At 35.6% G+C, this 72,089-nt stretch overlaps 1 protein-coding gene across 3 annotated transcripts; it reads right to left on the reverse strand.

Moving 5' to 3' along the window:
* Positions 1-22,920: 22,920 nt before the first annotated feature.
* LOC134702069 (serine/arginine repetitive matrix protein 2-like) lies at positions 22,921-34,031 on the reverse strand. 3 transcript variants are annotated; one of them, XM_063563165.1, is made up of 9 exons: positions 33,911-34,031; positions 28,476-28,695; positions 28,140-28,268; positions 27,521-27,823; positions 26,111-26,731; positions 24,846-25,009; positions 24,524-24,588; positions 23,904-23,998; positions 22,921-23,033 (listed from the first exon to the last, which is right to left on the reverse strand). In XM_063563165.1, exons 2-9 carry the CDS (start codon positions 28,684-28,686, stop codon positions 22,921-22,923), a joined length of 1,701 nt encoding a protein of 566 aa, XP_063419235.1. In that variant the 5' UTR covers positions 28,687-28,695; positions 33,911-34,031. The 3 variants fall into 3 exon arrangements, with proteins under 3 accessions (XP_063419235.1, XP_063419234.1, XP_063419233.1); XM_063563164.1 differs by lacking the exon at positions 33,911-34,031 and adding an exon at positions 29,384-29,578; XM_063563163.1 differs by lacking the exons at positions 22,921-23,033; positions 23,904-23,998; positions 24,524-24,588; ... (3 more) ...; positions 28,140-28,268; positions 28,476-28,695 and adding an exon at positions 29,391-31,466 and having other exon boundaries at positions 33,911-34,030.
* Positions 34,032-72,089: the final 38,058 nt, after the last annotated feature.

Here is a 72,089-nt window from a genome sequence, read left to right on the forward strand (position 1 = left end):
CCTAACCCTAACCCTAACCCTAACCCTAACCCTAACCCTAACCCTAACCCTAACCCTAACCCTAACCCTAACCCTAACCCTAACCCTAACCCTAACCCTAACCCTAACCCTAACCCTAACCCTAACCCTAACCCTAACCCTAACCCTAACCCTAACCCTAACCCTAACCCTAACCCTAACCCTAACCCTAACCCTAACCCTAACCCTAACCCTAACCCTAACCCTAACCCTAACCCTAACCCTAACCCTAACCCTAACCCTAACCCTAACCCTAACCCTAACCCTAACCCTAACCCTAACCCTAACCCTAACCCTAACCCTAACCCTAACCCTAACCCTAACCCTAACCCTAACCCTAACCCTAACCCTAACCCTAACCCTAACCCTAACCCTAACCCTAACCCTAACCCTAACCCTAACCCTAACCCTAACCCTAACCCTAACCCTAACCCTAACCCTAACCCTAACCCTAACCCTAACCCTAACCCTAACCCTAACCCTAACCCTAACCCTAACCCTAACCCTAACCCTAACCCTAACCCTAACCCTAACCCTAACCCTAACCCTAACCCTAACCCTAACCCTAACCCTAACCCTAACCCTAACCCTAACCCTAACCCTAACCCTAACCCTAACCCTAACCCTAACCCTAACCCTAACCCTAACCCTAACCCTAACCCTAACCCTAACCCTAACCCTAACCCTAACCCTAACCCTAACCCTAACCCTAACCCTAACCCTAACCCTAACCCTAACCCTAACCCTAACCCTAACCCTAACCCTAACCCTAACCCTAACCCTAACCCTAACCCTAACCCTAACCCTAACCCTAACCCTAACCCTAACCCTAACCCTAACCCTAACCCTAACCCTAACCCTAACCCTAACCCTAACCCTAACCCTAACCCTAACCCTAACCCTAACCCTAACCCTAACCCTAACCCTAACCCTAACCCTAACCCTAACCCTAACCCTAACCCTAACCCTAACCCTAACCCTAACCCTAACCCTAACCCTAACCCTAACCCTAACCCTAACCCTAACCCTAACCCTAACCCTAACCCTAACCCTAACCCTAACCCTAACCCTAACCCTAACCCTAACCCTAACCCTAACCCTAACCCTAACCCTAACCCTAACCCTAACCCTAACCCTAACCCTAACCCTAACCCTAACCCTAACCCTAACCCTAACCCTAACCCTAACCCTAACCCTAACCCTAACCCTAACCCTAACCCTAACCCTAACCCTAACCCTAACCCTAACCCTAACCCTAACCCTAACCCTAACCCTAACCCTAACCCTAACCCTAACCCTAACCCTAACCCTAACCCTAACCCTAACCCTAACCCTAACCCTAACCCTAACCCTAACCCTAACCCTAACCCTAACCCTAACCCTAACCCTAACCCTAACCCTAACCCTAACCCTAACCCTAACCCTAACCCTAACCCTAACCCTAACCCTAACCCTAACCCTAACCCTAACCCTAACCCTAACCCTAACCCTAACCCTAACCCTAACCCTAACCCTAACCCTAACCCTAACCCTAACCCTAACCCTAACCCTAACCCTAACCCTAACCCTAACCCTAACCCTAACCCTAACCCTAACCCTAACCCTAACCCTAACCCTAACCCTAACCCTAACCCTAACCCTAACCCTAACCCTAACCCTAACCCTAACCCTAACCCTAACCCTAACCCTAACCCTAACCCTAACCCTAACCCTAACCCTAACCCTAACCCTAACCCTAACCCTAACCCTAACCCTAACCCTAACCCTAACCCTAACCCTAACCCTAACCCTAACCCTAACCCTAACCCTAACCCTAACCCTAACCCTAACCCTAACCCTAACCCTAACCCTAACCCTAACCCTAACCCTAACCCTAACCCTAACCCTAACCCTAACCCTAACCCTAACCCTAACCCTAACCCTAACCCTAACCCTAACCCTAACCCTAACCCTAACCCTAACCCTAACCCTAACCCTAACCCTAACCCTAACCCTAACCCTAACCCTAACCCTAACCCTAACCCTAACCCTAACCCTAACCCTAACCCTAACCCTAACCCTAACCCTAACCCTAACCCTAACCCTAACCCTAACCCTAACCCTAACCCTAACCCTAACCCTAACCCTAACCCTAACCCTAACCCTAACCCTAACCCTAACCCTAACCCTAACCCTAACCCTAACCCTAACCCTAACCCTAACCCTAACCCTAACCCTAACCCTAACCCTAACCCTAACCCTAACCCTAACCCTAACCCTAACCCTAACCCTAACCCTAACCCTAACCCTAACCCTAACCCTAACCCTAACCCTAACCCTAACCCTAACCCTAACCCTAACCCTAACCCTAACCCTAACCCTAACCCTAACCCTAACCCTAACCCTAACCCTAACCCTAACCCTAACCCTAACCCTAACCCTAACCCTAACCCTAACCCTAACCCTAACCCTAACCCTAACCCTAACCCTAACCCTAACCCTAACCCTAACCCTAACCCTAACCCTAACCCTAACCCTAACCCTAACCCTAACCCTAACCCTAACCCTAACCCTAACCCTAACCCTAACCCTAACCCTAACCCTAACCCTAACCCTAACCCTAACCCTAACCCTAACCCTAACCCTAACCCTAACCCTAACCCTAACCCTAACCCTAACCCTAACCCTAACCCTAACCCTAACCCTAACCCTAACCCTAACCCTAACCCTAACCCTAACCCTAACCCTAACCCTAACCCTAACCCTAACCCTAACCCTAACCCTAACCCTAACCCTAACCCTAACCCTAACCCTAACCCTAACCCTAACCCTAACCCTAACCCTAACCCTAACCCTAACCCTAACCCTAACCCTAACCCTAACCCTAACCCTAACCCTAACCCTAACCCTAACCCTAACCCTAACCCTAACCCTAACCCTAACCCTAACCCTAACCCTAACCCTAACCCTAACCCTAACCCTAACCCTAACCCTAACCCTAACCCTAACCCTAACCCTAACCCTAACCCTAACCCTAACCCTAACCCTAACCCTAACCCTAACCCTAACCCTAACCCTAACCCTAACCCTAACCCTAACCCTAACCCTAACCCTAACCCTAACCCTAACCCTAACCCTAACCCTAACCCTAACCCTAACCCTAACCCTAACCCTAACCCTAACCCTAACCCTAACCCTAACCCTAACCCTAACCCTAACCCTAACCCTAACCCTAACCCTAACCCTAACCCTAACCCTAACCCTAACCCTAACCCTAACCCTAACCCTAACCCTAACCCTAACCCTAACCCTAACCCTAACCCTAACCCTAACCCTAACCCTAACCCTAACCCTAACCCTAACCCTAACCCTAACCCTAACCCTAACCCTAACCCTAACCCTAACCCTAACCCTAACCCTAACCCTAACCCTAACCCTAACCCTAACCCTAACCCTAACCCTAACCCTAACCCTAACCCTAACCCTAACCCTAACCCTAACCCTAACCCTAACCCTAACCCTAACCCTAACCCTAACCCTAACCCTAACCCTAACCCTAACCCTAACCCTAACCCTAACCCTAACCCTAACCCTAACCCTAACCCTAACCCTAACCCTAACCCTAACCCTAACCCTAACCCTAACCCTAACCCTAACCCTAACCCTAACCCTAACCCTAACCCTAACCCTAACCCTAACCCTAACCCTAACCCTAACCCTAACCCTAACCCTAACCCTAACCCTAACCCTAACCCTAACCCTAACCCTAACCCTAACCCTAACCCTAACCCTAACCCTAACCCTAACCCTAACCCTAACCCTAACCCTAACCCTAACCCTAACCCTAACCCTAACCCTAACCCTAACCCTAACCCTAACCCTAACCCTAACCCTAACCCTAACCCTAACCCTAACCCTAACCCTAACCCTAACCCTAACCCTAACCCTAACCCTAACCCTAACCCTAACCCTAACCCTAACCCTAACCCTAACCCTAACCCTAACCCTAACCCTAACCCTAACCCTAACCCTAACCCTAACCCTAACCCTAACCCTAACCCTAACCCTAACCCTAACCCTAACCCTAACCCTAACCCTAACCCTAACCCTAACCCTAACCCTAACCCTAACCCTAACCCTAACCCTAACCCTAACCCTAACCCTAACCCTAACCCTAACCCTAACCCTAACCCTAACCCTAACCCTAACCCTAACCCTAACCCTAACCCTAACCCTAACCCTAACCCTAACCCTAACCCTAACCCTAACCCTAACCCTAACCCTAACCCTAACCCTAACCCTAACCCTAACCCTAACCCTAACCCTAACCCTAACCCTAACCCTAACCCTAACCCTAACCCTAACCCTAACCCTAACCCTAACCCTAACCCTAACCCTAACCCTAACCCTAACCCTAACCCTAACCCTAACCCTAACCCTAACCCTAACCCTAACCCTAACCCTAACCCTAACCCTAACCCTAACCCTAACCCTAACCCTAACCCTAACCCTAACCCTAACCCTAACCCTAACCCTAACCCTAACCCTAACCCTAACCCTAACCCTAACCCTAACCCTAACCCTAACCCTAACCCTAACCCTAACCCTAACCCTAACCCTAACCCTAACCCTAACCCTAACCCTAACCCTAACCCTAACCCTAACCCTAACCCTAACCCTAACCCTAACCCTAACCCTAACCCTAACCCTAACCCTAACCCTAACCCTAACCCTAACCCTAACCCTAACCCTAACCCTAACCCTAACCCTAACCCTAACCCTAACCCTAACCCTAACCCTAACCCTAACCCTAACCCTAACCCTAACCCTAACCCTAACCCTAACCCTAACCCTAACCCTAACCCTAACCCTAACCCTAACCCTAACCCTAACCCTAACCCTAACCCTAACCCTAACCCTAACCCTAACCCTAACCCTAACCCTAACCCTAACCCTAACCCTAACCCTAACCCTAACCCTAACCCTAACCCTAACCCTAACCCTAACCCTAACCCTAACCCTAACCCTAACCCTAACCCTAACCCTAACCCTAACCCTAACCCTAACCCTAACCCTAACCCTAACCCTAACCCTAACCCTAACCCTAACCCTAACCCTAACCCTAACCCTAACCCTAACCCTAACCCTAACCCTAACCCTAACCCTAACCCTAACCCTAACCCTAACCCTAACCCTAACCCTAACCCTAACCCTAACCCTAACCCTAACCCTAACCCTAACCCTAACCCTAACCCTAACCCTAACCCTAACCCTAACCCTAACCCTAACCCTAACCCTAACCCTAACCCTAACCCTAACCCTAACCCTAACCCTAACCCTAACCCTAACCCTAACCCTAACCCTAACCCTAACCCTAACCCTAACCCTAACCCTAACCCTAACCCTAACCCTAACCCTAACCCTAACCCTAACCCTAACCCTAACCCTAACCCTAACCCTAACCCTAACCCTAACCCTAACCCTAACCCTAACCCTAACCCTAACCCTAACCCTAACCCTAACCCTAACCCTAACCCTAACCCTAACCCTAACCCTAACCCTAACCCTAACCCTAACCCTAACCCTAACCCTAACCCTAACCCTAACCCTAACCCTAACCCTAACCCTAACCCTAACCCTAACCCTAACCCTAACCCTAACCCTAACCCTAACCCTAACCCTAACCCTAACCCTAACCCTAACCCTAACCCTAACCCTAACCCTAACCCTAACCCTAACCCTAACCCTAACCCTAACCCTAACCCTAACCCTAACCCTAACCCTAACCCTAACCCTAACCCTAACCCTAACCCTAACCCTAACCCTAACCCTAACCCTAACCCTAACCCTAACCCTAACCCTAACCCTAACCCTAACCCTAACCCTAACCCTAACCCTAACCCTAACCCTAACCCTAACCCTAACCCTAACCCTAACCCTAACCCTAACCCTAACCCTAACCCTAACCCTAACCCTAACCCTAACCCTAACCCTAACCCTAACCCTAACCCTAACCCTAACCCTAACCCTAACCCTAACCCTAACCCTAACCCTAACCCTAACCCTAACCCTAACCCTAACCCTAACCCTAACCCTAACCCTAACCCTAACCCTAACCCTAACCCTAACCCTAACCCTAACCCTAACCCTAACCCTAACCCTAACCCTAACCCTAACCCTAACCCTAACCCTAACCCTAACCCTAACCCTAACCCTAACCCTAACCCTAACCCTAACCCTAACCCTAACCCTAACCCTAACCCTAACCCTAACCCTAACCCTAACCCTAACCCTAACCCTAACCCTAACCCTAACCCTAACCCTAACCCTAACCCTAACCCTAACCCTAACCCTAACCCTAACCCTAACCCTAACCCTAACCCTAACCCTAACCCTAACCCTAACCCTAACCCTAACCCTAACCCTAACCCTAACCCTAACCCTAACCCTAACCCTAACCCTAACCCTAACCCTAACCCTAACCCTAACCCTAACCCTAACCCTAACCCTAACCCTAACCCTAACCCTAACCCTAACCCTAACCCTAACCCTAACCCTAACCCTAACCCTAACCCTAACCCTAACCCTAACCCTAACCCTAACCCTAACCCTAACCCTAACCCTAACCCTAACCCTAACCCTAACCCTAACCCTAACCCTAACCCTAACCCTAACCCTAACCCTAACCCTAACCCTAACCCTAACCCTAACCCTAACCCTAACCCTAACCCTAACCCTAACCCTAACCCTAACCCTAACCCTAACCCTAACCCTAACCCTAACCCTAACCCTAACCCTAACCCTAACCCTAACCCTAACCCTAACCCTAACCCTAACCCTAACCCTAACCCTAACCCTAACCCTAACCCTAACCCTAACCCTAACCCTAACCCTAACCCTAACCCTAACCCTAACCCTAACCCTAACCCTAACCCTAACCCTAACCCTAACCCTAACCCTAACCCTAACCCTAACCCTAACCCTAACCCTAACCCTAACCCTAACCTAACCCTAACCCTAACCCTAACCCTAACCCTAACCCTAACCCTAACCCTAACCCTAACCCTAACCCTAACCCTAACCTAACCCTAACCCTAACCCTAACCCTAACCCTAACCCTAACCCTAACCCTAACCCTAACCCTAACCCTAACCCTAACCCTAACCCTAACCCTAACCCTAACCCTAACCCTAACCCTAACCCTAACCCTAACCCTAACCCTAACCCTAACCCTAACCCTAACCCTAACCCTAACCCTAACCCTAACCCTAACCCTAACCCTAACCCTAACCCTAACCCTAACCCTAACCCTAACCCTAACCCTAACCCTAACCCTAACCCTAACCCTAACCCTAACCCTAACCCTAACCCTAACCCTAACCCTAACCCTAACCCTAACCCTAACCCTAACCCTAACCCTAACCCTAACCCTAACCCTAACCCTAACCCTAACCCTAACCCTAACCCTAACCCTAACCCTAACCCTAACCCTAACCCTAACCCTAACCCTAACCCTAACCCTAACCCTAACCCTAACCCTAACCCTAACCCTAACCCTAACCCTAACCCTAACCCTAACCCTAACCCTAACCCTAACCCTAACCCTAACCCTAACCCTAACCCTAACCCTAACCCTAACCCTAACCCTAACCCTAACCCTAACCCTAACCCTAACCCTAACCCTAACCCTAACCCTAACCCTAACCCTAACCCTAACCCTAACCCTAACCCTAACCCTAACACTAACCCTAACCCTAACCCTAACCCTAACCCTAACCCAAACCCAAACCTTAACACTAACCTTAACCCTGACCCTAACCCAAACACTAACCCTAACCCAAACCCTAACCCTAACCCAAACCCTAACCTTAACACTAACCTTAACCCTGACCCTAACCCAAACACTAACCCTAACCCAAACCCCAAATGTGTTAAAATTGTTGTTTTGGAGGCCTTACTCCATCTCGGAAAGGGTAAGTCTAGGAGGGTAACCGATTGGATTTTCGTATTAAGTTTTTTCACAAACTTCTCAAAAATCACAATTTTGCAGGGATGGGGGGTCGGGTTATGGTTTTTGGTACTTTTCAAAGTCTATCTTTTCAATATTTCAACATGATCCTCTGCTGCGATCGGCTTGCCGTTAAAAAATCGGCCCCGTTAGGGGTAGTACTTTTCGACAATTAAGCTTGTAGTGAAGACCGCAAGTCTTTATCTGTTGTAGTTTAGGAGTTGGGGTTAACTTGGGGTTAGGCTTTACTCTCCCACAAACGTTTCTTCAGTGAGGTCGGAGGGTGCGGCCGTACATTTCAGTGATACCAATACCTTTTCATTCTCTAGATTGCTTCTCTATCTTTTAGGAACAGTTAACTTTATAAAAATATCTCTATTCAAATCCATTCTACATCTGTTTGAAGATTGAAGTCAAAGGCACTTTTCATACTCTGGACTTAGAAATATTTTTTGAAATTTCTGACGCATGCGCAGTCACAAAAAAGGGCAGACATGCGCAGAAGAGAGAAAGGGCACCTCACTAACCCTCGCCAAAGTACACTACCATGTCCCAAACCCTGACCCTAACCCTGACCCTGACCCTAACCCTAACCCAAACCCTAACCCTAACCCTAATCCTAACCCAAACACTAACCTTAACCCTGACCCTAACCCTAACCCAAACACTAACCCAAACCCTAACCTTAACCCTGACCCTAACCCAAACACTAACCCTAACACTAACCCTAACCCTAACCCTAACCCTAACCCTAACCCAAACCCTAACCTTAACACTAACCTTAACCCTGACCCTAACCCAAACACTAACCCTAACCCAAACCCTAACCCTAACCCAAACCCTAACCTTAACACTAACCTTAACCCTGACCCTAACCCAAACACTAACCCTAACCCAAACCCCAAATGTGTTAAAATTGTTGTTTTGGAGGCCTTACTCCATCTCGGAAAGGGTAAGTCTAGGAGGGTAACCGATTGGATTTTCGTATTAAGTTTTTTCACAAACTTCTCAAAAATCACAATTTTGGAGGGATGGGGGGTCGGGTTATGGTTTTTGGTACTTTTCAAAGTCTATCTTTTCAATATTTCAACATGATCCTCTGCTGCGATCGGCTTGCCGTTAAAAAATCGGCCCCGTTAGGGGTAGTACTTTTCGACAATTAAGCTTGTAGTGAAGACCGCAAGTCTTTATCTGTTGTAGTTTAGGAGTTGGGGTTAGGCTTTACTCTCCCACAAACGTTTCTTCAGTGAGGTCGGAGGGTGCGGCCGTACATTTCAGTGATACCAATACCTTTTCATTCTCTAGATTGCTTCTCTATCTTTTAGGAACAGTTAACTTTATAAAAATATCTCTATTCAAATCCATTCTACATCTGTTTGAAGATTGAAGTCAAAGGCACTTTTCATACTCTGGACTTAGAAATATTTTTTGAAATTTCTGACGCATGCGCAGTCACAAAAAAGGGCAGACATGCGCAGAAGAGAGAAAGGGCACCTCACTAACCCTCGCCAAAGTACACTACCATGTCCCAAACCCTGACCCTAACCCTGACCCTGACCCTAACCCTAACCCAAACCCTAACCCTAACCCTAACCCTAACCCAAACACTAACCTTAACCCTGACCCTAACCCTAACCCAAACACTAACCCAAACCCTAACCTTAACCCTGACCCTAACCCAAACACTAACCCTAACACTAACCCTAACCCTAACCCTAACCCTAACCCTAACCCAAACCCTAACCTTAACACTAACCTTAACCCTGACCCTAACCCAAACACTAACCCTAACCCAAACCCTAACCCTAACCCAAACCCTAACCTTAACACTAACCTTAACCCTGACCCTAACCCAAACACTAACCCTAACCCAAACCCCAAATGTGTTAAAATTGTTGTTTTGGAGGCCTTACTCCATCTCGGAAAGGGTAAGTCTAGGAGGGTAACCGATTGGATTTTCGTATTAAGTTTTTTCACAAACTTCTCAAAAATCACAATTTTGGAGGGATGGGGGGTCGGGTTATGGTTTTTGGTACTTTTCAAAGTCTATCTTTTCAATATTTCAACATGATCCTCTGCTGCGATCGGCTTGCCGTTAAAAAATCGGCCCCGTTAGGGGTAGTACTTTTCGACAATTAAGCTTGTAGTGAAGACCGCAAGTCTTTATCTGTTGTAGTTTAGGAGTTGGGGTTAACTTGGGGTTAGGCTTTACTCTCCCACAAACGTTTCTTCAGTGAGGTCGGAGGGTGCGGCCGTACATTTCAGTGATACCAATACCTTTTCATTCTCTAGATTGCTTCTCTATCTTTTAGGAACAGTTAACTTTATAAAAATATCTCTATTCAAATCCATTCTACATCTGTTTGAAGATTGAAGTCAAAGGCACTTTTCATACTCTGGACTTAGAAATATTTTTTGAAATTTCTGACGCATGCGCAGTCACAAAAAAGGGCAGACATGCGCAGAAGAGAGAAAGGGCACCTCACTAACCCTCGCCAAAGTACACTACCATGTCCCAAACCCTGACCCTAACCCTGACCCTGACCCTAACCCTAACCCAAACCCTAACCCTAACCCTAACCCTAACCCAAACACTAACCTTAACCCTGACCCTAACCCTAACCCAAACACTAACCCAAACCCTAACCTTAACCCTGACCCTAACCCAAACACTAACCCTAACACTAACCCTAACCCTAACCCTAACCCTAACCCTAACCCAAACCCTAACCTTAACACTAACCTTAACCCTGACCCTAACCCAAACACTAACCCTAACCCAAACCCTAACCCTAACCCAAACCCTAACCTTAACACTAACCTTAACCCTGACCCTAACCCAAACACTAACCCTAACCCAAACCCCAAATGTGTTAAAATTGTTGTTTTGGAGGCCTTACTCCATCTCGGAAAGGGTAAGTCTAGGAGGGTAACCGATTGGATTTTCGTATTAAGTTTTTTCACAAACTTCTCAAAAATCACAATTTTGGAGGGATGGGGGGTCGGGTTATGGTTTTTGGTACTTTTCAAAGTCTATCTTTTCAATATTTCAACATGATCCTCTGCTGCGATCGGCTTGCCGTTAAAAAATCGGCCCCGTTAGGGGTAGTACTTTTCGACAATTAAGCTTGTAGTGAAGACCGCAAGTCTTTATCTGTTGTAGTTTAGGAGTTGGGGTTAACTTGGGGTTAGGCTTTACTCTCCCACAAACGTTTCTTCAGTGAGGTCGGAGGGTGCGGCCGTACATTTCAGTGATACCAATACCTTTTCATTCTCTAGATTGCTTCTCTATCTTTTAGGAACAGTTAACTTTATAAAAATATCTCTATTCAAATCCATTCTACATCTGTTTGAAGATTGAAGTCAAAGGCACTTTTCATACTCTGGACTTAGAAATATTTTTTGAAATTTCTGACGCATGCGCAGTCACAAAAAAGGGCAGACATGCGCAGAAGAGAGAAAGGGCACCTCACTAACCCTCGCCAAAGTACACTACCATGTCCCAAACCCTGACCCTAACCCTGACCCTGACCCTAACCCTAACCCAAACCCTAACCCTAACCCTAACCCTAACCCAAACACTAACCTTAACCCTGACCCTAACCCTAACCCAAACACTAACCCAAACCCTAACCTTAACCCTGACCCTAACCCAAACACTAACCCTAACACTAACCCTAACCCTAACCCTAACCCTAACCCTAACCCAAACCCTAACCTTAACACTAACCTTAACCCTGACCCTAACCCAAACACTAACCCTAACCCAAACCCTAACCCTAACCCAAACCCTAACCTTAACACTAACCTTAACCCTGACCCTAACCCTAACCCTAACCCTAACCCAAACACTAACCTTAACCCTGACCCTAACCCTAACCCAAACACTAACCCAAACCCTAACCTTAACCCTGACCCTAACCCAAACACTAACCCTAACACTAACCCTAACCCTAACCCTAACCCTAACCCTAACCCAAACCCTAACCTTAACACTAACCTTAACCCTGACCCTAACCCAAACACTAACCCTAACCCAAACCCTAACCCTAACCCAAACCCTAACCTTAACACTAACCTTAACCCTGACCCTAACCCAAACACTAACCCTAACCCAAACCCCAAATGTGTTAAAATTGTTGTTTTGGAGGCCTTACTCCATCTCGGAAAGGGTAAGTCTAGGAGGGTAACCGATTGGATTTTCGTATTAAGTTTTTTCACAAACTTCTCAAAAATCACAATTTTGGAGGGATGGGGGGTCGGGTTATGGTTTTTGGTACTTTTCAAAGTCTATCTTTTCAATATTTCAACATGATCCTCTGCTGCGATCGGCTTGCCGTTAAAAAATCGGCCCCGTTAGGGGTAGTACTTTTCGACAATTAAGCTTGTAGTGAAGACCGCAAGTCTTTATCTGTTGTAGTTTAGGAGTTGGGGTTAACTTGGGGTTAGGCTTTACTCTCCCACAAACGTTTCTTCAGTGAGGTCGGAGGGTGCGGCCGTACATTTCAGTGATACCAATACGTTTTCATTCTCTAGATTGCTTCTCTATCTTTTAGGAACAGTTAACTTTATAAAAATATCTCTATTCAAATCCATTCTACATCTGTTTGAAGATTGAAGTCAAAGGCACTTTTCATACTCTGGACTTAGAAATATTTTTTGAAATTTCTGACGCATGCGCAGTCACAAAAAAGGGCAGACATGCGCAGAAGAGAGAAAGGGCACCTCACTAACCCTCGCCAAAGTACACTACCATGTCCCTAACCCTGACCCTGACCCTAACCCTAACCCCTGACCCTGACCCTAACCCTAACCCCTAACCCTAACCCTAACCCTAACCCTAACCCTAACCCAAACACTAACCTTAACCCTGACCCTAACCCTAACCCTAACCTTAACCCTGACCCTAACCCAAACACTAACCCTAACCCTAACCCTAACCCTAACCCTAACCCTAACCCTAACCCTAACCCTAACCCTAACCCTAACCCTAACCCTAACCCTAACCCTAACCCTAACCCTAACCCTAACCCTAACCCTAACCCTAACCCTAACCCTAACCCTAACCCTAACCCTAACCCTAACCCTAACCCTAACCCTAACCCTAACCCTAACCCTAACCCTAACCCTAACCCTAACCCTAACCCTAACCCTAACCCTAACCCTAACCCTAACCCTAACCCTAACCCTAACCCTAACCCTAACCCTAACCCTAACCCTAACCCTAACCCTAACCCTAACCCTAACACTAACCCTAACCCTAACCCTAACCCTAACCCTAACCCAAACCCAAACCTTAACACTAACCTTAACCCTGACCCTAACCCAAACACTAACCCTAACCCAAACCCTAACCCTAACCCAAACCCTAACCTTAACACTAACCTTAACCCTGACCCTAACCCAAACACTAACCCTAACCCAAACCCCAAATGTGTTAAAATTGTTGTTTTGGAGGCCTTACTCCATCTCGGAAAGGGTAAGTCTAGGAGGGTAACCGATTGGATTTTCGTATTAAGTTTTTTCACAAACTTCTCAAAAATCACAATTTTGCAGGGATGGGGGGTCGGGTTATGGTTTTTGGTACTTTTCAAAGTCTATCTTTTCAATATTTCAACATGATCCTCTGCTGCGATCGGCTTGCCGTTAAAAAATCGGCCCCGTTAGGGGTAGTACTTTTCGACAATTAAGCTTGTAGTGAAGACCGCAAGTCTTTATCTGTTGTAGTTTAGGAGTTGGGGTTAACTTGGGGTTAGGCTTTACTCTCCCACAAACGTTTCTTCAGTGAGGTCGGAGGGTGCGGCCGTACATTTCAGTGATACCAATACCTTTTCATTCTCTAGATTGCTTCTCTATCTTTTAGGAACAGTTAACTTTATAAAAATATCTCTATTCAAATCCATTCTACATCTGTTTGAAGATTGAAGTCAAAGGCACTTTTCATACTCTGGACTTAGAAATATTTTTTGAAATTTCTGACGCATGCGCAGTCACAAAAAAGGGCAGACATGCGCAGAAGAGAGAAAGGGCACCTCACTAACCCTCGCCAAAGTACACTACCATGTCCCAAACCCTGACCCTAACCCTGACCCTGACCCTAACCCTAACCCAAACCCTAACCCTAACCCTAATCCTAACCCAAACACTAACCTTAACCCTGACCCTAACCCTAACCCAAACACTAACCCAAACCCTAACCTTAACCCTGACCCTAACCCAAACACTAACCCTAACACTAACCCTAACCCTAACCCTAACCCTAACCCTAACCCAAACCCTAACCTTAACACTAACCTTAACCCTGACCCTAACCCAAACACTAACCCTAACCCAAACCCTAACCCTAACCCAAACCCTAACCTTAACACTAACCTTAACCCTGACCCTAACCCAAACACTAACCCTAACCCAAACCCCAAATGTGTTAAAATTGTTGTTTTGGAGGCCTTACTCCATCTCGGAAAGGGTAAGTCTAGGAGGGTAACCGATTGGATTTTCGTATTAAGTTTTTTCACAAACTTCTCAAAAATCACAATTTTGGAGGGATGGGGGGTCGGGTTATGGTTTTTGGTACTTTTCAAAGTCTATCTTTTCAATATTTCAACATGATCCTCTGCTGCGATCGGCTTGCCGTTAAAAAATCGGCCCCGTTAGGGGTAGTACTTTTCGACAATTAAGCTTGTAGTGAAGACCGCAAGTCTTTATCTGTTGTAGTTTAGGAGTTGGGGTTAACTTGGGGTTAGGCTTTACTCTCCCACAAACGTTTCTTCAGTGAGGTCGGAGGGTGCGGCCGTACATTTCAGTGATACCAATACCTTTTCATTCTCTAGATTGCTTCTCTATCTTTTAGGAACAGTTAACTTTATAAAAATATCTCTATTCAAATCCATTCTACATCTGTTTGAAGATTGAAGTCAAAGGCACTTTTCATACTCTGGACTTAGAAATATTTTTTGAAATTTCTGACGCATGCGCAGTCACAAAAAAGGGCAGACATGCGCAGAAGAGAGAAAGGGCACCTCACTAACCCTCGCCAAAGTACACTACCATGTCCCAAACCCTGACCCTAACCCTGACCCTGACCCTAACCCTAACCCAAACCCTAACCCTAACCCTAACCCTAACCCAAACACTAACCTTAACCCTGACCCTAACCCTAACCCAAACACTAACCCAAACCCTAACCTTAACCCTGACCCTAACCCAAACACTAACCCTAACACTAACCCTAACCCTAACCCTAACCCTAACCCTAACCCAAACCCTAACCTTAACACTAACCTTAACCCTGACCCTAACCCAAACACTAACCCTAACCCAAACCCTAACCCTAACCCAAACCCTAACCTTAACACTAACCTTAACCCTGACCCTAACCCAAACACTAACCCTAACCCAAACCCCAAATGTGTTAAAATTGTTGTTTTGGAGGCCTTACTCCATCTCGGAAAGGGTAAGTCTAGGAGGGTAACCGATTGGATTTTCGTATTAAGTTTTTTCACAAACTTCTCAAAAATCACAATTTTGGAGGGATGGGGGGTCGGGTTATGGTTTTTGGTACTTTTCAAAGTCTATCTTTTCAATATTTCAACATGATCCTCTGCTGCGATCGGCTTGCCGTTAAAAAATCGGCCCCGTTAGGGGTAGTACTTTTCGACAATTAAGCTTGTAGTGAAGACCGCAAGTCTTTATCTGTTGTAGTTTAGGAGTTGGGGTTAACTTGGGGTTAGGCTTTACTCTCCCACAAACGTTTCTTCAGTGAGGTCGGAGGGTGCGGCCGTACATTTCAGTGATACCAATACCTTTTCATTCTCTAGATTGCTTCTCTATCTTTTAGGAACAGTTAACTTTATAAAAATATCTCTATTCAAATCCATTCTACATCTGTTTGAAGATTGAAGTCAAAGGCACTTTTCATACTCTGGACTTAGAAATATTTTTTGAAATTTCTGACGCATGCGCAGTCACAAAAAAGGGCAGACATGCGCAGAAGAGAGAAAGGGCACCTCACTAACCCTCGCCAAAGTACACTACCATGTCCCAAACCCTGACCCTAACCCTGACCCTGACCCTAACCCTAACCCAAACCCTAACCCTAACCCTAACCCTAACCCAAACACTAACCTTAACCCTGACCCTAACCCTAACCCAAACACTAACCCAAACCCTAACCTTAACCCTGACCCTAACCCAAACACTAACCCTAACACTAACCCTAACCCTAACCCTAACCCTAACCCTAACCCAAACCCTAACCTTAACACTAACCTTAACCCTGACCCTAACCCAAACACTAACCCTAACCCAAACCCTAACCCTAACCCAAACCCTAACCTTAACACTAACCTTAACCCTGACCCTAACCCAAACACTAACCCTAACCCAAACCCCAAATGTGTTAAAATTGTTGTTTTGGAGGCCTTACTCCATCTCGGAAAGGGTAAGTCTAGGAGGGTAACCGATTGGATTTTCGTATTAAGTTTTTTCACAAACTTCTCAAAAATCACAATTTTGGAGGGATGGGGGGTCGGGTTATGGTTTTTGGTACTTTTCAAAGTCTATCTTTTCAATATTTCAACATGATCCTCTGCTGCGATCGGCTTGCCGTTAAAAAATCGGTCCCGTTAGGGGTAGTACTTTTCGACAATTAAGCTTGTAGTGAAGACCGCAAGTCTTTATCTGTTGTAGTTTAGGAGTTGGGGTTAACTTGGGGTTAGGCTTTACTCTCCCACAAACGTTTCTTCAGTGAGGTCGGAGGGTGCGGCCGTACATTTCAGTGATACCAATACCTTTTCATTCTCTAGATTGCTTCTCTATCTTTTAGGAACAGTTAACTTTATAAAAATATCTCTATTCAAATCCATTCTACATCTGTTTGAAGATTGAAGTCAAAGGCACTTTTCATACTCTGGACTTAGAAATATTTTTTGAAATTTCTGACGCATGCGCAGTCACAAAAAAGGGCAGACATGCGCAGAAGAGAGAAAGGGCACCTCACTAACCCTCGCCAAAGTACACTACCATGTCCCAAACCCTGACCCTAACCCTGACCCTGACCCTAACCCTAACCCAAACCCTAACCCTAACCCTAACCCTAACCCAAACACTAACCTTAACCCTGACCCTAACCCTAACCCAAACACTAACCCAAACCCTAACCTTAACCCTGACCCTAACCCAAACACTAACCCTAACACTAACCCTAACCCTAACCCTAACCCTAACCCTAACCCAAACCCTAACCTTAACACTAACCTTAACCCTGACCCTAACCCAAACACTAACCCTAACCCAAACCCTAACCCTAACCCAAACCCTAACCTTAACACTAACCTTAACCCTGACCCTAACCCTAACCCTAACCCTAACCCAAACACTAACCTTAACCCTGACCCTAACCCTAACCCAAACACTAACCCAAACCCTAACCTTAACCCTGACCCTAACCCAAACACTAACCCTAACACTAACCCTAACCCTAACCCTAACCCTAACCCTAACCCAAACCCTAACCTTAACACTAACCTTAACCCTGACCCTAACCCAAACACTAACCCTAACCCAAACCCTAACCCTAACCCAAACCCTAACCTTAACACTAACCTTAACCCTGACCCTAACCCAAACACTAACCCTAACCCAAACCCCAAATGTGTTAAAATTGTTGTTTTGGAGGCCTTACTCCATCTCGGAAAGGGTAAGTCTAGGAGGGTAACCGATTGGATTTTCGTATTAAGTTTTTTCACAAACTTCTCAAAAATCACAATTTTGGAGGGATGGGGGGTCGGGTTATGGTTTTTGGTACTTTTCAAAGTCTATCTTTTCAATATTTCAACATGATCCTCTGCTGCGATCGGCTTGCCGTTAAAAAATCGGCCCCGTTAGGGGTAGTACTTTTCGACAATTAAGCTTGTAGTGAAGACCGCAAGTCTTTATCTGTTGTAGTTTAGGAGTTGGGGTTAACTTGGGGTTAGGCTTTACTCTCCCACAAACGTTTCTTCAGTGAGGTCGGAGGGTGCGGCCGTACATTTCAGTGATACCAATACGTTTTCATTCTCTAGATTGCTTCTCTATCTTTTAGGAACAGTTAACTTTATAAAAATATCTCTATTCAAATCCATTCTACATCTGTTTGAAGATTGAAGTCAAAGGCACTTTTCATACTCTGGACTTAGAAATATTTTTTGAAATTTCTGACGCATGCGCAGTCACAAAAAAGGGCAGACATGCGCAGAAGAGAGAAAGGGCACCTCACTAACCCTCGCCAAAGTACACTACCATGTCCCTAACCCTGACCCTGACCCTAACCCTAACCCCTGACCCTGACCCTAACCCTAACCCCTAACCCTAACCCTAACCCTAACCCTAACCCTAACCCAAACACTAACCTTAACCCTGACCCTAACCCTAACCCTAACCTTAACCCTGACCCTAACCCAAACACTAACCCTAACACTAACCCTAACCCTAACCCTAACCCTAACCCAAACCCTAACCTTAACACTAACCTTAACCCTGACCCTAACCCAAACACTAACCCTAACCCAAACCCTAACCCTAACCCAAACCCTAACCTTAACACTAACCTTAACCCTGCCCCTAACCCAAACACTAACCCTAACCCAAACCCCAAATGTGTTAAAATTGTTGTTTTGGAGGCCTTACTCCATCTCGGAAAGGGTAAGTCTAGGAGGGTAACCGATTGGATTTTCGTATTAAGTTTTTTCACAAACTTCTCAAAAATCACAATTTTGGAGGGATGGGGGGTCGGGTTATGGTTTTTGGTACTTTTCAAAGTCTATCTTTTCAATATTTCAACATGATCCTCTGCTGCGATCGGCTTGCCGTTAAAAAATCGGCCCCGTTAGGGGCAGTACTTTTCGACAATTAAGCTTGTAGTGAAGACCGCAAGTCTTTATCTGTTGTAGTTTAGGAGTTGGGGTTAACTTGGGGTTAGGCTTTACTCTCCCACAAACGTTTCTTCAGTGAGGTCGGAGGGTGCGGCCGTACATTTCAGTGATACCAATACGTTTTCATTCTCTAGATTGCTTCTCTATCTTTTAGGAACAGTTAACTTTATAAAAATATCTCTATTCAAATCCATTCTACATCTGTTTGAAGATTGAAGTCAAAGGCACTTTTCATACTCTGGACTTAGAAATATTTTTTGAAATTTCTGACGCATGCGCAGTCACAAAAAAGGGCAGACATGCGCAGAAGAGAGAAAGGGCACCTCACTAACCCTCGCCAAAGTACACTACCCTAACCCTAACCCTAACCCTAACCCTAACCCTAACCCTAACCCTAACCCTAACCCTAACCCTAACCCTAACCCTAACCCTAACCCTAACCCTAACCCTAACCCTAACCCTAACCCTAACCCTAACCCTAACCCTAACCCTAACCCTAACCCAAACCCTAACCCTAACCCTAACCCTAACCCTAACCCTAACCCTAACCCTAACCCTAACCCAAACCCTAACCCTAACCCTAACCCTAACCCTAACCCTAACCCTAACCCTAACCCTAACCCTAACCCCTAACCCTAACCCTAACCCTAACCCTATGTATGTATGTATGTATGTATGTATGTATGTATGTATGTATGTATGTATGTATGTATGTATGTATGTATGTATGTATGTATGTATGTATGTATGTATGTATGTATGTATGTATGTATGTATGTATGTATGTGTGTATGTATGTATGTATGTATGTATGTATGTATGTATGTATGTATCGTTACGTACAATAACGTCATGTAGCTCAAAAATCGTATCGCCATTTTACGCTAAAATGTATGCACATGCGCAAATATAACAAAGTCACTTGAATTTTATTTTCTGGGTTCATTTCATATAAGCCAGGTTTATACTAAAAAAAATTATCTCCCTTAGTGCAACTCAGTTGCAGTCTAGTAAAAAACACCTAACCCTAACCCTAACCCTAACCCCTAACCCTAACCCTAACCCTAACCCTAACCCTAACACTAACCCTAACCCTAACCCTAACCCTAACCCTAACCCCTAACCCTAACCCTAACCCTAACCCTAACCCTAACCCTAACCCTAAACCCTAACCCTAACCCTAACCCTAACCCTAACCCTAACCCTAACCCTAACCCTAACCTAACCCTAACCCTAACCCTAACCCTAACCCTAACCCTAAACCTAACCCTAACACATTTGAAATTTATTTCCCAATTATCCCTTGAATGAGGATCTGTTCCAGAGACAAAGGGTCATTTGACTGTTGAAGAAAAGAAAAAGGGAAGTTTAGATTCTTTATTTAAAACGGGGGTTCATATCTAAAAATAAACGTTTTATAAAGAGGGGTACATTTTTTTTAAATAAAGAAGACATATATCAAAGGCAAGGAATATAACAAAATTCTTGAGATGTGATGACCATAAATACCAGATCTGTGTATAATACTAGTAGTTCTTTCGGAAAAGGTTCTTTAAGTACTTTCAATATGTGTTATTTTGTTTTCAAAAGGGCTTTTTACAAAAAAAAATACTTCATATCACATGCAATGTACCCTTACATTAAGATTATACTGAGTAGTTCTAACCCGATTATGATTTGGATTGAGAATTGTTTCATAGGCACTCATATCGCATCTCATTCATGAACAATAGGAACAATGATCATGACAAAGACAACCAAGATATAACACAAACATCTAAAATGTACACACATTTACGAGCAGCATGAATCCCAAACAGTAAGAGGTGTTCTGGACGGATTAGCAGTTGCTGCTACTTGCAAGACATCTGTCATGTAGATAGTTATAAGTCATATGCAGTGAAGGCGAAACATCTATGACAATTAAATGTAGATAACTTAAAGCAGTTGAAATGATTATACAATATTGTCAAAACCAATTAGTTTATATTAAATAAAACAATTATAATCGCTCGCCATTACTTTTCAAGCTTCTCCTTAAATTTATTGAAATTGTCAAGTTACTTACTTTTCGGATTAAAAACCCCCGAAAAACAAGAAATTAAATGACGTGGCCTATCCCAAAACTTATAGAACTCTCGTCAAACTCTCGACCAACTGCCCTTCTCAATACTAACCATGATCCTAAAAAAAGACAGGTAATTGACCTTTTAGAATTTCTAAAAATAAGTTTGCAATATGAATATCATGCTTTTTAACCGTCTGAGATATATATTAAAGTTTATACAAAAGAAATATGCTGACAAAGCCAGGTAAGTGTGTCACATTTGTTCCATCTAATCTATTCTAGCTAGTTATTCCAAATTAAATAGGTTCTTTCTGTGTGACAGAAAATATAAATTTATAGTCTGTAGATGTTAGTTACTTTGTATTTGGCAAAACTTTTACGAATTTTGGTCCTCGATACTCTTCAATTTTTTACTTTAATTGGCTCTTTTAACTTATTTTGATTCGAGCGTCGATGAAAGGTCTTTTTTGGAGACAAAACGCGCGCCTGGCGAAAATACACAATTTAAGACTAGTATCTGTGATGAGGTATTTTGCAACCACTTGGTCGATGCCACTGCTGGTGGAGTTTTAATTCCCTGAGGGTATCACCCGCCCAGTAGACAGCACTTCTGTGGTGACATGAAATATCATTGATATGGTCATATTTATAAATTGACTGATTACAAAACTTTTGATTTTTTGAAATACTAAGGCTTTTCTACCTCAGTCATATCCCAGCAGGCACAAAACGTTGTATCAACGTTAATCCAAAGTCAGTCTTCAACGTTGATACAACGTTGAAAATTGGGTTATTTTTGAAAGTTGTGATGACGTTGAAATTCTGACGTTGAATCAACGTTGCAGTTACAACGTTGTATTGACGTTGATAACCTGTTGAAATCAGGTCAAGTGAGGTTGAAAACATGTTGAAATCAGGTTGAAATCTGGTTATGTTAAATTGACAGCAGGTCAGGTTGCGTTGAAATCAGGTTGAGTGAGGTTGAAGTCACGTCAGATTAGGTTGAAATAAGGTTGAAATTGGGTTGAATTTAGGTTGAAATTAGGTTGAATTTAGGTCAAGTTAGGTTGAGATCCCATCAATTGTAGGTTGGATGAAGTAAGGTTAGTGATGGTTCTCAATGTAAATTAATCCTGATTGGCATATGTTCAAATACAATAGAGGTATCTAAATTGATGAAATAACAAAAGCATTTTTTTTTATTTTACGTTGGTATACCATCATACGTTCTTTATATCTCTACTAGATTTTTATATCACATTAGTATTCCATCATACATTCTTATCTCTACTAGAGACTAACTAAATAAAGAGAATAGAAAACAAAAACAATCGAAACCAAGGAGTAAAGACAAAAAGAATATTAAGATAAGTACCTCAATATTAACAAAGCCTTATATTCTAGCACATCAATAATTTCTCAAAGCAAAGGAAAACATGTATAATGCAACTCCAGCACATTGTTTCCATTCTGGTTGATCCACGTTTACCCGCTTACTCCAAAATCATGTAAATGCAGCAAGTTTGGGACAGAAACACAAATACATAGCAAGACAATTTCACATATCTCATCTTATTCAAATTTTTTTGTTGTCGGATTTTATGTAGTTTTTTTAATGTCTTTTTTTTTTATATGGACTTCTTGTCAATCTGAATTTTACCTTTTGTGTGTGTTTTCTGCATATGTGGTTCTTATATGTATCTTGAAGTCTTTGGTATGACAGGTGATCAAAATTGCAATTTAGCAGAAACCTTACCAATCTGTGAACTCAACAATCATTATATAAGCAGCTCGAGTAAACCAAACAAAAAGATGAAGAACACCAAGTAATGGTTTTCTAAATTTCACTGCACTTTTCTGGTCAACAAACAGTTAACTGGCCAACGTTCAATAAAAAAAAGTTTTGAAAAGTAAACTTTATTTTTTATAAAATAAAACTATTCTTTTGGCTTAACTCCTCCTTCTCTCCATGGAGCATACTTCAAATAGTTTGAGCACTGCTCAATTACTTTTGTTTCAGTTGCCTCTGTGTGGCAGGCTAGAACAGCATCTGAAAGAAAAGAGAACATAAATTTGACTTGAAAAATTTAATAGAAAGGTTAACATCATAACTTAATATGTAACAAACAAGAACGTCTCTGGTACATGGATGCCCCACTTGCACTATCATTTTCTATGTTCAGTGGACAATCTCTAATTTGACATTTTCATTTGAAAGATCCTACAATAAGGAACATGTGTACTAAGTTTCAAGTTGATTGGACTTTAAAACAGACAAACGAACAGTTGCATAGACCAGAAAAAAAAATGCCCATCTACTATCATCTTCGGGCATAAATACTTTGCACAATATCATGCCAAAAAAAAAACCCTGAATTTTGAATAAAATAAATATACATTAATCTGATATGAAGAAGTTTCTACCATTAAAAAATAAAATAAAACAGTAAACATGTCCATTTAAAACTAATGTCTAAGCTTGCCAAACAGATTTTGGGCATGAATTTTAACTTACTAGTAATTTGCACTTAATGGCAATAACGGTTATGTTGAAACAGATGATAGAAAATTGTCTGAATAACAAAAAAGAAAAGAAATAGCAGATGACATTAACAAAAGGATTTCAGATACTATAAAACTGAAAACAGGCTTTTATTTGAACTTGGATTTATTTTTAATTATGGAATTTGCATAATTTCTTGTGTAAATTTTTATAAATTGCAGGTTTATTTTGTTTTATTATTATTATATTTTAAGCAGGGCATAACTCTTTCCACACAATGTATTTTGTTTAGATAGTGTTGTGTGCGGCATAGTTCATTCGTTTGAAAATGTGCTTACTTCGTTCAAATAAAAAGAGTTGTGTGTGCACACAGAACATTATTATACAGAATAAACAATTATATCAAGACTAACTTACCTCTTATTATCTTGAACAGATTGGAATCACCAAAAGCTTCTTTGTTCTTCTTTCCCTTCATATTCATAACAGACATGAGTTTGTTGGTTAGACACCTATAAAAAAAACAAATGATGCAAATTTTATATAGTTAAAAATATCAGCATTTACTTTTAAAAACATTAACGAAAAAGGTGGTAATGGTCACAAGTATACTTTTCCAAGATGATAAAATGAGGATGTAAATAACCACTGGAATGAATTAAGGATGTATTCAGTACTTTAATGTCACAAAGATTTTTTTCATTATATGGTTTTACGTTCAATTTTTGAGAATGGATGGATGGATTGGTGTTTAATTTCCAGTGGCAGGTAAATCCAGATTTCAGGAATATGATAAGCAGAAATTAAAACTGACCCTGCTTTTCACAAGACTGACTACCCGAGCAGGATTTTGAAATAGTAAGTCTGCAAGTAGACATGGTTCCCCACCTGGCGAAAATATCTAATACCTTAATGGTAGGTGCTATGCAAAGAACAAGTAATATCAATTTTTAAGTCTTTGGTTTACCAGAACACTAACCATTACATCACTGTGACTATAGTTTTAGGCAGAATATTTACACATATCAGATGTTTACCTTTGCATGGCTTTATTCATGTGCTCTTTATAGTCTTTCCCACCTATCTGCATGATGTATTTCTTCTAAAGAAAAAAAAATGTCAGTACATTAAACCTTCCTTTGAAATGAAATTATTTACAAGTATTTATATACTTACTCTGAAATTCATAGGATTACTTATTAATCATAACTTATAAGCATCTTTAACTTTCCTGCGGCTACTTTTGCAAATAAGATAGTTTTAAACAATCAGAATTTTCCATGCTGTAAAGGCCATTTTATCACATAACATTTGACTTCATGAGTTTCATAACATACAATTTTTATATACTTTACTTACGCATAAAGCATACTCTTTTTCTTCACCCAATTGTATATCCTTTTCTTTAAGTATGTCGATCTCATCTATCTGTTGCAATCTATATTCCTTCTGACCTTTAATGTAATCCTTCTTCAACAAATCCCTTATCTCGGTCAGGATGTACAACATTCTTCTTTGATACTCTTATAAAAAAATTGAAAATACTGTTTTATGACATGTTTTGACAATTTAACAACCTTGGTGTTGACTAGTATGAGATTCAGTACTTTTCTGTAGTATGACTACTGAGACCACTCTGCCACAGAAAAAAACTATTATAGACTACAGGAGATCATTGACCAATAAACAGCCCATGCTGCACCATGAGTGCATGTTATGCCTCTTACATTTTTAAAGACATCAATAGATATAAACTATTCTCCAAACTTTCATTATAATTGCTTAAAGAATTTTCAAGTTACATTTAATTCAAGTTTTTAATTCAAAAATCCAATAACTCGGAAATGTAAAAATAATTAATATTATAAAATTCTAAAAGGAGCTTACATCTTATTGGGGCCTATTATAGCTGACAATGCAGTATGGGCTTTGCTCATTGTTGAAGGCTGTACAGTGACCTATAGTTGTTAATGTCTGTCATTTTGGTCTTTTGTGGATAGTTGTCTCATTGGCAATCATACCACATCTTCTTTTTTATATTACATGAATATATATAAATAATTCACCATAGTTTCTTGAGATCTGCTGAAACCTATTTTGAGATTTTGTCCAAAAACTGGAAAATCACCCCTTTTTTAATGAATAAAACCAAATAGCTCAGAAACTTAAAATCTAAAAAAAGAGGGAAATCACGTGAATAGATATAAACAATTCACCAAAGTTATGCAAATTGGTTTAAAGTGTTATTGAGTTAATGTTTGACATGTTGAAGACAGACTGACAGACGGTCAATGGTATACTGCAATACACCATTAAACAGGCTTATGAATTGATAGGCCCCTTTAAAAGTAATAAAATGCTGATATAATAAATCTATTTCACATATTGAAAAGCGAAATTCACTTATAACTGTGGATTCATGTATTTTTGTGGATACCAATTTTTGTTGATTAGTAAAATCTTGCATGTTTGTGGATATTTAATTTCATGTTTTTTCCAAAGTCTGCATACAAGCCTATGGAAAATTTGTCATTTGTTTGACATTTTATTTTGTGGTTTACCTGTAGCCACCAAAAATTGGTATACAATGAATAATAATGAATTAAGTATTATTCAAAACTTACTTTCTTCTGTTAGCGGAAAAGACTGAGCATCATTTCTTTCTGGTCTTTCGGAATTAGTAGTCTTCTTTTGTAGTGATGAATGTTTAACAACTCTAAATTGCTGGAGAGGAGACCTTGATCTGGATCTCTGTCTATTTCTAGAAGTAGACCTTGAAGACAATTGGGACTCCAGATGTCTTGAGGATCTGGATCTTGACCTCTGAATATGTCTAGATGATCTAGATCTTGATCTGTTATACCTGGAGGATCTGGATCTCTGGCGCTGTGTAGATGATCTAGACCTCTGGTATCTTGATCTCTTATGTCCGGCGGATCTTGATCTTTGACGCCGTTTAGATGATCTAGACCTCTGGTGCCTTGATTCCCTATGTCCGGAGGATCTGGATCTCGGACGCTGTGTATATGATCTAGATTGACTAGACCTGTCACTCCTGAATGACTGAGATCTAGACCTGGAATAACATGGAGATCCAGACAAGCTTCTACTATTTCTTCCCATCAAAGACGGAGATGGTAACTTAGTAATTCTCCTTTTTCTTGTAGCAGTATTATGGAACGTTTCTCCTATTCCAGATGTTGATGGCACCTGGGAGTCAATTACTATTGACTGGTTTCTTTTTTCTAAAAAAAAAACAGAACATTTTGCTATAATCTTTAAACAAAACTAAATAAATAAGTACACTTTATGCCCCGATTGTACTTTTTTAAATTTTTATTATATCATAAAATTTTGGTCGGAACATTAAAATTAACTCTCATTTGGCAAATACAATTTCAAAAGATCATATCATTTAAATACATTAAACCAGAAAGTAGTAAACAGTTAATGGCGATTTGCTTACTAAATATAAATTCTGATAAATACTTATTTGTAGAAATTGTAACAGAACTTTTATCCCTAAATGCTGCTTAATTTAAAATCAAAGGCCGTAAGTACAAATCTAAATGTAATTGGTCTTGCCGTCTGAGTGACCAGAATGAATATATCAATTTTGGACTTTGGATCATGTTTATATACATTTTATATATATTGACAGAGGACAAAGTCTGAGGTTCGACATAATCTAACTGGTTGATATAAAACTTATTGACTGTATGTTTCACGTTTCATTTTGTAAAAAAAAAATCATATTGTGAGTCAATATATATGTATTTATAGAAACATAGCGCCCATGCATATATCTTATATCCTATGCATCATTGATTTAATAACCAATGAAAAAAGGAGAATGGGACACCATGTGTAATATATCAAAATAACAATGATGCAGTTCAAGTGCAAACACTACATGTATATATACATATAAATCATAAATGAAAGAAAGACTAAAAGTATAGAAAGAATTAAAATCAAACTAGAACTGTACAGGGTAATGGATATACAAGATACCTGTTTTCATAGAAATGTACCTGATGAAGTGCTTTGGGAAGCTGATGAAGGTGGTGCTGGTGGGTCTGGAAGCTCCTTTTGATTTTCCCTCGACTTTGTTTGCTGTGCCAGTGTTTTCTTAGTGGTCCCTGATGCAACCTTCTCTCGAGTGTTCCCTGATGCAACCTTCTTTTGAGTGTTCCCTGATGTAACTTTCTCTTGAGTGTTCCCTGATGCAACCTTCTCTTGAGTGTTCCCTGATGCAACCTTCTCTTGAGTGTTCCCTGATGCAACCTTCTCTTGAGTGTTCCCTGATGCAACCTTCTCTTGTAAATCATTTGCATCTGTCAATAAAAACCATGCTTTTATGTTTTAAGCAGAAGGACCAAAATATATATTATACATCCTTACTAAGGTGAAATACAGTGGTTTTTCATTTTAAACATGTACATGTACATCTAAAAAAAAAGTTAACATGGGTCATATGAAATCATATATATTGGTATTTCAAATTACAGTTTTGCAATAATTTGAATTACATCACAACCCAACATACCAAGGTATCCACTTCATTAGTCTTTCCCAAAAATAAACTACATGTATTTGCTGCACATGAATGTTTAATTGAAATACCTTGAATTACATTTATAAGACATGTACCTGTTACATATTCGTCATAGGTCTTTTTCTTTTGTATTCTTTTACCCAATTCTAATTCATTTTCACTTTCCTCATCGGAAACTTCTGCTGTCGTTGTTGTGTCACACTCATCACATTCTGTTTTTGAATCTGTCAAGTAAATGTTTTCATATTAAAACACATTCAGAAATAATTGCCATGTTTTTATAAATGTGAACAATGGGACTGGATGAAAAACGCTCAAAAGTCCTGCCTACCAAAAATTGAAAGTCGGGGTATAAAGAAGAGGAATATGTATTTCTTCAAATGGAGCGTTAAAGTGCATTCATAATATAAGAAAATAGAATCCTAACATACCAGATGTAATTTTCACTTTGATCAACTCAAAGCATTCCCATTTTTTTTCAGGATGGCGAAACTCTTTCATGGCCCTGATGGCATTTATCCCACTTGGCCACTTTACAACATCTTCACTGACACTGATCCAAATTGACGGCACAACTCCTTCCTCTTCCTGGCCATCCTCTTTCCATACCGCTCTTGACCATTTTTTAAAGTTTTTGATCATGACAAACTACTGCAAAAGGCAAAAGATAAACATTAAATCAAACAAGAATTTTGTGGGTACCTATAGCTACCGGTTAAAATTTAATTCTATTTGAACAAAGTTTTAACTTCATCTATAAATTGTCACTGTGTATTAACATGAGGCATCTATATACAAAGTATGAAGCATCTAGGTCTTCTACCTTCTAAAATATAAAGCTTTTAAGAAGTGAGCTAACACCGCCGCCGGAGCACTATCCCTATATATGTTGAGCTTTCTGCGGGCTCGACAACAAAACGACGTCTGCCAATCAGAAGACTAGTTACATCCAAAATTAAATTATATATATAGATGTTGCAGGAAAAACAAGACAAAAACTATTCATGCATGTACATGTAAACATGTATGCTTACAGTGGCCAGGTCAAAATAAGTATATTCTGATGTAAAACAAAAAGTGCACATGTACATATACATGTATTATACATGATATGCACCATAAATTTAAAATGGGAACATGCAACTTTCACTATCACATTCTAGGCTGTTAATGTTCATGCTTTATTATCATAAAAAAATCATTAGTTACATGATGCATATTTTTTGTTCACTATTAACCGTTACAGATAGTTAAATATATCTTCCCAAAAAACATTTGCTAGTATCCCCCTTTTTAAATATCAAATTCTGATATATACATTGTACAGTCATTGTACAACCTCTGCATGTGTGCATACACATAAAAGAACACATTTCCCTTTCCATTCTTTATTATATGACTATGCAGGTTGTTCTTGGATACGATTCACCATCTCTCCATTCCATGCAACATCGGTAACAGAAGATAGTTTCTTTCGTAGGGGATGCAAACAACTTTCTTCTGGATGTCATCATGATCTAGTAAAACACGATTCAAATGTATGTGTTGCTTTTAAAAATAACAATGTTCAGCAATTTTGAATCACAGGGATTTTTAAAGAAATTTTCCAAATGGCTCTGGCTTATTACATCACATAAATATCTTTTATTTTCCCTTTTCTCTTTAACAAAAGCAAATTTCCCATTTGCCAATAAAAAGCAACTGTCTTTTTTCTTTTTAGAAACATATACGTGAATCGACTTCGTACTTTTTCTACATTTTGATTTATCCATTTCAACAATTCTTTTTCCTACTTGGGCAATCGGATTTTGGGCTGACCTCACACTTTTCTTAAGCTTGTGCAAATAGTTTTCATACTTAAAAGCATTGATTTGGTTTAAGGAAGATCCATAATGTTCCACATCATCTGCTATATGAATTAGTGAGTGAACATTATATGAGGGAAATATATCTCCATATACAGTAGGCGATGTTCTCACAAAATATATCAAGAGCTGTCTAGCATAATCCAAGTGTAAATTCCGAAAGTCGTCAGATGGTTCTAGGAGAATAGACATTGCTACTGTCAATGTTAAAAAATGTTTGAATAGTCTTTCTGGAACAACAGAACGCAATACTAATGGGCCCGTATATAAAAGAAACTGTCTAAATTCTGTTGCTTTCCACTTATCTAAGTAGTACAGTGAACGGGGTTGACGTGCAAACTCTCTTGGCATTTTCCCATTTAAGTAAGAAAGTTTATCGGACAATACTTTGATCTGTTGATGAGATAATCTACATTCCCTTGGCCCCTGTTTCAAGAAAAGCAAAATGCGTTTGACAATACCCAAACAGACAAGGTGCATGTAGTCCAAGGGAAAAGATTTTATGCAAGACAAACCAGCATCTATTAAAGGAGTTTGTTTTATCTGGTGATCTTGGTATTCAAAATTTTTGAAGCCTTGTTCAGTTCTTGCAGGTTGAAGGTGTTCACCAATATCGTAGATAACACGACGTTGACACCATCTTCCTTTAATAACACATCGTTCACAAGAATAATATCCATTATGTGACTTAGTGCACTTTAAAAAGGATCTGGCAGGTGCATCACAAATAAAAGCACTGACTAACACTTTAAATTGACCAATATCAGCATCGCCATCATGCATGTTAATTCCATTCTGTTGCAAGTTTGTTATTTCAGACAGAAAGTCAAATAAGTATTCATCTACAGAGTTTGGTTTAGTATCACCACAATAAACAGCAACAACAAAAGGTTCAAATTGCTTCACACTGCATAATATTGGCCATAGCTGTACACTTGATGATTTGAAAAGTGGAACTCCATCTATACTTATACTCAATTCAAGATTCTCAATCCTTTTAAAATGCTGTAAATTTTCTGAGATAACTTTTAACAGTCCACTCTCTAATCCTAAATATAAATAATCCCCACCACACTTTTTTATAGTAGTTATAGATCGTGGATTTTGCAAGAGAGTTCTCGAGTCTTTTGGAAGACGAAGTCCTTCTTGCCTTAAAATGTCAAGTAATTGATTAAGACTAGAACGAGTACACTTGCTAGTAGTTGCCCAACCGGCTAGATTGGCTGCACAATTTGGTACATGTTCCTGAAAACAATCCTCTTCTTCATTAACTTGATGGTAGTTATCAGAATCATCAGAATCTGAAAATCTATCGTGTTCAGAATCAAAGTCATTAAATTCATAATTGTTGTCACTTTCTGACTGATAATTGTCACTGTAGCTGTCATCACTATTCTGACTACCTCCCTGCCTCTGAAAGTCGTTGTTTTCTGTCACAACTTCTTCAGCTGTGTCACTTAATGATGGAGAAAATTCCTGCTCTTGATCGCTTAATTGAGCTAATGCATCAACTTCAGCATGATATCGCCTCCAATTTCTTATGTAATCCATTGGCAACTGTTAAAAAAAATTCAAGCAAGTGTTGGTTCAAACCATGCAATTAATGAACAATACACAAAACATTCAAGCAAATTACAATGTGAATCAATTTTAGTAAGACATGAACCCCTTAGGATAGAATGAAAAGAATAAATATGTTTTGCACATCATACAGTCATGCTCCAGTGATTCCCTATATAATCACTATAATTTTCCCCATGAAATTGGGGTCCCGGGCTATAAGCTAAATTGAAACATACATCTATCTGGGGTTTTTTTTTTGTGTTAAGGTGGATCGGGACTATTCGACTGCATAATGTCATGCATAAAATACCATGCACATGAAAAGTTTGTGTCGTAAATTCACTGTTATTTTTTTAATACTTTGATTGATTAAAAATGTTAAATTATTGTATTTGTGTCACCTTAAAAAATATTATCCTTATTGAGGATGTTTGCTGGTCAGTTTCAAAATAAATAACTTTATATTAATAGGGTATTTAATTGAGGAATCAAAAAAGAAAAAGAAATATAGGGGTCAATGTGCTTGTTTTTGAGATATTAGTCATAAGAATTTTGGCGGGAAAATGTTCTCTCTTGATTTTTCATAGCTTTATCATTGACCAGTTAAAGTTCTCAAAAACTATAAAAAATAAATAAAATTTTATAAGACTTTTACAAATGGCTTATAATTATACATGTAAAAGAATTATAAAAAGAAAAATGGGGGTTCAAGTGCAAATTTTTCTAAGGCATTCAAATGGATAAAACCAGAGGATTTAGAAAATCTGACAAAAATTCCAAAACATGTCAAGCAAACATCCTCAAGTATATCTGTGAAAGGCTAAAAATGACATTTCACCCAATTTTCCCACCAATTTTTTTTTTCCCCTTATCGGTGATCTATTTTTTTTTGGCTTATTCTTAGAAGCTATATTTTAACTTTTTATATTACAGTTTTGGACCAAGCGTCACAGAGTTCTTTTATATATTCCGATAAAAATATTTCACCAGCTCTGTTTTCCCCATCATTTCATTGAAAAAAAGTCCCTTTCAGATACCTGTTCAAAAGTAATATTTTGAGCTTAAATGGTCTCTGACCCCCTATTTTTTCAGACCAATTTGATTCTCTCTCTATAAAGATTGAAATAACAAAAAATATGGTACTTCTGACAGAAACTTCTGATAGGCCTGAACCCCCTTAATAAGCATTGTGTATAAAGTTTCACAAATTTCAGTTTAAACAAACTTAAGTTAGAGAACAGAAAATAAATATCACATTCAATTTGTAAAGGGGAATAACCATTGAACTATTGAAGTGAGGCCACCAACATCCTAACTTAATCTGTGTTATGTGATAAGAAGCATTTTTCATTTGTTTCTTAACCTTTTGTCGGGGCAAACCCTTTAAATCCGCCTCTGGGTTATGTTAACTGTAACATGTCACGTGTAAACAATATTTTTTATTGTTTGGGGGGAGGGCGGGGGCTGAAGAACAAGGATCTTTACAGTCAACAATCATGAAAGAATTTATTATTATTATTATCAATCTTATACTTGGTCTAAGAGATGATAAGGATAGATGGGCTTTTTAATTTTTACTAATTAAATCGCATTGAAAAAACTTGATACAAGTTGAATTATAAAATAAAAAATAATATTTTCAAATAATATATCAAAACCAAAAATAAAATAAGGGAGTCAACTCCACTAACACATGAAAGTCAAATACACCTTATCGCTATGTGTCCGCCAATACTGAATATCACACAGGTTCCCCGTAAAATTTTGACGTCATAAAACAAAATATTTGACGCCATAATGGCAAGTGATTGTTGTATGCGTCAAAAGTTCAAGCGGCCAGGTCAGCCGGGATTAGCGATAAGGTGTATTATTGTGCTATGAAAACGGGAAATGAAGTCTAGGGGGACACAGGAAATTACATAAAAATGAGAATAACTTACGTAGATAGTGTAAGTGGGATATGGGAATCTGACAAAACAGTAAGCGGGATCTGGGATCAAAACCCCTCAATGAGACCCCCTTCAACTTCAAATGCTATAATATTACAACAATCAGTGAGAATATTATCATTTGAACATTATAATCAATATCTAAAAATAATAGAGAAAACGAACCCAGAGCGAACGACCACCAAACTCAGAGAGAACATGTAATCAGGGCAAACGGACCCGATCCCCCTTTTTTCTTGTATGATAGGGTACTTGTCCAGATATTACTTGTTAGTTTGTTAATAGGTGGATGCATACACACGAAATAAGTAGGTTTCTCTATTGAGTCATGTGTATTTCATATAATTTGTTATGCTTGTTAGTTTTAAACTACAACTAAAAGGTCTCTGTCTGTAAACATGGTAAAGTCAAAGTAAACAAGTGAGATTATTTCATTATTTGCGGTATATCTCATGATTCATCGTTAAATGTAACTGTCAAAAAACTTACGCTAATTCCCAAAGGTTTTGAGAGATAAATCTTCTTTAGTCTTTATATATATCTTGACTTCTTTAAATTTCTTTGTTTCTCAATCTTGCGCGATAATTTTCAAACGGACGTTGAATGGAGGTGCACGTGGTGATTGCGTGCGCATCCGGAAAGATATTATTTCGGAACTCGACTTAAAGTACCGCGAAAATTTAAAATTCCTCTAATGATTATACTGCGTACAAACATTTTTTAATAACAATAATATTTGCTTTCAGTGATTTTAATAAGAGCTAGTTGCAGCAAAAATTGATTTGTTTTAAAACATAAATCGAAAAAGTATATAATATGCTTAAAGATATACAAATTCAATCTAACAAAAACATGGCAGTCATACTAGCTGAGGTTTTGAGATGGACATCCCAAAAAAGCGAGAAATGATTAAACACAAATCGGATCATAGTAGTTTTTATTGTTTTTTATATTTAAAATTCTTTAAATAATAAACAAAGAAACAAAATGAAATGGAAAAAAACAGACATTTCAGTATTGGGGAATAACTGAAGCATATTACTGGACGGGTCCTTCTTAATGACAGTCAGTTTCCCCTGCAAGTCTAACAACAGGTTCTGGATAATCCACTGATCATTGTCCTGCAATAGTTTACACTACAGTACTACTGAGTGTCCCCTTCACGTTTGCTCTGCTCATCACAAGAGCGAATCTGGTCATTTTCAAAAATGGGGATGGTCCCAACTCAGGATCAAAGGAGGGTTCCAACTATATGTTTATTCAAGTGCATATATATCGCCCTCTCCCCACTGCTTCAATAATATTTGTATGCTTCAATTTTAACAAGTACATTTGTCTGTCCTGACGTTAACCTAACGTTGAATAAACGTTGTAGTTTTAACGTTGATTTGTAAAACGTAAATTCAACGTTGATTGTACGTTGTAAGGTCAACGTTGAAAAACTTGACGTTGAATCAACGTTGAATTTAGGTTGATCAACGTCACAACCAAATTTCAACTAAATTTCAACGTTGTATCAACGTTGAGTGCCCACTGGGATATTACCTTAGCTATAAGACGTTTTGGTCCTCGGTGCTCTTCAACTGTGTACTTTAATTGGCCCTTTTCAACTTATTTAGAGTCGACCGTCACTGATGATTCTTTTGAAAACGAAACGCGCGTCTAACGTAAGTATAAAATTTAATCGTAATATCTGTGATCAGTTTATTAGCAACAACTGGGTCAATGCCACTGCTGGTGGAATTTCTATTTCTCGATGGATTCACCAGCACAGTGTCCAGCACTTTTGTTCTGACCTAAATTGGCATTGATATGGTTATATTTATGAATTAAATTCTGCTATCTTTTCATTTTAATGTTATCAATTCAGAGAGGAAAAACAGGAATCAACATAGCAAAAAGAAACAAATCATAAAATGTCAATATGAAAATATGCCTTTAACGTGGTTCAGAAGATTATCAAGCAACACCATCAATCAAATAACATGATAATAAGTAAGCATAATATCACACATTCAGTCTTAAAGACTTTAAACTTGACAATTACATAAGACAAAAACTAACGGATAACCTCAAAAAGATAGAAAAATGTGAAGTTAGAAAACAATGTAAGTGAAAACAACAACGTAATGATATAATTACGATGGATGGTCTATTTTTGTCATAAGAATCTACATGTTAGATATCTGCTGCATGATTTTCATCAAATCACAAGAGTTCCAAAGAAAACATTTCAACATTTTCTTTCGTCTGTGTTCTTTTTCAATTTACTTTATGCATGGGATTTATATATTAAAAAAAAACTGATTAAAGAACAAGATTCAGGAAGAAGGTTTATCCGTCTTATTCAAATGTTCAGTTATAATCATTACTATAGATGTATGTTTATTGTCTGCTGCAATCTGTAAAGGGGATTTGCTATCAAGTCTACATATCTGTGTATCTGCTCCTTTATCTAACAATAAACATACAATAATATTATGTCCTACTTCACATGCAAAAAACAATGGAGTTGTTCCATCTTCGTTTGTCATGTTAATGTTAGCATTGTGGTTCAGAAGACAGCAGACAACATCTATCCTACCCATAAAACACGCAATGTGCAATGGAGATGAACCAGCCTCTAAATCGAAAACATAATCTATGGGCTTCTTAGTGACATAATCTGTCACAAGTGGAGACGCATTCTCTAATAAATAATCGAAATAACACTGTTTTTCAACTTCTAGTGTTTTTGTTGGGTGGTCTTGAATTTTATCTATTATGAGCTGTTTACTATAGCAACATATATTACAGTCAGCATTGTTCTTTAAAAGTAATCGTGTTATATCTAAGTTTCCATTCAATGCACTGAAAAGTAAAGCATTACCACCGTCAAATGTCTGGGCATTAATGTTTGGTTTATGTTTCATTATTAGCTGTACTATGCTGGTGTTGTTGTGGATACATGCAGTGATCAATGGAGTAAAACCTTCCTTGTTACATATATCAACATTAACATTTCTACCTAACAGTAACTTTACAATATTAGCATGTCTTTTATAACTTGCCCAGCACAGAGGACTAACTCCATCCTTGTCACAAAGATCAACATTAGGATTTTTCTCTAACAAAAAAAATACTATATTAGTATGTCCTGCAAAACTTGCCCAGCACAGAGGACTCACGCAATCTTTGTCACATAGATCAACATTAGGATTTTGCTCTAACAGTAACGTTACAATATAAGTATGTCCTTCCTGACTAGCCCTGCACAGAGGACTGTAGCCATCTTTGTCACAAAGATCTATATTTGCGTCATTCTTCAACAGTAACTTTACTATGTCAGTATATCCTTTCTGACTTGCCATGATTAGTCCAGTTACCCCATCATTTCTACATTGATTAACATTCACATCATTAAGTAACACCCACTGTACCATATCAATATAACCATAATAACAGGTAAGTATCAGCGGAGTATTACCTGATTCATAGCTCTTCTTTGGTCTCACTGTATCCTTTGTATTGATTAATGCTACTTGTTCTAAATTGTCTAGTTGTTGTAAATACTGTAATAACTGTTGTCTGAATAATGAATCCTCCATATTAATGTTGCTTAATACATCTGACACCTTTCCTGCTGCCCAATCCTTAATAAACCTTTCTAAATATGATTCTAAATACTCATCTGGTATTTTGATAATAAAGTCTATGTTACTTTTCTTGTTATCAAGTGATTTCTCCCAAACGAAACGTTCACGTACTAAATCACTATCACCATGATCTATTAAACATCCAATCATTTTCTGGCCAAAGTAATGAGCAAGGAAGTCAAACAATTTATCATGTACGGTTTTATAAATACCATTCTGTGTACAGATAAATGTACCATCTAGGGTATCAAGTGCTTTTTTTAACTTTGTCTTTGATGTAATTCTGTTGATTTCACAGGCATCACATATGTCTTGTATAATATGTTTTTGTTCATTTGTCAATTTACCCTGGAACCATTCTTCTTCTAGCTGGTTATCAAATATAACACATAAAGCCAGGCTACATATTCTTAAGATCCCTTCATCACCATGGCGACTTAAATTGTCTAGTTCATTCTGATAGACATTAAATGGATTTTTGAAAAATTCTTTAATATCTGCATTATTCCCCCCTTTATATAAAGAGCATAAAAGTGGGAAAAAATCTAATTTTTGTGATAATGTGTCAATATCGTTTAAGCTTGAACCAATATATGATTTTGCTATAGCATTTTTTTCTACATATGTAAGACATAACTTATTTGATACTAAATTACATTCACAGGATTTAAAAGGTAACAATATATTAAATCTATCATCCTTATAGACTTGTAGTCTACATGATACAATAAGCTTACAACATTTATCTGCAATAATTGTGTTAATCACAGGTAACAATTGTTTCCAGTTACCAATCTGATATTGGTCGGCAATGAAATTTCCACAAATGTCATCTACAATGAAGATTGTCTGTTTACCAGGCTGATAATAAGTTTTTATGTCTGTTGGTGTGTAGACTGGTATTATTCTATATCCTTCCCTTTTTAAAAGAAGTGCTGTGTGTCTTGCAATAAATGATTTTCCAACACCTGATGGAGCAGTTAACGTCACACAACTATTGTACTGTAAACATTCCATTACATAATCACTAGCTATTGTTGACACAAACATCTTATCTTTACATTCCCAGTCTTTTATTTGTTTTTCTATCAGCTCTGAAAAACATTTAAGTGTAGCTAATAAAAATATTTTTTTTGTATAAATCATTCGTTTTTGTTTACAATATCTAGTTGTCTAGTTTATTCTGGCACCAACTCGATATCGACTAGGGTGCGAGTCTATTAGGTGCCCTGATATCTCAGTAGAATGAGTTCGAATCCCGGAGAGGGGAAAACAAAAAGATGAAAAATTGTTGGGCTGTTATTTAGACAAAATATATATATACATATATACATGTGTATACGAAATAGCTAGTTCCCATTTTATTCATCTAACATGTCTAAGGACCTTTCATAGTATTAGATGTATTCATTGATGAATGGTGGATGTTGACATGTGGTTGTATTCGTGTTTGTTCTTTGGTGGCTTTATGTCTCATTGGCCATTATATTACATCTTCTCATCTTGACAACATTTCTATAGAAATAATTCTTTTAAGATTGAACTGAATATCAAGATACTAACATATTATAATGATTATTATTCATCATTACTATGGAAATAAAGCTATCTGTAAATTCATTCACAAAACATGACTTAAGTGAAAATACTTGATATTGGGGCTCCTTAATTATTCTATCTTGAGTTGAATTATTATCCTCGGTGATATTTGTGACTAATTGTTTATTTGTGGTGATGAACCCTTATACTTTTTACGAAAACCTGAACATGATAATATCCACAAAAATAATCGAATTTGACACTGTTTTGGAAAACAAAACTGAAAAAAGTTCTGTCCGGAATATGATAGGAAGAATAAAAAGGCTGAAATGTCTCACCTGAACAATTGATCATGATTGCATTTAAGCTGAAAGTTTTTTAGATACAGATTGTACTATTCATAAATTATGCATGTTATGTAAATGTACATATAAAAGTCAGATGAACCCGACCAGATGAACATATACAACTTACAATAATTTCATACACAAATATAGTTGAACCGTCGATTATAGCAACTGAGACACACAACTCGGCACGACAACTGAATAGTAGCAAATGAAACTTAAAAAAAAGGACCGAAACACCCTCTTTCACAGACATGTAGTCCCTGCTTCGATCAGATATACCAAATATGAATATCGTATTACTCATAAGAACAATGATATGCTTCTCAGGGTGCAGCTTGATGCGACCGCAGTGGTTGAATCCTGAACAGTTCGCCAAATATGGACACAACATCCACGCTCTAATTTTTTGTGAGATTTAATAATTGACACAGTAAAGCTTCCGGACACATCATGAATATAGTTTAACTCAGAAATTTCAAATAGGAAAGTTACCTGTAATTTATATGGTCCAATATTCAAAATCTAAATTGATTTTTTGTTAAAATAAAATTTTTGTTGAAATAAAACAAAGTTTAATTTTGGAACATTTATTTTCTACTTTAATCAGTTTCAATTTGATAACTGTGCCCAAAATCAAATATCTAAATACTCGGTTAGATTCCGCATTTCAAACAATCTTAAGATTTAAACTATGGTTGAAATCAAACAAAGTTTTATTTGGGACTATTCATTTCCTAATTTGAACTCATTTGAAATCCAGGCCAAAAATTAGAAAAAAATTAGTACACAAATAATTATGACACATCAAAAAACATAAATAAGGCAGTTGATTTTATGGAATCAAACAACATTTAAGCATGAACCCATTGGACCTCAATGTGGACGAATCTAATAACGGGGATGAAAATCTAATATAAATACTCAATAAGATTCGGCATTTAAAAAAAAACAAATATTGCTCAAGAAATAAATTAAAAGCATAGTTTCTTTGCCATTATTTAGGGTCATAACTCCCAAAATCAATCAAAACCTTTCCTTTTATTAGTACAGACTCTTTTAGTACAAGTTTTTAGAGATTCATAGACTTAAAACTCTTGTTGTTTGTTTAATTTTCCTACTGGTTAGGACAATTACCCCAAAACCAACCCAAATCTCTGAAACCACATGGTAAAACTTCATAGACTTATACGCACTTATTGTCATGAAACTATGTTTTCTGACAAATATGGCGACATTGCCAAACTATACTACGGCAACATGGGTTAATGTTGTTGAAAACCAGGTGTGTGTGAAATATGTTTGTGGTCAATTTGAATTTTAAAAGTATCCTGTTGCCAAAAAAATTATAGTCTATGTATCAGTAATTGAACCACCTTTCGTATCAAAAACTACGAATAGTATACACATGGAAAAAAGAATTGCAACACCAAATTGAAATTCAAATTAAAAAAACACTCTTTATTTTAATGTTATATAATTTGTTGAAATAGAACTAATTAAACATTATTTAAATATCACCTGAGTTTAATCAATGAATATCGACTCGATAAGTTCTTAGATGCACATGAAGCTACTGTACTCGTAAACAATAAAACAGATGTTTTTATCATCATTGTTTCCAACACTTTAAATAACCAAGTTTATAAAGTAATGTGATTGAAACCTTGTAATTGGTCATCCACAACTCACAACTGTAGCAAGATGGTAGATAATCAGCAAGAGAGAAGCAGGTATGTCGCTGTGACAATTGCACGTAGTGTTGGTCATCACCATTCCACTAAAAGTGGTTTTGAGAATAAAAATCAGGCAACCAACGATTGTAAAGACCTTCCGAGATTTAGAAGACCCCTATAACATTTGTTAGGGAAAATCAAGCGTACTGAAGGTTGGTCAGAAGGAAACCCATTGCAAACAATATAATCCTAAAAAGAGAGTGTTGTTCATACAGGAACAAGAACTGTTTGAGATCGGCTCGTCGCTACTGGTTATCGTGCGATAAGACCATTTCGGGAAACTTTGTCTACGAACAGACACACAGTTGCCCGTATACAATATAGTGCAGAGCTCGCCAAAGTTGGAAATAAGCATCGTGGGGGAAGATCCATTGTTCCAATGGAATTCGGTTTAACTACCTTGACCCGATCGTAGCCCAATTTAGAACTAAATTAGTCAACTTATGGCAGAAATCAGAAGACGTAAAGATGCGGTTATCCGTTTGAATGGAGGCTGCCCACAAGGTACTTATTCTTTGACGTATAACGATCAACAATGATTTGAACAATCATCTAAAGATTAATTTTGAAATGTCTGACATTGTAAAATGCATTTTTTGTACAAAAACACTTGTTTTTGTTTTAAAAATTTTGGTTTGATAAAACTTTTTCTTTTCATACATTTTTGTTCGTTTTAATGCCAATGTAATCACTAACTACGTTTCAATATTATTTTACAAATATTTTATCATATACCATTCAAAATAAGAGGCTGACTTTTCAAGTTTAAAAAATCAAGGTGGTTTTTTTTGCCATGTGTTTATATAAATATTTCTGCATACAAGATAAAAACTTTCCAGCTCGTGAACTTAAATTCTATTAAAAAATATCATGTCTGTTGGTTATGCCATGTCGTGTTGTTTTTTAATTGCAATGATAGATCTAAACAAAAGTGATGATTATTAAAATACTCTAGCCTCCCCATACTTAATTTCAGCAGATAATGATTTTGGCCATGCAAAACGTATTATTTGTATCCCTAAAACGGTCAGTTCTTGTCCCCCATGTGAATTTGTTTTTTTATTAAATTTTGGCATATGAAAAAAAAGTGTTTTTCTGGTTTCTGCCTTTTTAAAATTTTCTGGGAACGTCATAAAAATGCGTCAATATTGCTCATTTATCTTTCCTTTATTTAAACATACAACTTTGTAGCTTATACCATAGTATAGAATGTGAACCTAGAATTTGCTGTCAATTTAACAACATTTTATGAAGAGTCAAACTGATATGTCACTAAAATAAAAGAAAAAAAACCCTTTTTCCTGCCTGCCTGACCTTTTTTTCACATTTCAGGTAAACCAGTAATCATTTTCCATGGCTTCTAACAATTTTGACAATTATTCAACAGATAAACATAACAGTCAAGCATGAACAAATGTATAAGAAATTGAGGAATGATTAAATTTGTACTCTGTCAATTGATATTCTACCTGTATCTATATCAATAAGTATAAAATACCTCTGATGTTCCATGGTACTGGGTCTTTCAAACTTTCCATCACTTTTAAGTGTTCTGTTTGTAGAGTACTGTGGGAAGTTTGTAACTCAATAAGATTTGCTGTCACTGTTGAGTGTTTTGTTTGTAAAGTACTGTATGAAGATTGTAAAGTACTATGGGAAGTCTGTAAAGTACGGTGGGAAGTTTGTAATTCTATAAGACTTGTAGTTACTGTTGAGTGTTCTATTTGTAAAGTACTGTGTGAAGTTTGTAATTCTGTAATATTTTTTGTCACTTTAGACTGTTCCATTCCCAAATTGTTCATTGTTTGTCTCAGTTCATTCATCTCATCCAGTGATTGTTTGATTTCCAACATAATTTCCTGATTAGACTGATCTAAGATTTTCACCTTTAATTCTTGACACTCTTGATACATTGTTTGCCCTCCCAGTCGACGTACTGCCTAGAAATGAAATATTATATATACAGAAATATATCATTAAAACATTATTCACAATGATGTCTATGTACAATAATCATTTTATATTCATTTAAATAAGCCTTGCAAATTAAAATTGCTAGGCATCTGTGTTTGATTAATTGATTAATTAATTATTGTTTATCACCACTGTCAGCACTCTGTGGATAATATGGGAAAGACAGTATAAAGTACACAACAGAAACATACATTTCATCTTAAAGTACATTTTGAGTTTGTTGATGATGCTTTAATTCAACAGGCTTTACATGGTGCTATTGTGGTAAAATAATAATTTTAATAAGAAATAGATGAAAAAAAAACAGTATAATATGATCAACTATCTATCAAAGCAAACTGTGTCAGAGGAGAAGTTTTCACAAGGAATCATTATCAATGGGCTAAACAAATTGTGATTTGTTTTACTGTATATGTTAATGATGGTGGATATTTGTTTTCAAATAAAGTATTTCATGAGTTGTGAAAAAAAACCAAAGAAGTTTATATGATTGATCACTACTTGCCCCAAATTGCTCTGAAATATTGACTGCCTCTTTGATGATTTCCGGGACTACAGTACCGAAAAGTCTATAAGATTTGGTTGCTAGTTCCATGGAACCCTGTGTTTTGCCTATGATATCTGTTGAAAGTGTAAACGTGTAACGTTTTTTCAAGATGCTTTTTCCTTATCTTGAAGATAAGCTTCTGCTCTAGTTTCATAACAATCCATGAAAGTTAACAAATTTGTTATGTCAACAAATATTACCCCAAATATCTGTAAAAGTTAACTGAAAAAACTCAGTTTAACTATCAGTAAATAAAGGCCAAAGTAGTATTCCCCTGTTCAAAAGTCTTAAATCGATGTAGATTTTACAAATCCAGTTTACGAAAAACAACCAAGGGAAACGATCAACTGTAAAAGAAAAACAACGAAACAACAGAACTCTAAAAGTGCAATAAAAGGCAAACGACAATGAAAATACTAAAAAAGAAAAGAAAAAAATTGTGTTTCAGACCCTGGCTTTCAAAACGATTGTATTGCATGATCGGAAAACTATTCTCTCGTCCTGTACACATTTCCAGTCATTAAATTACAATGATTAATAAGTACCTTTTAAATGCTCCCAGTAGCCAGTACTTGTGTTTTTTAAATTTGCTGTTACAAAATGATAAATTAAGGAATGTATCTCCCTCATGCAAAGCTCTAATTCCTTTCACGGATTTGGCTATACTTTTTGGACCTTTTGGATTATAGCTCTTCATCTTTAATAAGCTTTGGATTTCAAATACTTTGGCCACGAGCATTACTAAAGAGGAATGTATTGTCGAAATGCGCATCTGGTGCAAGAAAATTGGTACCGTTAATTGTATTAACATCCCCTCAGTACATTCAGGTTAACTAGATGTCTGACAGCTGAAATTTACCTGTCCAGACATCAGGTAAACCATTGTGGACCTCACATCAATTGTTCAATATTCGTGTGGTTTTTTTTTAATTTTACTGGTTACATCCAACAAATGTAGTCAAACGGATTTCGTTTTATCAGAATAAGGTGTAAAATATGATTTGTTGATAAATTTTTAAACAAAAAAGGTTTTATGCAATCAACCGACTGAATCAGGGTCTATCTTTAAACTAGCATGTGTGAGATTTAATAATGCATTCACATTTTTTTTCTCAAAGTGCTTGAGAGCACAGAAGGGTAAACGTGTAAAGGTTGCCAAAATTGTGCATTTTTGTGAATCTAAAATAAAACATTGATCTATATTTAGTTAGGCCAATTTATTTGAGTTGGAGTAATCTTCCTTAGTTCATGATTGTACAGTAGTAGTTGGACCTATTTCTTATCTAGAAACATACACGATGCATATTAATGTAATTTCTAATTAAGAAAAATTCTTTTTGATAAGTATAATAATTAAAATGCACAGTTTATTTTCAATTGAATATATAAGTACAACATACCATTTATAAAGTGCTTGACAAAGAATGATGGATTAAAAGAAGGATCAAGCCACAGTCATTAGTTTGTTTGAATAATGACAAAGAGTGATAACCGCTTGAAAAGTTATTTATCAATTCAGTTCTTCGGCGGTCAGGGGTAATACTTAATATAAAGTCATTCTTATTTCGATGTAAGTAATATTTACTTTTATATGTAAATTTGTAAAACTTTAATTTCATTTTCAAGGTGTGAAGTATCTCCCCCTTGATTTTCTACAAAGAAATACTTCAACAAGTAATTTTCTAACAACAGTTTTGGAAGGTCAAAACATGCCTTGACAGGTTTTTTTCTGTTTGTCATCAAATTGCAACCTTTAATCTGAAACACTAAGCAAATATTGTGCACAGATATCAAGTAACTGTGCCAGGCTTTCAAATTATTATTTTTTACCTAATTACATTAATAAAGATTCACTTCATCTACATGTATCACAATTTCCGGGAAAATGCCTTCTGCTGACAGCGCAACTTCCGACTCGTTTGCTTGGTAAAAAATAAAAATAGAGAATTTTACTTAAATATTAATTTACTTGAGCTTTGCATTGACTTATGGGATCATTTTCTTACATGTTTAATAACGTTACCTTTATTAAAGTAGAGACAAACTTACATCTGCTATATCTCGCCATGCTGTATTAAAATTAGCAGTGTCTATTTTATTACTATCATGATGAGCTAGTTTATTCCTGTAATATTTTATCCTGGCTAGATCAGATCCTGGAGTTGTCTCTCCTGATAGTGGTAGACTGTCAAATCCATTGATTGGTGGAGTGATAGAAGTCAAGTTTCTGATTAAACAGACCATCAATGTTACATCAAATGTTTTCGAATCTGGAACCCCTGTAATATCATTTGCAAGAAAAATATATATCTAACAGTCATAAAATCAATGCTAAAAGGTGAAATGCTGCAGTAATTAACTCGCCAGTTTAAATATTATGTCTAGCTATGTTTAGATGAAAATTTTACTATAAAAATACTGACAAAAACCAACAAAATTGATACTTCTTGAACATTGCGAAGATATATTTTCTGTTATATCTATGACAAATTATAATCTCATTTATATGAGGCCCTGCTTTTTAAATTTGTTGGGTTTTTTTTGTTAGAGTTTGTATGTATTTATTCACAATCAGGACAAGCATGGTATTTCATTGTGAGCAAAAAACTAAAATCAAATGTTATGCGTTCGTTTGTGGGTTTTTTTTACGAATCACAGCAAAAAGAGTGAATGTCAAGACATGATGTCATAAACAATCATAGAAAAAATAGGTATATGTATAGACAGATTGTTGATCCAAAGATACCCCTAAATGCATATGTTTATAGCAATATTATACAGTTTCCTTTTAAATTTCTGATATCAAAATCAATATTATTACCAATAGAAATGATATTTAAAGATTTAATTACAATGTGGCATTGGTAACCGTTTATAATAAGTATATTTAAAGAGTCGATAATTGTAAAAAATATCGTTTCTAAATTTCAGGACGCGATTAACTACATCTATGTTGAAATAAGAATGTAGTGACCTGTTTGAAATCAATTTTCTACAGGTACAACCAAAAATTCAAAACCAAATCTTTAAAGCTATGGACTAGTTCGTTTTCACCAATTTGAGTCGATTTCTCTTATTTAATTGGTTACATACTAAAACATATATACAACTTACAATAATTCGTAAATAAATAGTTATCAAAGGTACCAGGATTATAATTTAGTACGCCAGACGCGCGTTTCGTCTTCATAAAGACTCTACAGTGACGCTCATATCAAATAAACTCATCATAGATACCTGGATTAATTTTTATATTTACGCCAGTCGCGCGTTCGTCTACGAAAGACTCATTAGTGACGCTCGAATAAAAAAATGTTTAAAAGGCCAAATAAAGTACGAAGTTGACGAGCATTGAGGACCAACAATTCCTAATAGTTTTACCAAATTTAGCAGGGGTAATCTATTCCTGAAGTAGAAAAACCTTAGTTTTTTCAAAAATTGAAAGTTTGAACACTCAACAAAACATGAACTAAATAAGATATAGTTATAAGTGCGTCTGAACCAGTGACAAATCTACAACATTTTTTCGGACGAATCACCAGTGATGATGACACACGGCTGAGAACTTATTTTGTATAAATGATTTGTATAGATATCCCCCAAAAATGTTAGATCTATACATTTGCTTTAGAATATATGCAGTACTGTGTGTGAATTGTAGTCTAGAGACATCTAATAATGCTCTTCTAATCCGATACATAAATTAATATCATTATAAATATATAGAGATCCCATTCCATTACAATTATTTACGTCTGTTTAATTTCATTTTTTATTATTGCTTGTATGAGCGTATGACCCTGTAAAGTGTTTCCGTTAGAACGGGTCCATTTTGATATTATAAGAATGAAAATCTATGAAACACACTTTATGTCCCAAATTTGTTCTAAATACAATCTTATCGAATGATGAAAAAAAAAGCTGATTGAAAAGTACTCTTAACATTAAAATTCCGTTCCATTAAATTATTTGCTTTAACAACATTTCAAGATCTGTTTCTATGTCTATTTATATTTTTCCAGAACACGAACATTGCATATTATTTTGCGATTTTAATTATCGCTACGATTTTTAATCATTTCTAGATCTATTTTAGTTTATAAATGATACAGTGATGAATATAATTTTAGAGATGTGACTACCTAGAAATTCCAATTGATATTCTAGGAATAATGAATTTTCGTAAAGGTGCATGCACTTTTGAAACTTTACTTGTTTGAGTACTGTCTTTTGCTTGCGTTATTGATCTTTTGTATCTTTAGCCTATCAATACATAAATGATTTTGATTAGGCAACAGTATGTTCACAGAAAAAGTAAAAACAAAATATTGAGGATGTCGTTTATAAATATTTTATTATTTTGGTTTAAGCAAAGACTAGAAATTTTATTTTGTAAACCGCATGTAAATGAATTCTTCCATTTATAAAGTCATCTAAACACAAACCATTTCTTGGAATCAAAATATTCCACTGAGCCTGATTTATGATTCGCTTTATTTTCAAATCCAAAAGAGTGTTGTAGCTTGTACTCAGTGTTGAAGGTAGAGTGGTAGGTGGAAACTCTACGTCATAATAAGTACGGACTGCTCTAGGTGTCACTCCTTTTAACAACAACGCTAACCGGACATAATTCTCCTCTTCTATAGAAAGAGGTGCCATGATTTCAGAAATGTCTCTATTCAACGTTTGAAGCCAATATCATTGTTACTTAATGGTTCATGTATTTCTGAAAAAAAAGACGTTACGATAAACTAAAAGTTATGTTGATAGTAACAGGAGGCTCCAAGGATGTTGATATTTTTTTTCATAAGATTGAGATAAACAAAAAGTGTACAAAGAGCTGTTTACACCTTTGGATTCCGATTAAAAACAAATATATTGAAAACTCAAACTAAAATGTTACTGGGGTAAAACAAAACTTTTTGGTAGAGCTTACTTTATATAATTATCTTTTTGAATGTAAAAAGGAAATACAATCGTGTGTTCAGTGCCCACTCTTAAATGTTTGATTTAAAATAGTAAACAAGCTAAATTGCTCGTCATCAGTATATCAAAATGAAGATGTTGACAATTTTGCTTTACTTTTTAGGTTGTTTTTGTGTAAAATAAAATGTCCCAATCCTCTTCCTTATCGGTTGCTGCTCACACGGAAGCTATCAAACCAAGAGTTCCAAATGGTGAAGTTGGAATCATCCTTCGTAAATTTTACGGACGCAATCACGAGTTGGTTGACCTTTATGGAATAACCGTTTCACAAATGATATCGGATATGTTCCTTACGTCGTAACTACAATCATCTTCCCATTCATGAATGTGACCTACCGCATAGGACTATTTACCAGATTTGTAATCACATAAGCAACACGACGGGGATCTTCTTACCTTTCCGGAGACCCCTAGTTTTTGGTTGGGTTTGTGTGGTTTATTCTTTAGTTTTTTATGTTGTGTCATATGTACTATTGTTTTTCTGTTTGTCTTTTTCATTTTTAGCCATGGCGTTATCAGTTTGTTTTAGTTTTATGAGTTTGACTGTCCCGTTGGTATCCTTCGTCCCTGTTATCCTGGGACTGTGGTTCCACAAAACAATTAAAAAACTGTACAACAAAACGCAAACAACGCATTTTATTAACAGTAACAAAAATGGCTTGAGTCAGACATAAATAGTATGTGGCGGGGTTAAAGATGTTAGCAGGCTCTAACCCTTTCCTAACCTGAGACAATGATGTAACTGTACAACATTAGAACGAACTATAAAAATCAGTTGCAAAAGGCTTAACTCAACAGATAGATACAAGTAGAAATACATGGAGTGTACGTGGCTAGGATCTTGTACAACAATCACAACAATACATTAAGTACAGATCTGACAGTACTCGCAGTTATTGACAGCTATTTCAAAGTCAATAACAACTGATAAAACAAAATATGCATCTAAGACTTAATTATCATTTAACGTCTGAAACGGTCCAACTTGACTTTGATGTGTCTTGAACAAATATATTTATAATACTTCATGACACACTGCTTGATTTAAACCGGTACACCATTTGAAATCGTCTTATAATTTCAACCATGAATGTGGAGCTATAATATTTTTGTCACTGATTTACTTTGCAAAATTTTTTTTTTTATATCGATTTATTTAGGCAAGGATTATACCAGTGTTGTTTTGGCCTGCAACAAAGTTGGTGCCATACTGTTTTACCCTTGTCTGTTATTCCGTCATTCCGTCATTGTACAACAAACCATTATACGGCCTTTTTCTAAACGCCTTCAGTTATTGAGATGATTTTTTGGTATTTGAGTTTACCATTGTGTGTTACAGATCATGTTCAAGTTAAAATCCGTTTCGATGATTTTTGCCAAAATTACGAGTTTACGACTTTTAAAATTGTTGAAAATCACAGTTATTCGGGTTTTTTTTTCTATACGACTTCAGATTTTGAGTTGTGAGACTGCCATTATGTTTTGTGTCCATATGTGTTATTGATATGCCGATTTTGCAACTTCTGAAGACGGAACCATTTGTGCCGTTTCGACATATCTAGGTTGGGTTTTTTTTAAATCCGCAATTTTTTTTTTAATTCTCAGAAAAAACTTGCCAAGTCACGCTTGTTTCAATCCTCCAAACCCTAACATATACAGTTTCCCTTAAATAATAATCAGAATATCTGAATTGTAACTTTTTTCGATATTAAATGCATAATTTCAGCATGTTAAGACATATACAAAAATCGAAAAAAGAAAAAAAAAGTATCCGTTCATTATGCTAAAAAGAAGTCAATAAAAACTAAACATGTAATACTGATAACGCAAACAATTTTGAAACTATATTGCGAAAAGATACCTTTGTTAAAAACCCATAACCAGGAAATTGTTTTTGTTCTTTTCCATAATTCTGCTAAATTTGTTATCTCATAGATAAAATGAACAATGGAATCGTCTAAACCGGAAAAACTTCAATTCAAAAGTAACAAATATCCAAAAACATTTTTTGAGTGCTTGTTTTTCCTTCTCTGTAAAATGTCCGTTTATTTCTTGATTGTCCATGAACATACTCCCTTTTTAAAAACAAATGCGGAGATGATATGTATTTAGTCGATTAATTATTACTTCTTGTGAGGCGTTTCTACCACGCAGTAAGGCGATAAAGTAAAAAAAAATGCCATTCAAGACGTCATAATTATATGACTTTTGTGCATTGCATGTTTGAAACAGCTGCAGAATAATCTGTGGAACTAAAATTTAGGATAAATCGTATTGTTTTTTTTATTGGAAATCGTTGTAATAAGTTTTACATATCTTTTTGTTTTGTAAAGAAAATGTGTGTTTTGTTTTTTTTGGGTTTTTTTCTTTTTTTTTTGGAGGGGGGGGGGGGGGGGGCGATCTCTCAATCTGATATTTTCACAAAAAAAAATCATCTCCAAATTAACAAATCAAAATTATCTGGCTTCAATTAATAATTAAATGAAAGAAATCTTGTATCCAGATCTTCAAATTGCGCTTTTGGTTTCTTAATTTTACATCATTTTCAAGATACTTTTCGTCCAAATCATAATTTGTAAATATCTGTAAAATCGAAACAGTAATCATCAGATCCATGTATCAGAATAGAAACAGTAATGATCAGATCGAGGTATAAAATAAAACAATTAACGTCGGAAAAGAATCAACTAATTAGATTTTTTTTAAAAACCATGCAGACAAACCTCAAAAGTATAAAAGATGTGAAACTGATTACAGGAAATTTTAACTAATGCGGAAATAATTATGATTTTTATACAAATTACTTTCACTATTTCAAAACAATTGAAGCAAATACTCCAAACTATATATTTGTTTCATTTAAACAATTAATATCACATGACACAAAAACAATCGACATCACATGATAATATTTATATACGGAAATACTAGATGAATGACAAAAATAAATCTTAATAATAATACATACATGTACAAGTCAAGTTTTGAATAAAGTTACACTTTTTACTTTAACATTTACTGTAGTAAATAAAAGCTGATAAATATATTGTGTTCTCCTAGGCTAAAATATCAACAAGTGCACATCTTCGAAATTTCATGTAAAATGTTAAGTCTTGGAAAGGTATAACCTTGTGCAATGCCAAAATATAAGTACTTTATATCGACAGAATGCAACGCCACAAGTATATGTACTCAGCAGTACATATTTAGTTATATTCTATCAAAACCAAAATCATTGTTAGTTCTTATGACAGGGGTGATACTTATGCAAGTCATTTTTGTAAGAAGTATTTAAACAATATCTTTCAATGTGAAATCTTTTCCTATATTTACTTTTTGCAATAAATTATGAATTTTATTTTAAAGGATTTCAATTGTTCTTTTTAATCTTCCCTTAAGTTTCCTAAAAAGTATTTTATTTTTACAACCCCTTAAATGCTCAAGTATTTGTGATCAAAACATGCTTGATTACAATTTTCTGGATTAGATGATTAGTTTTAATTAAAAGGTGCATATTTTATTAAAAAAAAAAATGGCAATGAAATCTATTTCGCAAAGATGTTGAGTAACTGCATCCGGCCTCCTTGAAAATGTTTCTTGTCGGTTTTTAAATGAGCAGTTCAGTGTATTTTGAATGTGTTAGGCAAATGAGAGAGTCATTGTCCCGAAATTTGACTTTTTCTGAATAGAACTATTAATGACAATAATAACAAAATAAAAGCGCAATAATAAATAACTAAAAGCTTTGAAATTAAAATAGAATGGGAAAACCCATTCATTAGAAATAAGAAAACTTGCAGATAAAACTACACTTTTTTTCTAAAAACACAAAAAGACATTTCACAAAGTTGAAATCTATTATTATACTAAAATTGCGAGGACCAATTTGTCAGCCGTCATCGGATAAAAACGACAAATCAAAGAATTCAACTTAATATATTACTAATGTAGGACAATGCTGTAGATTTAAAATTACACCACTCCAGACCCTTTTGTTTTCCACATAATTAATATTGCCAATAATTAGCAAGTTCCGGGTCGAATCCGATACCGATACCAATAGTATATTCACCTGTTACCTGTTACCTTATCTGTACGTTCCGCATCTGATAGGCGCACCACCAAACGCTGTATTAAGAATTGTCTATATACACAGGTCATAATCACAGGGTTGACACTACCAAATTTAATCATTGTCAAATTGTTCCCTTGTAGTATTTTAATCAGTAAGACTTTCTAAGATAACAATACGAATAGTAAAAAAAAAGAATTTGGACTTAAAATTAGGCGTATAGGTACAGTTTTCAATTTGTTAGCGGGCATGACCTAAAACAACGAATAAAAGAATTAAACTCCATTCCAGGACCTTTTGTTTTCTAAATAATTAGTATTACCAATAATTAATAAGTTCCAGATCGACGTGTTCAAACAGAAAGAGTTTGAAAGCAGAGAAAACTGTGTATCTTATAATCGCCATGACTTTATAATGTTTATCAGATGATAATACCAATACTTAAATAAGGCATAGTTATATAGTTTAACTCAGTCACGGATCCGCGATATCACGGGTGTGTTCTAATATTATTGAAATGTTTGGCGCATTATCAGGGCTAAAATTAAGTAGATCAAAAACAGAAGGCATTTGGTTGGGAAAACATAAACACTGCAAACAAAAATTATGTAAACAGTAACTTGACAGATAAACCATTTAACAATTAGACAAAGAAAAGAAGAAAAAAAAAGAAATCTAACAATTTTAGGAACAAATAACAGTTATTAAATCCATGATAATACACATTATCGCTATTTTGTTCATTTTTCCTTTGATTTTTTTTTGTGATAATTTTCATATCATGCTTCTCGCTTGATATGGAAAAAATATCGCTAGAAACTAAGGAGGCCACGTGGTGTTGCTAACGAAATTGACATTGAAATTGACAACTTCGTCATAGGTAAAATAGCGATAAACAGATAATCATTGGTCATCTCAACTCGATTGCTTTTCTCACTTTCGCTGTATCAGCTCAAGCGAGAAAATCAATCTCGTTGAGATAATCAACGATAATCTATAAATATTACATTTTTAGTATCTAAAGCGTTTCGCACATAGAAAAGAATACATGGATTAATGATTTATCAACTTACATGGAAAAGCAAAATAAAAAAACGTAAAACGTAATGTATAAAGCTATTATATGCTAGGTGGTTGTCAAAAATGATAATATAGATAAATAGAACATTGAAAATATCAAAATTTGGTGGATTAAAAATTAGTCTATGGAGATTTAACCACCTGGAAATTTGTATCATTATTTTATTTTGATAAATTCGCCAAGAACTTCCTTATCTTTCATATTAACATTCATGGTATAAAATCGGTTCCAGAATTTAATAAGCTGTGTGATTATTTTCTTATATAGTATAGACAAATAGCATAAACATAGAACGGCCATCAAACTTTAGCTCTATTTTATATCAATTAATTAAGAGAAATCAATTCATTCAGATAAAGCAAGTCTTTTATTTAAAAAACGTAATGGATACATAGCAATATCATCTGTGTAAACGACATTAAGGATGAAAAATCGTATTATATTTCAGAAACATATTTTACGAAAGCTCAAGTTTAACTATAATTTGATGTCAGAATTTTCTTAATTGACGAAAGCTTTTCCAACTGAATGGCTAAATATTTTCTAGAAAAATTCAAAGAAACTCAAGTAAAAACAAATGATGTTATTTACATTAATAAGAATTGAAATTATAAAGAAACATTGAAAAATGTATACCTTTTTTAGCTCACCTGACCTGAAAGGTCAAGTGAGCTTTTCTTATCACTTGGCGTCCGTCGTCCGTCGTCCTGCGTCCGTCGTCCGTCGTCCGTAAACTTTTACAAAAATTTTCTCCTCTGAAACTACTGGGCCAAATTTCACCAAACTTGACCACAATCATCCTTGGGGTATCTAGTTTAAAAAATGTGTCCGATGACCTGGCCATCCAACCAAGATGGCCGCTATGGCTAAAAATAGAACACAGGGGTAAAATGTATATTTTGGCTTATATCTTTGAAACCAAAGCATTTAGAGCAAATCTGACATGGGGTAAAATTGTTGATCAGGTCAAGATCTATCTGCCCTGAAATTTTCAGATGAATCCGACAATCTCTTCTTGGGTTGCTGCCCCTGAATTGTTTTTTTTAAGAAAATTTTGCAGTTTTTGGTTAATATCTGGAATACTATTATTGATAGAGATAAACTGTAAACAGCAATAATGTTCAGCACAGTAAAACCTACAAATAAGTTAACATGACCAAAATTGTCAGTCAACCCCTTAAGAAGTTATTGTCCTTTATAGTCAATTTTTTACAACTTTTCGTCATTTTTTGTAACTTGTACAAAAATCTTCTCCTCTGAAACTACTTGTCAAAATTTAACCAAATTAAGCCACAATTATCATTGTGGTATATAGTTTAAAAAATGTGTCCGATGACCCCGCCTACCAAACAAAATGGCCAACCTGGCTAAAATTAGAAAATAGTGGTAAAATGACGTTTTTGCTTTATATCTTTGAAACTAAGACATTTAGGGCAAATCTTTCAAGATTTAAATGTCCCTCAGAATAAGATCTATCCCCTCACATATTTTCAGATGAATCCGACAATCCATTGTTGGATTGCTGCCCTAAAATTGGTAATTTTAAGGAAATTTTGAAGTTTCTGGTTATTATCTTGAATACTTTTATAGATAGAGATAAACTGTAAACAGCAATTATGTTCAGCAAAGTAAGATCTACAAATGAGTCTACATCATGAAAGTTGTTAGAGGACCCCTTAAGGAGTTATTGCCCTTTATAGTCAATATTGAACAACTTTTTGTCATTTTTGTAACTTTTACAAAATTCTTCTATTCTAAAACTACTGTGCCAAATTTAACCAAACTTGGTCACAATGATAACTAGGGTATCTTTTTAAAAAGGTGTCTAATGACCATGCTAATGACCCCGCCTACCAACTAAGACGGCCGACATCAGTAAATACAGTAACAGGTGAGCGACACAGGCTCTTGAGAGCCTCTAGTTTTAAATTGATGGAATATGGGACATAGCGGTAAACACTGACTGTATTAAGAGTTTAGCATGTAATAAATCAAAATGTGCTGATCATTATTTTAACATATAAAGTGTTTCGTTGCAATTTGTTAATCTTTTTTCTACCTTTTTAAACTTCTGCAATATCTGCAATACTTCAAATTATCATTATTGCATTACCAAAATGAATTATTATCAAATGTTTCTGAAATTTCTTTTTCTTGATGACCAAGATAAAAAGACAACAACAAAAGCACTTCTTGAAGCTGAATATTAAAAAATAGAATTCTAACATTGAAAAATTTAGAATTCGGTTATAAGAGTAATGATTAACAATATAATGAAATTAATCTATTTTGATTTCAATAATTATGTTTTGCATGTATAAAGCTTATTACGAGTCTGAATACAAAAATACATAATCTATAAATGGATATGATGTATGTAAAGCAGAATGTATGCAATATGTAAGAATATAAGATATAAATGTATTCTAGATAAAACTGCCAACTTGTTAACACAATTTCTATATCCTAAAAGTTTATGATATAGTTAAAAAAAAATGAAAGAATAAATTATTAAAAGAGATAAATATGGACATAATTGAGTAATATAAAGTTAACCGTCACCGCATCACGTGACTTTTGATAACGGTACTAGTTACTGTTAAAAATGAAGGCAAAGAAATTAAATATATTTGTAATCTTTATGTTCCTCAAACTACAGATAATTTGTTTTTTTTTCATAAATACCTGTGAAAAGCCTATAGCCATTTGTTAAAGTCATGACCGGTGTGAAATTGTCGTTTTTTTAACCAGGAAGTTTTTGATAGAAAATTAATTAATTCGTTTACGGAAGAAATATTATAATTTTCCGGAAACTATGCTCAAAAACTAAATGCTAGATGATATATGTATATATACGAGACAATGTATGAAAAAGTATACGAGGTTTTGTCGCAATTTATTATTATTTTTAATCATAATCCAACTGCTATTATTAGGGATGTTTTACTACACAACCTATCTACCATTATCAAATTTGAAATAATATACCAGCGTAGATCGTTCAGTGCTGTTTATTTGAAATGTATTTCTACCCACTTGTTATTGTAACATCTTACTTGTCGTCATCTTTGAAAATTTAGAGTTTTATCAGTGAAAATCGCACATTACTATGTTAATTTGAAGCAGATCCTTGCAGTCTCTGTTGTTAATAGCTACATAACCTATGTCGTGTTTTTAAAAAAAAGTTGTTAATGTACAAGTGTCTCTATGACGTTCAGTTTTGACTGGTTTATTGTATAAATTTACAGAATGTTATTGTTTCATTATCAGAAAAGATTGATATGCTTCATTTTACATTGTAATCATACTGATATTTGTTCATTTAAATATAATGTCTGGTGGATGTTGTACCTATTGAATGGTAACGTAATAGTGTATCTAAACCAGTGAAAACTCTGCAACAGATTTTATCCATCAAATCAGCTGCATTAAGGAAGATACAATGATTACAATACATTCTGTATATATAATTCGTCTTAACATCAACCCAACAATTTTATATCTGTAAATTTGCAGAAGAAATTTTTTTGTTCTTCCCTGTTAACTGATATGGTTATATTTATAAACTTACTGTGTACAAATTTTTCAATTTTTTAAAAAACTAAGGCTTTTCTACCTCAGGCATAAATCTCTTCAGCTATATTTGGCAAACCTTTTAGGAATGTTGGTCCTTAATGCTCTCCAACTTCGTACTTTAAATTCAGTCCTGGTACCTATGATGAGTTTATTATGCTATTGAGAATCGTGGCATCAAATCGTTTTGCATTATGCCGACGTGCTAGCCTACTCAACTACTTAGGCTCTGCAATATTAAAGCTTTCATTGTCCGTTTGTTATCTTTCCTCGTCATTTTCTACCTTCCGTATATATACGTACATGATCTCATATATATAATAAAAAAATTTAAAGTCTCATAATGTTAATTAATTTAATGTAATGATGCTACTACGAAAACAACCTTTGATTTCAGGTATTATCAAATAGGGACTTTTCACTGGAATGCTTACACCTAACCATAACCATAATCTAAATAGTAAATAATAATCTTATCAGCAGAAAGTGAAATTTGTGTTGATGAATTCAAAACAAAGAAACGCTTGCTGTGCCTTAATTAATTACAAATCATACCTTACAGCACCTGAAGTTTGTTTTTGGATATACTCAGATACTGTAGGCCAAAAGACCACAGACGCAGACCTGATTGCCATTGACTCTAAATTAATGAACCATGAAAAAGAGGTCATGTCTGACTACCAGACATAAAATTGAGAATGGAAATGGGGAATGTGTCAAAGAGACAACAACCCGACCATAGAGCAAACAACAGACACCAATGGGTCTCCAATGTAGCGAGAAACTCCCGCACCCGTAAGTGTCCTTCAGCTGGCCCCTTAAAAAAATATGTATACTAGTACAATGATAATTGACGTCATACTTAACTACGAATTATACATTATACACATGTACACATTACAACCAATTCATACAACACACATGGTTTAACAGTTACCAACAGTTGTTAATTTATGTGTCATTTGGTTTCCTGTGGAGAGTTGTATCATATGCAAGCATACCACATCTTCATATTTTATAAAGACTTAGCAACATGAAACCTTCCAAAAACTTGTGTTGATCTCAGGACCTCTGGAAAGGTAATGAGATCATTTTCCACATGTGGCACTGGTAGTGTTGCTCATGTTATAACAAACTCGGTTATTGGTCTTATTCGGTAGGTCACATTTGTGGAAAGGGAACGAGGTTGTAGTTCCGCCATTTGGAACATATCCGATATCATCTGTAAAAGGTATATTATGTAACGATCAACTAACTAGAGATGGAGTCCGTAAAATGAACGAAAGGATAATTTCAACTACGTCAATTGGAACTCCAGGTTTGTTAGCTTCCTCGTGATCCACCATCCTCTAGCAAGGAAATAATGTTTGATAATACAAGCCCGGGAATATCGTATAAATTGATAGATACGTCTGCAGACATACCGTTCCTTGACGGTGCTTCAGTTTCGGTTCTTCAAGTCAGCGTATCGCTTGTTATCCAACAATGCTGGCAAAGTAAAGTTTTATGAATTTATCTTTCTAAAAATATCATTATTTTTCATATATGCATCACTGATATGTCTTCAAATCTACAATTATGTGTAAATATAATATTTGTATTGTTTAATCTTAGTTTTTTTCCCGATTACATTTATCTTATTTATATATTATTTTCCGTTGTTTAAATTGAGAATGGAAATGAAAAATATGTCAAAGAGAAAACAAACCGACCATAGAACAGACAACAGCCGAAGGTTACCAATAGGTCGGTCCATATTACACTCTCAACTCCATATATATTATTATGCATTGATCATATACTTTATGAACCGGTAATAGTTGAATTGGTAAATTGCAATAATTACTGCCTTGATAGCTAATATCCACTACAAATAATTACTTTAACAATAGGTAGTTGCAAAAAAATCATCTACTGCGAGTTCATTGGTTTAAAACATATAAAAATCCAAACGGAATATAGGGATATAAGAATAGTTCCTTATAACAAGCATGACAAACGAAGCCAAAGAAAATAAAAAAATACTGCATTTTAAAATTTTGAATAGAAAACTTATTTCAGAGGGTTTACAGTGTTCTAAAAGAGAACGGAATCAATATGTCGGGTAAAAAAGCTGGTGTTTATATATGATCTGATATTGAGGAAAAAAAGTTACTCTGTAAGTAAAAGATTAACCAGACTACTAACAGAATGTATAAAACATGTCTTGAAATACTAGTTAACAAAAAAAGTTCGGTCAATTCTATTTGAATAATAAAATAATCCTTATTAAGCTCTGTTAAGATCCAAGAACGCCTTGAATGACAAAATAGTTAAAAAATCATAAAACAAATCATATGCATTGCTAATTTGTTGGTCTCTCTTTCAAGTAAAATAGTTGGACCAACGATTGTTTTGGGAAAATATGATACCCATAATTTGTATGTGTACAACCTGTATCACATGATGTGGATACCTCACACGTGATATAAATCAGTGCTAACAAGGAAGAAACATGAGTAAATACCATCACGGTTATCGTCAGATAACTAGTACTGTTGGTTCAGTATTTTGGGGGAATATCAGTGTTTGCCGATTTTTATTTTTTTTTGCTGTGCATTCAATGTTTTTTGTGTCATGGATGTATACTCTATACGTAAAAAGAAGTGTAAACACTTAATACGTTTCAATCTGTGTTCACATTTTTAATGCAACATGTGTAAATAGTTTTGAACAATTCATAAACAATACTGCTTATTAATGTAAAAAATCATTGTTCTGATTTTTCACTCAGTAAAACGTAACATCACAAAAATATTCAACTCGTTGTTAAATTCAAAAGAGGAAAGTCCCTTATCAAATTACAAAATCAAAAGCACAAACACCTCAAACGAAAGTGTAATAACTGTCATATCCTGAGTTTGTACATTTATTTTCTAATATAGAATATGATGGATTAAACTTGGTTTTATCACTCGCTAAACCTCTCACTTGTATGACAGTCACGTGTATCAAAGTTTCTATTTTCTTATATATAAAATTTGAATAATATAAGGAATTAGATATTCATATTCCTCTTTCTGTTGAAGAATAGTGCATTTTATTCTTCATTTCGGAAAGATTTAATTAAATCAGTGAAAGAAATAACCTCAATATATCTACAATCGCTATTTATGAATTATATTTAAGTTAACTTTTATCTGCATATTCTCTTTAGATAAATACATTTTTGATTAATGATTATAGTTAAATGTCGAGATACTATTCTCTGCTATTGTAGTTGTCTTTGGTGCCATTTGAATTAAATGAAACGAAATAAAGATTCCGTATTTTGTTCGAGTTTAACATCTAACGTAGTGGAATTCGATTCGTCCTATCAGTCAAATAATCTGACTTTTAAGTCTGACAGGTACTTGTCTGATTTGAGACTGATTGATACGTGTGATTACTGCTGATTGGTCGTTAAAATAGAAACGCCAAACGGCAAATCACTTCCTTACATAATACTTGTAATTCATTGTCGAGTTTATAGTCAAGGGGAGGCAATCTTGTTACAAATTAATATAAAAAGAGGCAAATATGAGAGAGATATCTTAAACATGTCGAGTTTATAGTCAAGGGAAGGCATTAATATAAATAGAGGCAAACATGAAAGAGATATCTTAAACATGTCGAGTGTGGTTTAGACTTGGTTGCGTCGGGATATTTGGTGTAGTATGTCAAAGACGTTGGGTCAGTTCGATTTCAGACTGTTTAAAATAGCTAAGAACTGGTCGAATACAGGTGAATGAATTAAACTTAAGTACTTGAACTTTTCGATTGTCAAAGATAAATAGTGTTTGGGTTGTTACATTTCGTTCCGAAAAGATTTAACATATTTTTCTAATGGCAAATACTGTTTGATTCAAAGTCAGCGATTATTTGATTTAGTCTTTTGCATATATTCTATTTGATGTCACATGTGCTGGTTTACGTCTGAAATCAAACATTTTGGATTATGTGTAGGCTTTCGAATGCAATAACAGAGAAGCAAAAGATACAAATGAGACATTCAATATCATAAGTCTAAAAATAAACTAATAATACGATGGTGTGAACAGAAAATGTGTTTTCAACCAACCCTCATTAGCAATTTCTAGATGTTAGTCAATATCTAAGGGTGACTTCTTTGTCATTTTGTCTGTTATAAAGAGTTATCTCATTAACAACTTCATCACATCAATTGTAAATTAACTCTATTTGTAGATAGATGTTTTTGTGTTCTTATAAATTGTTCCTTTTCAAATTATCATACGATGATGACTGATGTACCCATATTTTGACTATTTATTTTTTGGGTTTGATTAGTTAACGCATCAATATAAATATAACGGAACTTGATGAGAATGTCATCAAAGTGAGAGGGTTAGCGCTATAGAACTAGGTGTAATCCAGATGAGAATGTCATCAAAGTGAGAGGGCTAGCGCTATATAACTAGGTGTAATCCCCCATTCTCTACATTTGAAAATGCCTGTACCAAGTCAAGAATATGACAGTTCTTGTCCATTCGTTTTTAACAAATATAACATTCGTATTGTTATATAATTCCGCATGTGATTATGGACTTTCCGAATTGATTTTCCTCTAAGTTCAGTATTTTTGTGATTTTACTTTGTATTCTTTCTATCTCAAATTTTATGGAAAAGATGCATTCAACATACAACCAATTGTTTTAATTTAAGAGTGGGAGGTTTAACTAGTTATAAAACAAGTGTTTATTCTCCATATATAGGTAAACGCCTGTTCAACGCTAGAATATGACGGATGTTTCTATTCGATTGAAGTATTTCAGCTTTTGTTTTGTCATTCTAAAAAGGACTGTCCGTTTTCCTGTGTTTTTCTTTTCTTTTTCTCTTATAAGTTCCTGTTTAAACTAGAAGTATGATAAATTTACGACTGTCAGCTGCAAAAAGGGAAAATTTAACATCTTGTCCACGAAATCATTTCGCTGTCGAGAAGAAAAGGTACATAACGAAAAGCAAAACATTAAAGTTGCAAAATCATGAGAAATGAGCCAGAAAATGACCATTTTAAAAGAATGCACTTACAAAATGTCATTGTTTTTGTTTATCGATATATTTTATAAGAAATATCGATATTTAATAATTTTCAGAGTCGCTTTTCTGTATATAGAGGGCTCAGTACCCTTGTTGTTGAATATATAAAAGCAAAAGTTTTATGAATATCGACAAATTAGAAGACTAACATGATACAAAAATCATACATATTCAATTGCCAAATCGGAGGTCAAATAAAATCGCATATAGCGAAAGAAATTAACAATCTTACAAAGGTTTCCGTTTTAATTAACGAAAATAATGCTAATTTACAAACTGATTTTTTAGACAAATATAAAAGAAATACTATATGAGTTTGTAAAAAGGTAAGTATTAACTGCAGTTTAATTAAATGATATATTTTTATTGATTGAATGCAACATAAGGTTAACACATCAATATAGAAAAAAGGCGTTAACAATTTCCATACATAAAACAGGCATTGACTAAGTATTTACTGCATTCCGTATCATCAACCACTATAGGAATGGATGACTATTTTATCAGTGCTTTAAGAGACATTATTGACGAAACTAAAGTAAGTTTTCTTGATCTTAGAAATATGTGTTTCATAGAAAAACAACATAGATATATATTTATACTTTTTTCAATCTTTGATATATCATATGCAATTAAAAGGGATTGCTCTTGTTTATTTTTGAAATAGATTAAAATATCTGAAATGTAATGTCCCCTAAAAAGTAATTTCTCTGATAAAAATATGTTTCAATCAACATATGTTCAATCACCTCTCTATTAAAGTCATATAAGTGTAATTATTGATGGCTTGGCGATGATGTTGTTTAAGTTGCGAGGAAAAGTGTAAAAGTCAATACTCAATCTTGTTAATTAGCTGCTTCGTTAGACGACTTCTTATAAAACATTATACCTAATCTGAATATTACAAGGTTTATATATTTATATTCTATAGCATGGCGTTGATACGTTCAAACGTTTTTATTCGATCCATATTCATAAACTTATAGGGAAATAAAGTAATTAATCTTTATAATTGATCAGATTTATCAAAGGAAATTATGTGTGATTTTTAGACATACATTATATTGTTTTCAAGCGCTTTGTATGAACATGAGAAAAGCATGGTGATCATATGTGGCTACTTTTTTCTTCCTATTTAGCATAGATAAACTGCCATAAGCAATGAACTTTATTTTTGATTTGTATGAAAGGTCAGTAGGCTGGAATTTTAATCAATTTTCTTTATCGTATAAACTAATTGTTTTATGATATGCCAGTGCAGTACATATCAAGAAATAAATACAACAATATTAATTTATAATCAGCTGAGCGTTAGGTTAACTGCTGATCAAACGTTAAAAAACATGTCCTGCATTAACTTAAAAAAACCTTTACATATCTGAAAGATCCCGGTATAAATGTTCTTTATAATAAACAATAGCGTTTGTATCATTGCTGTTGTGTATGAGAGCTTGCAACTTTGCTGAGTTATAAAGATGCAAATAATTCATGCCCCCGGGAGTGAGATCGTGTCCATAGTTTATACATTTTGTGTATATGCATACCTGGAGTATATTCATGGTCAAGGGTTAAACAATTTGTGAATCTGAACACCGGGAATTAATTCCATGTAAATAGGTTATACATTTTGTATATCTGCACATCGCGAGTAAATACAGGTCCATAGGTTAAATACAGTATCTCTAGACACCGTAGATGCTTGTTAATAATGACAGTAGAAAAAGAAATACCAAGGCTCCGTGTTGAAGGCCGTACTTTAACCTATAATGGTTTAATTTTTGAATTGTTGTTTGGATGGAGAGTTGTCTCATTGGCACTCACACCACATCTTTCTATATCTATATAATATCCAATGTACTAATGAACTCAAAATCGTTATTTTTTCTTTTCAAACTTTTTTTTATTTTCCCGCATTTGAGCAGAAATCATCTACCGGTTTCGTTTGTCGTTAGACTTTTGGTATTCTTAACAACAGGACAAATATAACGGTATTTCCGTTTCTTTTTAAGCATTAACATATGTTAGGGAAAAAAAGTAATTGATACGGACGTCGTTCCTTTTCATAGGTAACGCCTGCCTCATATTAAGCTAAACAGTTTGTGTATATATGAACACTGAAAGTAAATCCATGTCCAGAGGTTATACATTTTGTACACCGGAGGTAAATCCATGATAATAGGTCAAAGAATGTGTGCATCTGAACACCGTGTGTAAACTCATGTTCATAGGTTATTCATTTTGTGTATCTGAACATGAATAGTAATTTCATGTCATTTGTTATACATTTTGAGTATCTGAACGCCGGGTGAAAATAAGTTATATAGGTTGTATAGCTGAAAACCGGTGGTACATAAGTTATATATTTTCTTTATTTGAACACAGGGAGTAAATATAAGTTATACATATCGTGTATTGGGGGTAAATTTAGAAAATGCTGGCAGAATCCAGGTTGGTATGAATTAAGTTGTTCGGTCGACGGATATGTTCTTGACACCGAAAATCAATGTTACACCGTATATAACACATGTTTTATCTATATATCAATAGTTGTTGAAATCGTAGGACAAAGAGATTTTTCTTTATCCTGTGTTTGTGATTTTATGACAAAAATAGAGATTGTATTAACATCTTGACTTTATTATGTTCATTGCAATAAGTAAGCTACCAATTGGACATTCAAACCCAAAAGTTGAAAACAAACTTGTAATGCCATCAATATAACGACAAAATGAGAAACTTAGCAAAACTTAGCAGTTAAAGAAGTACTTATAGATTAATCAATAATTTAAAATTGATACTTGAAGTAAGAAGAACATCAGTTATGGACCAAAACAAGCTGAACTCATTGATAGGTCATGTAGCTCCTTTTCGAGATATTTTATTTTCAAAATATGACGGGACAAGGCTGACTCGAACTTTTACTTTATATTTGCATTGGTATTATTTGAATCTTAAAAATGCCTGTACCAAGTCAGGAATATGACAGTTCTTGTCCATTCGTTTTTCATGCGTTTTGTTTTTTGATTTTGCCATGTGATTATGGACTTTCCAAATTGATTTTCCTCTGAGTTCAGTATTTTTGTGATTTTACTTTTTAAATCAAAAGAAAGAAAAACAAAAATCTGCTAAATTTTGTTAAATAACCTTTTATGAGATATTTAGGCTTATACATGTTATATGAAAATAAAAAATTGGTGTTATGGGGCAAAATATTTTACCTTGTATCCTATTTAAAATTACCAAAGATGCCGAACATCTGACAAAAATCAACCTAACATCCTTAATATCAAACTTGTACTTCCCATGACAAGACAATTCAGTGAAAACCTTTTATACCTGTCGTCCCAAAAATTGTATTGCATTTTACTTGAGCTTCTCTTTATTTCTCAAAGAAAACAATGTAAAAAATCAAAAAGTTGAAAAAAAGCAAAATCACAAAAACGGAACTTCGTGGAAAATTCAATCGGAAAGTCCCTGATCACATGGCAAAACAAATGACATCATTCTTCAAACGAATCGACACTAACTTTCATATTCTTAACGTGGTAAAGGCATTTTCAAATGTAGACAATAACGGATTGAACCTGGTTTTATAGCTTTGAACCTCTCCCTTTTACGACAGTTTTATCAAATTCCATTACATTAAAAACGATGCGTGAACAAAACAGACATACTAATTAAATAGTCAAAATATGGGTGCAGCAGTTATCACTGTGTTATAATTTTAAAACAAACAATTTTACAAAAAATCACAAAAAATAGGTAAATGTCAGAACAGCCTAAAGATAGTGTTAGTTTACATTTGGATGCTACGTCGATCAGTTTGATTTTAAATGTGTATTCCATACATCTAAAAAGGACATACAAAGGGAGAAGGTTTGGATCCATTAAAACGTTTAATCCCGCTGCAAATGTTTGCACCTGTCCTAAGTCAGGAATCTGATGTACAGTAGTTGTCGTTTGTTTATGTAATATATTCGTGTTTCTCGTTTCTCGTTTTGTTTATATAGATTAGACCGTTGGTTTTCCCGTTTGAATGGTTTTCACTAGTAATTTTGAGGCCCTTTATAGCTTGTTGTTCGGTGTGAGCCAAGGCTCCGTGTTGAAGGCCGTACATTGACCTTTAATAGTTTGCTTTTTTCAATTGTTATTTGGATGGAGAGTTGTCTCATTGGCACTCACACCACATCTTCCTATATCTATGTAAAAATTGATTTGTTCATATAACATTTTAAAAATCACAACAAACATCTTTTATAAATACCAATTGATGCAATATACATTTGTACTATTTCCCCAATGTGTCTACATTTGTCTCCCTTTGTCAACAATATACTACATGTATACATATTTTCAGTTCAATTGTATATGATTCTCTGCTACATATTCTTTTGATTGTTGGAATATGACTAACCACATGTATCTTGTATATCCTTACCCAACTCGTCCTTGGACAAAACACATATTTTCATCTGTCAAATATATTTGCATAATCGATTTGCGTATTATTAGTTTTATGTTGCATTATTCTTAATACCACATTTGAAATTAGGAGATGATATCTAAATGATATATTCAGTTTAAGTAACATTGAAAGCTTATTGCCTAGTAATGACATCATTTTGAAAGACATCAATTTGTGTTATGTGTAAAGAAACTAATTAAGGCTTCAAACACAAAGGAATATACATATCTTAAACAACACGCAATAAATACGCTTTGTAATTACCAATAGTAATTTACTTTTTTCTTGTCATTAGCTTGTGCGAGAAACATTTAGTTTGTTAATGATTAGTATGGCAAAAAAAAAGACAAATATAAAATACAAATATAGCAACATTGTATCTTTAACAAGAAAAGTATTGAATAAAAACTAGGCATTAAAACAGATACAACCAAAGATATAAAACACCAACACTCATTCTGTAATGAGAAAACGACGGGTCCCTCGTTCTTACAGAAAACTCAACAGCAACAAACAACATATATTAAATATATCTTACCTACGTCTTACACAAACATAAATTCAAGTATTAAACCGAAGTTCAATTCCCATACAACCATTATAATAAATCCAGGTAAAAAAACTTCGGATTTAAGAATTAATTAATTGGAGCGCTATCGTTGTGTTAACGGGTTATGGTTTGTTATTTTGCTGACTACTATTGGGTTTTTGGTGCTATGCGTTTATCAGTTTTAATTCAAGTTGCGCGTTTCTAAGGTAATTTCGCATGTCTGCACCGCATGCAATGGAGGAGACACGGTTTATGTCAACCAGCCCCGCAACTGTCTCGCTTTCATTAGCGTTGGCGGGATATCTTTTCGGATGATGCATTGAGATTTTAAAATATTGTTTTATCGGTTCTCCATTTCTTTTTTTTTTTCTGAAAAACATGGCTAAATTATTTAGTTCTTTTGTACGGTTAAGAATCATGGTCTTCATCTTGCCAATGCCGTGTACTTATATGTATTACTGCACATGGTTATGCGCATGACCAGATGGAAAAGTTTGCTGAAAAAATGTTTCAAAACTCGAATTCATATCATACAGTTATATTACAAAAAACTTGGTTACATATTATCATAGGATAAATTCAAATAGAATTGAATGAATTCATTAATCATCTTTTCACTTGACAACAGCTTGTTTAGTTTGTAAAGATATCAATACAATTGATAAATTGAAAAGTTGTCTTTCATTTCTTACTTAATTTGTATTTGCATTGTGATTGTGATAAATGTTATTTGACAGAAATGTATTTATTTTATTTGAAAATTCATATATTGAAGTTGATAAATGGCAGTTTTTCTTTCCAAATGTGTTTTAAATCAAAATAATACTTGACAATCGGAATAGATATCCTGTTTACACTTAACACTCTATTGTCATTCTGGTTAGCTCATCCAGTATGCCTTTGCCGACAAGGTATACTCAATAGGGCTCTGTAAAGTTGGTACCGTTAATTGTATACTTTTCATCAGTAACCAACACAGATAAATGATATCTACAGGATCATGGAAGTTGATATAGTCGTAATTACTTATAGCTTTTTGTTTTAGTTTGATTAAGCATAGGTCGTCTTAGTTTTTTATCAGGTCTTATATATTCAAATAAGTTTTGATAATGTATCATCGTAATACTTGTAATACTTTCAAATTCGACCTGTAATAACCAAATCTAAATTATATCTTTGTTTAAATGAAATCAGTTTGTTACAGTTAATTAGTGCACACAAGCAAGGTGTATCGATTCTTCAGACAGTTGGAGTAAAACTGTTGAGTGAACTTAGAAATACAATTAAATGTTTAGAAAACTTAAAAAAAAAAAAAAGAACGTCAAGGTCGTTAAAACCCCTAATATCAATAGATAACGCGATACATGGATCGATTGTTAACGTTGCCTTTGAATCAATGTAATATATGAAACGCTGTATTGGTGTAATATACCTTTAAATAGGGACGAAAGATACTAGAGGGACATTCAAACTATTAGAACAAATCTTAATAGGTTGTCTCACTTCGTAAATGGAGAGAAACGGAGAGAAATATCTAAACAAATCGTAACAGTATTTGAATTTTAAATTTATATTTAATGTAAAAGGGCCATATTGAACTATGTCATTTGTATTTAATAACACGGGGCTGTCCTGGCTATTTTCATGATTTATAGGCCTCAAGCTTCCTCCGAATAGATTTGGTCACTATCCATGTGTTGATATACTGGTAACGTTCCCGAGTTGTGTTCCTATTAGTTGAAGCAGAGGGATCTTATCTAAAACCATACTTCAAAGTTGTACAATTAATGACCTTTTGCATGCTGTTCAACTGTTTTTCAGATATAAATCCAATAACTTTATAAAATGATGTCAATCAAAACGTCTGCATGTCTTTTACTTCTATAATTTTGTTGTTAATCAATGTAATTTTTTGTATTGATTTTTCATGATACAAATCAAGGAATGTGTATTAATGTTTCTCGTTTTAATAAGGTTGAGAAAATATATATTCCCTGTAATATAAAATTTTGGTTGTTTCTTTTTCCATTTAAATGAGTTTAACTAAGGTTAATGGACAATCAGAACGAACAATTGATAGCTTAATTCACAATGTAAAATATTTTTTTTTTCGATTTTTGATTAAGCTTCTTCAAGCGTACACATGAATGTTTCAGTGTTATTATTGTATCTTAACTGTTTTCTATTAGTAAAGGAAACTAATGCACTGAAATTGTGTGCACAATCTCAAATTAACAATTACATTTTCCTTAGAAAATTATACATGTCTGAAGGATGCACCATATATTTGTGGTTTTAAACAATTGATTTAACTGTTCTATTTTCATCAACAAAATCTTTTAGTATCTTTTGTTGTATTTTGTTTATTAATTTTACAATAAGACGAACAACATTTGTTTTAACAACTGATGACTATTCCATCAAATTAGATAATATCTTGACATCTTCAATTTAAAAGGTAAAATAATAAGAATAACATGCTCCGAGTTAAATTTTAAACGGGTAGTTATAAGGCAAATGGCAAAATCAAAATATCAAACACATCAAACGAATGAATTACAACTGTTATATCCCTGTCTTGACACACAGATGTTTTTGTGTAGATATACCTGGTTTTAAACTACAGGTAAACCCCTCACATGTATGACAGTCGCACAAAATGTCCTTATATTGACAACAGTTGTAATAGGTAAACATGTCAAACATATAGGCTACAACAGTCAACATTGTGTTATAATCTTAAATACTATTAAAACAAGCAAATAAAAATTTAACAAAGACAAACAAAAAGGCATGAAAACAACGCAAGTTACCAACAAAATGAAGACAGGAATACAACGATTTACAATAGCACTTTGACGGGATGTTAAAGTACCGAATTAGACTATTTACCGGATTTGTAATCACATAAGCAACACGACGGGTGCCGCATGTGGAGCAGGATCTGCTTACCCTTCCGGAGCACCTGAGATCACCCCTAGTTTTTGGTGGGGTTCGTGTTGTTTATTCTTTAGTTTTCTATGTTGTGTCATGTGTACTATTGTTTTTCTGTTTGTCTTTTTCATTTTTAGCCATGGCGTTGTCAGTTTGTTTTAGATTTACGAGTTTGACTGTCCCTTTGGTGTCTTTCGTCCCTCTTTTAAGTACCGAGTCACGTCAAATGGATTTTGCCAAAACAAGACTTAACAGTGAAAAAGATGATTAACAAAGACAATAAGATAAATCACGTAAGTACTAAGAATCTATCCTTGAAACCCATCGTGTAGTATTTCTGAACTTGATACGGAATACTTATGAACATTATCTAGGTATCTTCCGATGAACTTTTTAGAAACAGACAATATGTCCTCTGAAATACCCCTGGTTCATCAAGTTTCTGCTCAGACAGTTGGACGTTTAAAAATGTATGAATAGCAGCTGCGAGGTCTAGAACACCAATTGAGTTTAAAAATATATATCAAATAAGCAGGTGAAGATGTTTAATTGTTTTTTAGGTTGTCTCTTTTTGCATAGATTCTTGTAACGACATGACATATTATAGTAGATAGTAAAAATCGTCAACCTTTAAGTTTAAAAGCAGATAATGACTAGAACAGTATCTCAAGACGGGCTATATGATCAAAAGGGGCATAACAAGATACCAAATAAACCCACATAGATCTATACCGGTAATATGATTAATTAGATAAAGAGTGATTTGAATTCGTTTATTTGCTACATAATGATTTGAATACACATTGAAACGTTAGATACTTGATGTTGTGACAAAAACGTTACAAAGTAAGGTCAAATGCATGATAAGGTAGTGTGGTACATATTAAAGTGATTTATGATAATTAAAAAGACAGGCAAAATATATAACAAATCATTCGAACTCATATGTAAAAAATAAACGAACAACGATAACCACAAAAAAGAGACCTCAAAACAATGATCAATACATACACCACAAAACACTGGGGATATATGAACATGTCTTTAAAGATTCTGATACAAAGTATGTATTAGTTTTACTTATATTGATAATTGTTTGGAACTTAAAACATATTTGGACTACTCATCCTACTACTTGAATGTTATATAGACATATCAATGGTGTTCTGATAACTTTGGTACTTTGTGAATCTGGTTTTATTTCATAGTTGTAATACTATGTTGATATAGGAAGATGTGGTTTGAGTGCATATTTGAATTGGTGCAACAGTATTTCTTATATTATAAAGAGTGTCTTTGAAATTTGGTCAAGGAATACCTGTAAAGACCTGTTCAAAATTATCGTATTACTTAAATAATTTAATATACATTGTGGACAACTAACAAAATTGTTTTCCTTCCACACGTTTTATATAAAAACTTTTAACTAAGGCGATGTTTAATTTTTAAAATTAAGAACAGAAGCAGTAGTATACCACTGTTTAAAATTAATAAATCGATTGATAGAAAAACATCTGGGTTGTAAGCTGAAACTGAAAGAATCAAACCACAAAGAGAGGAAAACGCTAATAGAAAACGCAGATTATGAACATAATTTAGTAAACCCCATGTTATCCAAAATGAGACGGATTGGGAGCGTCTGTGCAAACACCACTGGGGTCACTCTGTAAATATGTCACAAACAGGAAATGAAATTTGTCTTTCAACCTGATGTATTGTCATTATTTAGAACTGTTTTATCATCTAACCGACAGATGTTGTCCATTCGTTTGATGTGTTTTATCATTTGATTTTGCATTTTGATTAGAGACTTTCTGTTTTGAACTTTCCTCAGAGTTTAGTTTTTTTTTTGCGATTTTAGTTTTTTTTGTCAATATAACTTAGTATTTATGAGTTTGACTGTCCCTTTGGTATCTTTCGTCCCTCTTTTAAAATACATGTATCTTTTTCTTTACTTTTTAAAAACATCTACAGTCGATAATAATCTTAATTAACCTGTTACTTCGTTTGATACGGTGTTAAATTGTCTCGAACGACAAAGACTAACGAAAGAATGAACGATCTACAGTCAGATATCAATCATCCTTTTAGCAATACATTTATCTATAAACTCTTCAACAAATAGACCAAGCCATCGCTTCTGTTTTGTCTGG

This window comes from Mytilus trossulus, unplaced genomic scaffold (assembly GCF_036588685.1).
Source record: "Mytilus trossulus isolate FHL-02 unplaced genomic scaffold, PNRI_Mtr1.1.1.hap1 h1tg000395l__unscaffolded, whole genome shotgun sequence".
Taxonomy (NCBI): Eukaryota; Metazoa; Mollusca; class Bivalvia; order Mytilida; family Mytilidae; genus Mytilus; species Mytilus trossulus.

Bases quoted from the DNA above. Each gene is read 5' to 3' on its own strand.
- LOC134702069 (XM_063563163.1), bottom strand. From the start codon at position 31,460: ATGGATTACATAAGAAATTGGAGGCGATATCATGCTGAAGTTGATGCA.